Below are 72089 nucleotides of genomic sequence, written 5' to 3'. Positions count from 1 at the left end.
CTCCAACTTGTTTTCTTAGTGCCAGGCTCTTGCATTGAACCTGGAACTCATCCATTCAGCTAGACCAGTTAGCTAGGAGGTCCTAGAGATTCTCCTGTGTCTGCCTCCCCCGTGCTGGGGTTACAGGCAGGTGCTGCTCAGGCCTGTCTTTTTGCTTTGGCCCTAGAGAGCTGAACTCAGGCTCTTATGCTTGCTTGGCAACCATTTTACTCACTGAGTCCCCTTCATCCCCCCAAAACCTTGGCTTCCTTATGCTGGGATGAGAGTGAATTTATTACAGAAATTTTTTGAGCATAAACCTAAATATGACCATTTTTAATGATAATAAAAATAATGATAATAAGATAAATTGCAACCTTAATAGGATGTAAAAATTTTAACTTGTTAGGTTTTCCCCTAAATTATTTGAACATTATGGTAACATAATTTTCATAAGTTATTTAGACTGTATTAGTTCAAACATATGTAGTACCAATAATTCAACTTTATACCCAAGACATTCAAAATATCTGAGTTCATTTTTTCCATAATGCTTTGTGTCCTACATGCAGCTGAGTGTGTGTGTGTGTGTGTGTGTGTGTGTGTGTATATATACATATACATATATATGTGAAAAAGTGAGAGAGAGAGAGAGAGAGAGAGAGAAGAAGAATAGAGAATTGGTGTGCTAGGGCCTCAGCCACTGAGATCAAACTCTGGATGCTTGCACCACCTAGTGGGCATGTGTGACCTTGTGCTTGCCTCACCTTTATGCATCTGGTTAAGGTGGGATCTGGAGAGTAGAACATGGGTCCTTAGGCTTCACAGGCAAGTGCCTTAACTGTCAAGCCACCTCTCCAGCCCTGAGAATAATTTTCAACTAATTAGCTCATTACAATCACCTCTTATTATCTAAAACAAACAAACAAAAAAAACCTTGTAAAGACTGATAAAATACCAGGTATCTCTTTTTCAATAATCACTCTTTCCCTTTTCCCAATACCTTTTAACATCGAAGATATTTTTATAAGTTGAAATTTACATTAAATTCCAGTGAAAATCCCAGTAAGTATTATGAGAAACAATCTTTGTAAGATGAAAAATCTAAAGCTGGCTGCTAGACTGTCAAAATGCCTCATAAGAAAATCATGAAAAGGTATGATCATTATAAGATACAATGATTACTGTGGTCAGGAGGCCTGTGGAACTTCTGTAAACAAGAGAGGTTCCAAGCTGGGGATCGAACTGTTGCTGAATGCTTGCTTAGTCTGTGCAAGGCCTGCTGTAACAGATGCTTGACAAGAAACCACTTAATGAAAGAAGAAGAGTTTATTTTAACTCATGATTTGAAGGGATACAGTCCGCCATGGAAAGGAAGTCATGGTGGTTCGAGTGGGAAATGCTGGTCACATAGCATCCATGAACAGGAGGTAGAGAGAGATGTGAGAGGAAGCAAGGCTGGACTATGAAACCTCAAGGTCCATCACTAGTGATCCAGTTCCTCCAGGTAGATCTCCCATCTATTAACACAGCATTCCCAAATAAGAATCAGGTGTTCAAACATATGAGCCTGTGGGGGACATTTCTCAGTGAAATCATGAAACTAGTACTCCAGAAATTAATTAATTATACAAAGACACAGAACAGAATATGAAATACCTCTAGGCAATACAAGAATGATAGTCCAAAGCTGGGTGTGGTGGTGCATGCCTTTAATCCCAGCACTCTGGAGGCAGAGGTAGGAGGAATTGCCATGAGTTCGAGGCCACCCTGAGACTCCATAGTGAATTCCAGGTCAACCTGGGCTGGAGTGAGACCCTACCTCAAAAAAACAAAAACAAACAAACAAACAAAAAAAGGTAGTCCAAGGAGGAATTTTCTTATAGTATCTTATAGTATCACTCACTTATTCAACACTGAATTAATTCCTAAATTCAGCGAAGAAACAAAAGCAGACACTGATAAAGTACTATAAATAATGTCAGTGGTAGATTATGAGCAGGATATGATGTGAATGGTAACACATCTGAGACCAAAGGGGTTGGGGAAGTCTCCTGGGCAGGTGTGGTGAACTGATTTTTATAAGATGAGCCAGTCTAAGACATTGAACCTGACAGGGAAGAGTAACTCAAAGCTGTTGATGAAGGGTCAGAGGTTACAGCTTCATCTGTGAGAAGGGCTTTCTTCTCATCCCATTAACACAAACAGGAAAATCAGAAGTAAAAACTTGTTGAACATAGTTGGAGAGATGGCTTAGAGGTTAAGGTGTGTGCTTGCCTGCCTGTGAAGCCTACAGATCCACGTTCTACTCTCCAGATCCCACCTTCTCCAGATGCACAAAGGTGAGGCAAGCACAAGGCCACACATGCCCACTGGGTGGCACAAGCGTCTGGTGTACATTTGCAGTTGCTGAGGCCCTGGCATACCAATTCTCTCTCTCTTTACATACCAAAATAAATAAATAAATAAATAAAAGAAAAAATTTGATGAACAGATAATGAATTTGAGGTATGAAAACAATTTTCAATCAGAAAAGTCTAGCAAGTCTTCTAGAAGAATGACAACACAATCACAAATATATCTGTGGTGCAGGAGCAGTCAAATAAGTTTTTTCTCCCTTCTCCTGCCCCCCTTTCTCCCTCTCTCCCTCCTTCCCTCCCTGCCTGTCTGCCATGGGCTATGGTACCTCACAGCCCATCTCCAGTGAACTAGTTTCTCCAGGTAGACCCCTATCTACCAAAGATTCTACTATTTCCCAACATAGTGATATAGTCTTGCTTGTGCGTCCCAGGCTAGTCCAAAACTTAGTGTGTGGCCGAGGATGACTTTGAACGTCTGATCCTTCTTTTTCCACCTCCCGAGTGATACATTCCAGGTGAGCGTCATGTCTGCTTTACATGGTGCTGGAGATGGGACCTAGGGCTTTGTTGGTGCTAGACAAGCACTCTGCATCTGAGCCATATACCACGCCCTGGCTGCTCTTAATCCGCCTCTTGGCTTTCTTATCTAACTTGCTTATCTCAGCCTTCCTGTACAGTGCTGTGTCTTCTGAGTTGCCCTTTCATTCTTTTCTTCTTACTTGATACCAGGCATGGTCCTCCAGCCATGTCTGTTGTGCAAACCCATCACAGCTTTCTCTTCTAAGCTCCAAACTTGAGCCATCACTATTTGGATATCTCATGAGAACCTCAAATGACCACAGTAATTTTGTAGGGATATCAACCTCAGTGCCATGACAAAAAAAAAAAAAAATGTCTCCCTCTCCTTACCACCTCTCTAGAACAACTTTGCTCATCTTCATATGCCTCACACGGTGATCTGTGACCTTGTCACTTGGGCACCCAAGCAAGACTACAAATGTCATCCTCACCTTCCCTTTCTCCAGACTCTTCATATCCAGTTATTTTCCTACCCCTTTATCCTCTATGGCTTTGTTCAAAATGACTCATGCACCCTATGTACAGCAGTAGTTTTAGGGTTTGTGAGGGATTTCTGAGTTCTTATACTTCACCCATGTCTGTCTTTGTTTTTGTTTCTTTGTTGAAATAAATGGACGCTCTCATGTACCATGAGAACAGAAACCATAGGGCATGCATGGTAAACCCAGCCTCTAGGATCATGCCCATACTAGATGACCAGTGAATATGTGCTGGGTTAAACCCATATACCAGAGGGAATTCATTATAAATGAAAAAGAAGAGACATTTCCTCCTACCCAAAAGTAAAGGCTAACCCCACAATACATGACCCATATACCCCAAAAAGGAGGGTCCCTGTGGAGGGGGGAGGACAGGGAGGAGGAGGCTAACAATGGTGCCAACTTAACTGTATTCACTGACTACAAAAATAAAAAAAAATGAAAAAGAAGGGTTTTTTTTTAAATTTTTTTTTATTTTTCGAGGTAGGGTCTCACTCTGGTCCAGGCTGACCTGGAATTCACTATGGAGTCTCAGGGTGGCCTCGAACTCACAGCGATCCTCCTACCTCTGCCTCCCAAGTGCTGGGATTAAAGGCGTGCGCCATCACGCCCGGCCAAGAAGGTTTTTTTTTCAAGGTAGGGTCTTGCTGTAGCCCAGGTTGACCTGGAATTCAATGTGTAGTCTCATACTAGCTTTAAACTTAAAAACCTCTTCCTATATCTGCTTCCCTAGTGCTGGGATTAAAGGCATGAACCACACAGCCCGGGAAGGAAGAAGTTTGTGGGGGAAGGTATTTGGAATATCCCCCCCTGAATGGACTGATAGTAGATCTAGGCAGAAAAAGCTGGTCTGTGATGTGTGTTGGTCTGTGTGTGTGTAGATGCATGGACGTGTGTTTGTTTGAGTGTGTGTGTTTCCCTGGTAGCACTGCAGCCTGGGAAGCAAACAAGGAGAGCTGGTGTGAGTCAGGTTGTAGAGCAAAGTGGAAGGAGAGGTGAGAGGCGTGGGTGTTCAGGATACATTCAGGCCTTTTGACTGTGGCCAGGAGGGATAAGGACAAGTTGAGTCCAGGGGCCATTGGAGAACAGAGTTCACTAACTTGAATGTGGAAAAATGGGACAGGACTGTCATTCTCCTCAGTGCTGAAGAAGGAGCCATGCTCTATGTCCTGGAATTCAAGGTGTGAGTGCTAAACATGGAGAACCAGGGTTCTGCAGTTTCTGGATTCTCTGGTTGGTTGGACCTGCACCTTTGGAGGCGAAAGGGAAGCCCTGGGTGACTAGGGTACAGGGAAGCCTTTGGTACAGCATGGGGAGCTCCGTTGTTGCCTCTCTGAGCTAGAATTCACAGTGATGAAGCCCAACAGACTCTGAGCCCCCTGGGCCAGCATGGAGGAGCCAGCGTACCCTTAATTAACAGGCCCTGCGCTCTGAGGGTTAGAAACGATCAGGCCTGGACACAGCCACAGACTCCAACACTCCCGCCCCCAAAGCGACAGATCCCCGGCCCTGTGAGTCAGTGTCTTTATCAAGCACTTCCCACGTGCTCCTCTGTGTGAGTCAGTGCCCCAAGACCCAATGCTTTGGATACAGAGTCCTTGAGCCTAAATATGATGAGGAATTTAACATTATCCCTAAAGTAAAGTAGAATTAGGAAAAGATATAAAACTTGTAACATGTCTGACTTGGTGCTGTGCAGAAAGCAAAATGGTCTAATTCTTAGGTTAAAGCAGACAATTTTTTTTTTCAATGTGACTGAAATGTGTGATCATGCTGGATTTAGGCATGTACAAGACAGGCCTGGGAAACCCCAGGACGGCTTTGGTGCCCCACAAGCTGCCACTCCTTCCTACTGAGTCATGACAGAAACCCTCTAGCTGAAGGGTCCTTTCTCCTTTGAGTGTGCGCTGTAGGGCGGTGGCATGTCAATTCATTATCCGCACCCTCATCTGTCACCTCTCAACCACCTGTGTTCGGCCCCAGAGCTTTTGATCTTGCCGTTCCCTTGTCCTGGAAGGCTCTGCTCCACAAACGCACAAAGTTTACTCCGCTACTATTCATTTCTTCTTCTCTCAAGTGTTGCTTTCTCAATAAAGTTCTTTCCGGGACTCACGATTTTAATGTGGTCACCCCCATGCCCAGAGGTCCTCAGCACCCTTCCCTGCTTCATGTTTCCCCTTGGCAGTCACAATCCAGAAGACTGTGCATTCTTTTAGCTAACATCATAGTAGAGATTCCCTAGAATGCACACTCTGCAAGGCTGAGCTGCTTCTCTGTGAATGGCCTGACTCATTCAGGAAATATTAGGTAAATGTGGGCATGAATACAATAAGAGTACTTTTACCAGGTTATTTTGGAAGGTAGTGTGTGTGTGTGTGTGTGTGTGTGTGTGTGTGTGTGTGATAAGAAGTTAAAGGGGAAAAGAACAACAACATATAAGATTCCTGGAGTGTGTGGGTAAAGTTCTGGGTTGGGGTGTGATGTGAGACAAATTCCCTGATTTCCTGTTTTTTTTTTTTTTTTTTTGTTTGTTTTTGAGGTAGGGTCTCACTCTAGCCCAGGCTGACCTGGAATTCAGTATGTAGTCTCAGGGTGGCCTCGAACTGATGGTGATCCTCCTACCTCGGCCTCCCAAGTGCTGGGGTCGAAGACGTGCGCCACCACGCCGGGCCTGATCCCCTCATTTTGCCAAGGGTGGGAGTATCTGAGACCACCTGACAGGATGTCACCGAGGATGTGGAAGAACGGCAAAGGCCGTTTCGGCATTCACTTTCTCCTCTAAGACTCTCATTTCTTGCAGGGTGATATGGCTAGTCTTGATTGTCAACCTCACTCATCTTGAGTGTGTTTGTTTTTATGGGTGTTTCCAGAAAGGTGAAATTGAAGAGGGAAGGGCTCATCTTGAATGTGGGCAGATCCATTCCGTGAGCTGGTGATCTAGACTGAACAAAAATAAAACAGCAGGTGGAGCCCCAGCATTCATTTTTCTGTGCCGTTTTGACTGCAGGCACAATGGGAGCAGCCACTTCAAGCTCTGGCCACTCTGCCTTCTCCATTATGCTGGAGTACCTTAAATGGAGCCACCACAAACCCTTTCTTCCTCAACTCACTTTTGCTACAGCAACAGTAAAAGAAACCATGTACTAGGAGAACCAAATGAGAATACAAACAAGCCAGGAGTCTCCTTTCCCGTTGGGGCTTTGCAAAGCAGGCGTTCATTTCAGGAGTGAGATAAGAGAAGGGCGGATTTTAACCACTGAAGGTAAATCTGTGGCTTTGGTTTGGCCTTTGGGTTTGTTTATGGTAATTCTTTGGAAGATAGGAGCTTCGGTAGAGGTCAGACTTGAGAGGAGGGGAGCTTTTGTTTGATAACAGCAGCCCTGGACTGGAATCTACCAGCAGCATGACAGGCAATGGCAGTGTTTACAAGGAGTGGCTGACAGAACACATTGTCTGACCCAAGGTGACTTAGGGAGCCCTCAGAGAAGAAATCACAGAAAGGAATCTTCAGAAGATGAAGTAGAAATTCCAGCTTCTTGGCTATTTCATTCATTTGCACATGGACAAGTGACACGATTTATTATGTGTAGCAACCTCAGCAATGTGTTGGACAAGTGACACTTCTAGGAGTGTATGTTCAAGCATTAAGCAAGACGGTGAACTAGAAGTTTGATACAAAGAAGACATGGTGATTTATCAGAGGAACACTTACCAGCTTGTCTGAGGCTATTGTGGATAAAGATTTTTTTTTTTTTTATCATTATTAGCATGGCTGTATACTTTTCAAGCCGATCCGTCACCTAGCTAGGCAATCATTACTTATATTGTGTTAAACAAATTTCAACTTCACCCCCACTTGCAGCATTTTTTCTAACTTCAACCACAGCAACATCAAAGCGACTCCAGACCTTCAGAGTGAGTCACACACAGTCAGTTACCATGAAGTAAGTCAACAAAGATGTCTTATGACTTATTTTCTTTTGGGTGTGAAAGAGGAAGAAAGTCTGTCTCACATTCACCCAAAGTAACCAGTAAATTTGATGACAACTTAATGTCTTTTGTTTGTTGTTTGTTTGTTTTGAGGTAGGGTCTCACTCTAGCTCAGCCTGACCTGGAATTCACTCTGTAGTCTCAGGGTGGCCTCGAACTCACGGAGATCCTCCTACCTCCAGTGTTGGGACTAAAGGCACGCGCCAAGGCGTGTGCCACCATACCTGGCTCCAATTCAATATCTTTTTTTTAAAATTTATTTTATTATTTATTTATTTACTTTTTTAATTTATTTATTTGAGAGCGACAGACACAGGGAGAAAGACAGATAGAGGGAGAGAGAGAGAATGGGCGCGCCAGGGCTTCCAGCCACTGAAAACGAACTCCAGACGCGTGCGCCCCCTTGTGCATCTGGCTAACGTGGGACCCGGGGAACTGAGCCTTGAACCGGGGTCCTTAGGCTTCACAGGCAAGCGCTTAACCGCTAAGCCATCTCTCCAGCTCCAATTCAATATCTTATGCAGACTGTATGACAGGGAAGCCTGGGAACTGAATAGAGTAAAATCCATGTGAAAGTTCATGTGCAGAGTTGCTCTGTGGTACATAAAAGTGCCAAGGTGAGTTTTCATTGGTTGCCATTACGAGAGAATGAGACTCAATCTTGAGAATAATTTAAGGGTGTGGAATAGAGGGTAACTAATTCTGTGTACCTTGGATTGTCATCTTAGAATAAGCCTAAAATGATCTTGCAAATCAACAGAAGATAGTAGCTTCCAGGCTCTCAGGAGTAGCACAGTTATGGGACTTCTGACTGCATTTTGTTTGCGTTCTTGCCCAGAGACTGCAGGCGTTCGTTCATCTGGTCAGAATGTGGGATCTGAGTCACTGTTGTTTGTCCACATAGAGGTGCTTGTCCAGAGAAAGACGGGAACTATGTGGTTTGAGGCTCACTGGGAAGTAGCAGTTCCCTGGTGTTCTGACTCTTCACCTATTACTCAATGATGACGGAATTTCATTTTGTTTCCTGAATCCACAGATACTCTTTAAGGACTGAAGACATATGCTCTGTCCATGAGTAACAAAAGTGCCTTCTGTGATTCAGTCCTTGCTGTGCATTCACTTCTTAAACAGCTTAAAAACTTACCTATAGCTGGGCATGGTGGTGCACACCTTTAATCCCAGCACTTGGGAGGCAAAGGTAGGAGGATCGTCGTGAGTTCGAGGCCACCCTGAGACTCCATAGTGAATTCCAGGTCAGTCTGGGCTAGAGTGAGACCCTACCTCAAAAAACCAAAAAAAAAAAAAAAAAAAAAAAAACCAACAAAAAAACAAAAAACCCCCCCAAAAAAACCCCTGTGGTGGTTTGATTCAGGTGTCCCCCATACACTTAGGTGTTCCGAATGCTAGGTTTCCAGCTGATGGATATTTAGGAATTAATGCCTCCTGGAGGGAGTGTATTGTTGGGGGCGGGTTTATGGGTATTAAAGCCAGTTTCCCCATGCCAGTGTTTGGCACCCTCCTGTTGCTGTGTCCCACCTTATGTTGGCCAGTGGGTGATGTCCACCCTCTGCTCATGCCATCGTTTCCCCCTGCCATCGTGGAGGTTCCCCTCGAGCCTGTAAGCCAAAATAAATCTCTTTTTCCCAGAAGCTGCTCTTGGTTGGGTGATTTCTACCAGCAATGTGAACCGGACTGCAACACCCCCCCCAAAAAAAACCCCCAAAAAACCTCACCTATGAGCTGTGGCCAGACTTTGAGAGGACGCAGATGGTAATGAGTGTGACAACAGGAGACGCATCATGGGGATGACACATGCAAGGGAAAAGGCAAAGTTCAGTTCTGCCCATTTTATGTTGGCTCCAATAGCTTTTGCAAAAGAAACTGTTCAGCTGGGCAGCAGTGTGGCACCCTTGGAGCATGGGAAAAACGACCTGGAGTTCAGCTTCCTGCTTTCATACACTTACCTCACTATCCCATTCCTGTGGTCTAAGATGTGTCTTCCACTGGAATATGGGCCTATTTGCATCATTTTTTACATGATAATTTGCAAGTAACTAGCTGTTTTCCAAAGCTACCTGGCTGCTCTGTCTGGTTGGTGGGAATGGCATGATGAGAACTTTGAGGGTCAGAGGCTTACACGGCGTCGGCTGCAATGTTGTCAGCGGAGCAGTCACGGAAGACTTAAACTGCTACCCTGTCATCCTGGAATCTTCTGCAATGTCCAAAATAATTCAGGCCTTTCATGTTGAAGATCACCTATTGCGGTCATCTTCATATTGCTGGACCAAACATCTGGCCAGAAGCAGCTCATGTAAGGAGTTTCAGTTAATCGTCAAATTGTAGAGTTATTTTGGATTGATTAGTAGGTGAAATAACAATTTTGAAGTTTCTCTTAGTTCCTGTAGTAGTGGTGCCGATCGTCTGCAAGCTGCAGCAGGTTCTGTGTGTGCCAAGCCCATCGTTTCCTACCGTCAGCAGTGTCTCCTGGCTCGCTCCTTCAGTGAAGAGATCTTCTTTTTCTAGCCAGGATTGAAAGATGACCTCTGCAGGCGCTGGAACGTTGTGGAGGTCCGCGGAGGCCTTGACTGGCCGCGTAGAAGGTCTTCTGTCATCTTGGCGCTATGCCCCTTTATTGTTGTCTTGCTTCTTTGGAAGAATTTCACACTGAAGAGGCTGATGCCAGGATCCAAGAGAGACTACCTACAAGGAGCAGTGACTGAAAAAGCAACTGCGATATCAGTTCACGGTCACAGAACAGCTTCTGCGGAAAAAAAGTCCCGAACAGTTTACATCAGCTGAACGGAAGAGGGTGATGTAGAAAAGAATATATTTAGGAATTTGAGAGATTGAGATTGGTTACACTTGCTGGGGAGTGAGTGCCCTGTTTAAAAATAACATCTGGTCAAATATGAACCCTTGATCGCGCCTTATCTAAAAATGTCAGGTGGGAAAATCTACAGGAATAGAAACTATGTCACTATGCCATTTAAATAAATATAAAGTCATTTGGTTCTTTAGTGCTTGTAATTAACAGTTTTTATTTTGTTTTTGAGATCCTCTTTGACAGGACTTAAATGCATGGTTTTTTTATGTTACCATTTGAAACAACATGTTTGTTTTAGTGACTTTTCACATTGTGGTGACAAAAATACCTGAAGAAAGTAACGCAGGGAAGAAAATATTCACTTGCCTCACTTTCCGAGGCTCAGGGTGGTCGATCATGGCCGGAAGGCATGGTGGAAGGAACCTGAGGCAGTGGGTCACGTTGACTCAGCTGTCAGGAGTCAGGAAGCAGAGAACGGTGAACGCTGGCGTTCAGTACTGGGGTTTGACGTTAATGCCTCTCCCACATTCACCCAGTTCTCCACCACTGAGCTACACCCGCAGCCTCCTTTGTACTTTTTATTTATTTATTTTTGTTTTTCAAGGTAGGGTCTCAGGCTGACCTGGAATTCACTATGGAGTCTCAGGGTGGCCTTGAACTCTCGGTGATCCTCCTACCTCTGCCTCCCGAGTGCTGGGATTAAAGGCGTGCGCCACCACGCCCGGCTGTACTTTTTATTTTGAGACAAGGTCTGATGAAGTTGACAGGTTGGGCTTGAACTTGCAATCCTCCTTCCTCAGCCTCCTGGGTAGCTGGGATTATAGGCCTGTTTCATCAGACTTGACTGTTTTTATTTTTAGGATCTATATCAACATTTCCAGTCCTTCATATAATTTTCATTGTATCATATTTTTTGTGGTGCTGTTCAACTCTTGAAGTTGAAAATGAAGATATTATTCTGAGGAAGTAGTAATTGTCAGTATAGTTAAATGACTACAGGCACAATTTTAAACGCTCTCATATCTGTACTACTTTATCATGTAACCTGGAAGAGATTGCTTTGTTTTTGTAAATCTCTGCTTTAAAAAAATAAAAAAATATTATTTGTTTATTTGAGAGGGGGGGGGCGAAGGGAGGGAGAGAGAGAAAGACAGAGGGGGGACAGAGAGAAAATGGGCACATCAGGGCCTTCAGCCACTGCAAACGAACTCCAGACACATGTGTCACCTTGTGCATCTGGCTTACATGGGTACTGGGAAATTGAACCTGGGTCCTTAGGCTTTGCAGGCAGACTCCTTAACTGCTAAGCCATCTCTCCAGCCCAAGTCTCTGTTTTTTTTTTTTTTTTAAACAATTATCTCAGGTTCACTATGAGAATTTAGAGGGCTGGAGAGATGGATCCACCAGTAAAGTGTTTGCCATACTAGCACGAGGGCCTCAGCTTAGATCCCCCAGCACCCATACGAAAAACACTTATCATGCCAGAGCTTCAGGCTCAGTGAGAGACTCTGTCTTTAAAACAAGGCCATGAGTGGTTGAGGACACTTGAAGTTTGTTTACCTCTGGCTTCCACATACATGCACAAGCATGTGTGCAAACATAAACGTGTACAAGCATACAAAACCTACACAGACAAGAATTTAAAGTGTTGAGCTCTCCTAGCCACATAGTAACCCACATTCATATCTCCTTTCTTTCTGTCTAGTGACTACAACCATTGTGCTTTTTGTAGTTGTGAGTGTCTTGAGTTTTAACCATGGAAGCGTTGTGTCTAGGTTCATTTATTTATTTCAGTTTATATGTGTGAAAAGTAAATCTGTGATGGACCAGGGAAATGGCTCAGTGGTTAAAGTTCTTGCTGTGTAAGCATGAGAGCCTGAGCCGGCCGGAGAATGCTCCCTGGTGCCCATGTGGAAAGATGGCATGACCAGGCATGTCGGCAGTTCTGGTGCTGGGAGCGGGGATACGGCAGACTCAGTGGTCAGCAGCCAGTCTGTTGGAAAATATTAGTTCTGGGATCTGTGGGAGACTCAGCAGGAAACAATATTGGAAGAATGATAGAGGAGGCCACCTAACATTGTCCTCTGGCCTCCACATATGCATGAACAGGGCACATACATATGCACACACACACCCCACTACACATACCATACACATGCACCCCACCAAGAAAATCAACCTACGAATACATAAGAAAGTCAAGAGGGTGACTGATGTCTCGGCTGTAGAGGAACCTCAGCCTACAGTGGATTGCACAAGGACAGCAGAAGCCTCCGAGTTCACTGAGGAGGATGTGTGCGTCCTGGCCTCTGGAACTTAAATGATGCTGGTTTTTTTTAAAGTTTTTTTTTTTATGAGTTATCCTCAAACCACAAAACTATCTCACACTATGCTGCTGAACACGTGGTAAGCCATGTGGTCACTAATTCGGAATTCCTCTTAGCAGACCCAGCAAAACATGAAAAAAATCCAGAACTTCCCACAAGCAGGAGGAATTGAACCTTGACTCGATTATTTTCCAGTTGTTGGTTTTTGTGAAGCTAGTCAGTTGAATGGGCTCCTTTCCCACTGACTTGGTCTTTGACGGCTTCAAATTAAGATAAACTGATTTTTATCACTTTAATCCCTTGAATTGATATCTGGTAATATTTTTTTTGGATTTACTTATATGATGTGTACTTTCCTAGAGTCGATTCAGAACATCTAAGGTAAATCATTCACCATTCTTTTTTTTTTTTAAAGACTTTCTTAAACATATTTAATTTATTTATTTGAGACAGAAAGAGGGAGAGAGAGAGGCAGGGAAGGAGGGAGAGAGAGAGAGAGGGAGGGAGGAAGGGAGGGAGAGAAAGAGAGAGGGAGGGAGAGAATGGGCACACCAGGGCCTCCAACCACTGCAAGCGAACTCCAGATGCGTGTGCCCCCTTGTGCATCTGGCTTACATGGGTCCTGGAGAATTGAACCGGGGTCCTTTGGCTTTGCAGGCAAATGCCTTAACCACTAAGTCATCTCTCTAGCCCATCCTTCTTTATAAAATACTTACTTTCATCCAGTTTCTCTCTCCATGATCTGCACTGAGGCCTCATTGTCCAGATTTTGGAGGAAGCCCATGCAAAATAAAAATTCAATTTGGCTGCGTATCTTAGGAGGAGACAGAAGGGCACAACACTGACTTAGAGGCAAAGCCACCACGAGGGTGGGTGAGCCTCTCTAGCGTGTGGCACAGGTAGGGAGAAGCACCATATTGTCTTTACTCAAGCTTTCCTCTCCAAGCCATCTTAGAACCCACAACTTTGGCCTGGGAAACTATTCCAGTCAAGCCATTAAATGATAAGTGATTCACAGACTTTTTGCCCTGGATTCATTCAGTATCTCATTCATCCAAAACAATTCTGAGTCCCTGGATTCTTCCTCCCTGCAGGAGAGCATGTGGATAAGAAACTGGTTAGGAAGAAAAAAAGTAAAATATCACTAATATCAAAGTTCCTTTTAGGGCTGGAGAGATGGCTTAGCAGTTAAGCGTTTGCCTGTGAAGCCTAAGGACCCCGGTTTGAGGCTCAATTTCCCAGGACCCACATTGGCCAGATGCACAAGGGGGCGCATGTGTCTGGAGTTTGCCTGCAGTGGCTGGAAGCCCTGGCGCACCCATTCTCTCTCTCTGCCTCTTTCTCTTTGTCTGTTGCTCTCAAATAAATAAATAAAACATAAACACAAAAAATTTTGAAAAGTTCCTTGTGTACCACATTTCTTTCTTTTTTTTAAAAACTATATATATATGTATATATATAGTTTTTATATAAATATATATAATATATATATATTTATATAATATATATATTTAAATTTATTTGACAGAGAGAAACCTTGTGCATCTGGCCAACATGGGTCCTGGGGAATAGAACCTGGATCCTTTGGCTTTGCAGGCAAACATCTTAACCGCTAAGCCATCCCTCCAGCACCCACATTTCTTTTTTAAAATAACATTTTATTTGTTTATTTGCATATTGTATGTTTATGGGCCCACCAGGGTCTCAACTGCTACAGAGGAATGCTTGTCTGGCTTCACATGGGTGGCTGAGGAATTGAGCCTGGGCTGGAAGGCTTTGCAAGAAAGTACTTCTAACCACTGTTCAGTCTCCCCAACCCCTACACCATGTTTCTTAACAACCATTATGGAATGCAGCTTCTATGAAGCAGTTAATGAAGCACTCATGGATTTACTGCCAAACAGTTTTATTATAACCATGTTACACTATGGTTTAATATAAAGTCACAGGACCATTAAATTTTACTATTGCTTTAAAATTTTTATTTTTTTAACAAAAATGTAGACATATTTTTAAAAACAAATGAGGTTTCATGTCATTCTAACAGTTAATTGCTTTTGAATTTTAAAACACACTTATATCCTATATAAGCTTTATTAATGTGGCCTATTTTCCTCTCTATCTTAATAATACAGCCAAATTCCCATTTCTTGGTCTTTTGTTTTAAAATGAACTTTTTTATGTTTGAGTCAGGGTCTTAAGTAGGCCAAGTTGACCTTGAACTCACTGTGTCGCTGAAAACTTCTGATCCTTCTCCTCCCACCTCCCTAGTGCTGGGGTTACAGGATTATTCTACACTGCCTCCAATCTCTCAAATTCTCATTTCTTTGGCTGAGGTTTAAAAGGCAATGTTAAAATGCTTTGGGAATTCTGAATCTACCTTTGCACATTGAATAAAGGTCATGATGATGATTACCATAACCCACATGCACTTGGTGGCGCACGCCTTTAATCCCAGCACTGGGGAGGCAGAGGTAGGAGGATCACTGTGAGTTCAAGACCACCCTGAGACTCCACAGTGAATTCCAGGTCAGCCTGGGCTAGAGTGAGACCCTACCTCGAAAAACCAAAAAAAAAAAAAAAAAAAAAAAAAAAAAAAAGAAACAGAGACACAAGTTGAAGCGTGAGCTCTGTACCCAAGCCCAGTGCATTCTCAGCGCTCAGCTCCTCAGCGGCTGCCTCCTCCGGTCCCAGCACAGAGACAAGTCATGCGTCAGCCCCAGCCGTGTCTTGAAAGCTCAGGTTGTCTAAACTTCTGCAGCTGTCCTAGGGTACTCTTTCCTGAGGGTCCTGGTGCCAGTACAAGGGACAAGTCTGGAGACAGTGAATTAGGGGTAGGCATTCCCCTGCATAGCCTTTGTTCCCTTCTGGGTTAAAACAGAAATACTTGACTAATATTCAGTGCACTGGGAAAACCAGTTATGTTTTTATTAAAAAAAAACCCAGAAAGAAAAATTAAATGACCTATTTGTGTGTGTGTGTGTGTAGAAATGATGGAGCTAGACAATCAGGGACCTTGCCAAGACTCAGCTTAGATAAGTCAAGAAGCAGGTGGGGTAAAGGTGTTCTCTGTGAGCTAATGGGTGAATGTCTTGAATGGCTAGAAATGATTTTAAGAATTACCTTAATATAGGGTAACATGCATGAAATAAATTCTAAACCTTCCCTCCTCTAACATTGTTATTTTCAAGCATAACATTGCTAAGCTGTTTAACTTAGAAAGGAGGGTTACGCGCGCGCGCGCGCACACACACAGACACACACACACACACACACACACACGGTTTACACTCAATCCCATATCTGTATTCTTTTTTTTTGTTCATTTTTATTTATTTGAGTGTGACAGAGAGAGAAAGACACACACACACACACACACACACACACACACACACACACACACACAGAATGGGTGCGCCAGGGCTTCCAGCCACTGCTAATGAACTCCAGATGTATGCGCCCCCTTGTGCATCATGCTAACGTGGGTTCTGGGGAACTGAGCCTCGAACTGGGTCCTTAGGCTTCACAGGCAAGTGCTTAACTGCTAATCCATCTCTCCAGCTCTATATTTGTATTCTTTTGCACCTGAAAATGATTTCATCGAATATTTTCCTGAACTGATACATATTCACAAGTTTCACCATGTGCTATTTAATTCTTAGCCCCTGTTGCTTATAAGAAATGCTACTATTTTTTATTCCCACAAGGTGTCAACCAACCTCATGATATGTCTCGCATAAGTTCACTCTACTTCCCGGCCCCTAAAAAAATAAGGACCTGTTTTTAAAGACTAACCCAAGATTTGCTACCCAGAACTATGTAGGAGGGAGTTTTTATTTATTTATTTTTTGCTACATACCTTCAAGGTAATTAGAACACACAAGCATACTTATAGTTTTATATCTTACTAAACTTTCTTAAATGTTCTATCATAATTATATTCCAAAACTGCCTTCTTGTGAACAGAAGTAGAAAATAGATTGGGTAAGTTTTACACATAACCCTGTAGCCCTTAGCTTAAGGAGATGTTGTACTGATGTCTCCCCACACCAAGAAGGCAAAGAAAATTCAACGGTAAACTCTTTGTTCGAAGCAGCTCAAAAAGCTTCCCCACACCCTGGGATTCTTTTCATTATTAATGATATTCACATATTATTAACAACGATGCTGGAAAAAGATGACAGAGACAAGTACTCCAAGCAGCTAGTCCTCTGAGCCAAACTGCGAAGTGATAAATCCCTCCTCTGTCACCCGGAACATGGAAATTTAAAAAAATGCTTAGGAAATATCTCCCCCTAATATCACCTTACGGCTTTTTTTTTTTTTTTTGAAAAAAATGTATATACAGGTTTACTATGCTTTGGAAATTATTAGAGAATTAGAAATCACAACCTACCCAGAATCCTTCAGTTATTGCCATGATTGGTTTATGAGGGCATCTAATAAGTGCCAAAATTAGCCCAATGCCAGAAACTTTGCTAACTGGAAGACAAATTGGCCCAAATACCAGAGTTGGATGGTATGCTCTGTCACTTCAGCGTGGTCACAGATGGGAACAGGGCCCTGCCGGGTACAGCCCACCGCACGGCTCCCGCAGCTCTGCGGGCACAGCTAGGTTGGCAGCGAGGCTGGCGCGGGGGCACACCACCCTTTCGGTCACCACGACGTTTTGAGCGAGGTGCGGGTCGAGGGCTCCCGAGACGGGCTGCACGAACGAGCCGGAAGCAGAGTAAGTCTCGGTCACCACGTAGTTCCCGTGCTGCAGAGGGTCAGGGATGGCAACGGCAGGGTGGACCGACCCGGCGGCGGTGGACAGGGCGGCGGCTCCCTGGCCAGCAGACACCGTGCGTGCCAGCTGCTGGGCTTCGGGGGTGCGGCCGCGGGCGTCTTTAGGGGCCCGCTGGGCTTGCCTGGTTTCTTCATCGATACCGAGACTTATCTCGGCAAGCTTTTTAAATTTGGGGCCAAGCGAGTCCAAGAAACTGTCATCCAGGTCCTCGGCCATAAAGCTGCAAGAACTGAGAGAGCCCACTGGAGAGCCGGGGGCATCGTCCAGGCCTTCGTTGTCGTAGATCAGCAAGCAGTCGCTCACTTCCCGCTCGTCCTCCTCCTCTGCACAGGCAAACGCTTTCTAAAGACCGAGAGAAGGTGGCAGTGAATTCTAAACACCTGTTGGCCCACCACCTGCCACGGTCATGAACTCACTTTGGGTAGGAAGGCCCAAATTGGGCTCACCCACAAAAGCAAAGACATGGTGTGTGTTTGTTTGTTACTTTATTTATTTATTTATTTTTTGTTTTTCGATTTTTTTCAAGGTAGGGTCTCACTCTGCCTCAGGCTGACCTAGAATTCACTCTGTAGTCTCAGGGTGGCCTCGAACTCACAGAGATCCTCCTACCTCTGCCTCCCCAGTGCTGGGATTAAAAAGGCCTGTGCCACCACGCCCGGCTTGTTTATTTCTGAATCAAGCTAAAGTGACTTCAGTAATTCTTTGTGCGTTTGTGTGTGGGTGTGTTCTCATGTGACACAGGCATGTGCATGTGCATGTGCAGTAGCCAACAACAGCTGGAGGTCTGAGGACAGCCATGGACATTGGCTACCTTTTGTGAGACAGGGTCTGCCACTGGCTCGGGACTGGCCAGGTAGGCTAGACTGGTTGGCTAGCAAGCCCCAGGGATCTGTCTCTGACGCCCCAGCTCACACATCATCATACCTGCTTTGTTTTTGTTTTAACATGGGTCCCAAGAGTTTATGGACTGAACTATATCCCCCTAGCCCCTTAAATAGTATTTATTTTATTTTGTTTGTTTCTATCACATTTTAATTAGCATCAAAAAATGGGCTTTGTTATAACACTTTCATACATGTACACCTTATTTTACTGCTTATAGTTACCCTTTTTATTCTCTTTTCTCCCCTCTCCTTTCTCCTGATACCCCCCTCTCCTTTTCCCAAATAGTCCCGCTGCTTTCTGGATGTCTATGTATATTATGCATAAATAAATGCTCCACATATGAGAGCAAGCAAGTATTAGATCCTTTACTTTCTTCCTCCATGTGCCCTCTTGTTTCTCCTCCACTCTTCTGTCATCTCCTTCCTCCCCTCACCTAAGTGTTCCTCTTCTACTTGCATGTCATATCTACAATTAAATCCAGACTTCACACATTAGGAAAATGAGATAACCAAGTACCTGAGAAAAGTAGGAATCCAGGAAGTTCATGTTCACTGTCCCGACAGCATAGTCCTTCAAGGTCCCGCCAGTGGAATGCCTTGTTCTCATGGTTCCTGTCTGCCCCAAGGAACTGAAGCCAAGTCCAGAGGCGGCAGCTCCCGACCCAGCAGCGGCTTCCAGCTTGGTGGTCATTTCCATTCCCGATGTCCCTTCCGCCATTGTCCCTCCAGTATATGTGTGTGCACAAACTTCTAAAAATGGGAGACAAGTGTCTAATTTTCATGCTTTGATTTTTTTTAAAATATATATTTAATTTTTTTTTAATTTATTTGAGAGAGAGAGAGAGAGGATATAATGCGTGTGCCAGGGCCTCCAGCCACTGCAAAAGAACTCCAGATGCATGTGCCCCCTTGTGCATCTGGCTTACATGAGTCCTGGAGAATTGAACCAGATCCTTTGGCTTTGTAGGCAAATGCTTTAACTGCTAAGCCATCTCTCCAGCCCCTCATGCTTTGATTTTTTTGCAGTTCCTTGTGAACCAATATTTGATGTCTGTGAACAGTTCTCTTGGAAAGCAAACGTGGGACAGAAAATTCAGTTATATGACCAGAGTTGGAAACACTGCCGTGATGGTTATGTGAGAGGATGCAGCCATGCAGAAGCATTCAGGGAAAGCAGATTTTCAGTGACGCTGGAAACAAAAAGGGGAAAACTGAACTCTCTCATGGAAGGCTTCTAAAACAGGACTTGGTTGTTTTCACGTAAAATAAAACTGTGATTAAGGGCTGGAGAGATGGCTTAGCGGTTAAGCGCTTGCCTGTGAAGCCTAAGGACCCCGGTTCGAGGCTCGGTTCCCCAGGTCCCACGTTAGCCAGATGCACAAGGGGGCGCATGCGTCTGGAGTTCGTTTGCAGAGGCTGGAAGCCCTGGCGCGCCCATTCTCTCTCTCTCCCTTTATCTGTCTTTCTCTCTGTGTCTGTCTCTCTCAAATAAATAAATAAAAATTAAAAAAAAACACACAAAAAAAACTGTGATTAAGCAGTCATATTAGCCATATGGAAACCAAAGTGGAACCTCCATAATGGGACCATGCAAAATAATAGAAACTAATTTGGTGTTCAAAGAAAGTTTAAGCAATTCTGACTGATTTACCTGTTACCTTTATATTGTGCTTTCACAGCTTATTATTTTGAGAAAATTCTGGGCATAGTTTTTGCTATGCAATCATAATAGGAGAAGCAAGTGAGTACCAGTGAAACTGACGAAGGCAGTTACATATTTGGAGAAATATTGTGAATTTTTTTTTTCCTTGCTGGAAACTTAAAAGACAATCTATTGCTATGTATAGATTAAAAAAATAATATTAACAGCAGGTCTAATTGTTCTTCTAGTTTACAGTGTGCTTCTGGCAATGAGATAATATAATAAGTCACTTAGTAAACTGAAAAAAAAGGCAAATTCTCTTAAATGGAAGCTATAGCCTCATTGTGATGGAATTGAGGGATTAATAATTGAACTCAAATGGGGATACTATTAGTCCTGCTCCAGGAGGAAGGAGGGCAGACTGGGGATGTACACGCGAGGCATCAACTACAAATATCACCAGTGTTAACAGCAAATGAAGTTGGCTGCTGCATACACAGGTGCTTCTTTCATTTGTCTTTACATTTTTCTAAACATGTGAAATATTCCCTAGTTAAAAAATTAAATGAAGCCGGGCGTGGTGGTGCACGCCTTTGATCCCAGCACTTGGGAGGCAGAGGTAGGAGAACTGCCATGAGTTCGAGCCCACCCTGAGACTCCATAGTGAATTCCAGGTCAGCCTGGGCTAGAGTGAGACCCTACCTCGAAAAACAAAAAAAACAAGAAAACAAAAAAACAAACAAACAAAAAAAATTAAATGATTGCTTGAGAGCTATACTTTTTTTGAGAAAAACAATTCATTATTTTTTTTTAAAGGTGACATTAGTGATTAATTTGATTTATTGAGGCCAGACTAAGGTCAGTCGTAGTAGCTCAGGTCAGTCGTAGTAGCTCCTGTCATGTACACATATAGGCAAATTATTACCAATATAACTTTTAAAAACTTGTTTGAGAATAGTTCTCCTTAAGCCCACCTTTGTCTTTACATCATAAAATTAGAGACCAGGTGCAGGCTGCAGACCTGTAATTCCAGCTACTTCCTGAGGCTGGAGGATCACAAATTCAATACCTGTATGGGCTATAGAGTGAGTTCAAAGCTACACTGGGCAATTGAGTGAAAGATCTTGTCTCAAAAATAGAAAGTAGGCTGAGGGATGCCTCAGCATTTAAAGGCATTTGCTTGCAAAGCCTACTTGCCCAGGTGTTCATTTTCCCAGTCCCCACATAAATCCAGACACACAAAGTGGCACGCGTATCTGTAGTCTACTTGCAATAGCAAATTGGTCCTTGTATGCCCTTTCTCGTTCTCACTCTCTCTCTTTCAAATAAATGAATCAAAATTAAAAAAGAATTTGCTAAAATAGCATACATACAAAATTAAAACACCTTTAAAGAAGTACAAAAAGGGGTTGGGAATATAGCTCAATGCTAGAGCAGTTGCTTACTTAACATGTGTGAGACTCTGGTTCAATTTCCAGTGTAAATTAAATAAATAAATGGGATGCTTACCAGAACTTTCCATGAAATCTGCTCCATTGGCTGTTATAGGTGGTACACAAATATTTGTCATTTCCTACAAATCATGTTAAAAATAAACACATTCAAAAGTGAGTTAGATTTCAAAGTAAGATATGTGTAATGTACAATCTTGCCTTTGCAAATGATAACATGGCAAGAAGCTTAAGTTCTTCAGGAAGTGAACATTTTTAGGTTTTGTCATCTAAAAAGCTAAAATTCTAAAAGGTCCTGTCTATTATAGTATCAACCTTCTTCGTAGGGTCAAGAAGTCTCATTATACCCTCTACCTACCCCCCTTTTAAAAAATCTCAGTATAAATTAATTTTCTCTATGTAATTGTGTTAACTATTGTACTAATGGGATCATCACCTTGTCTTCAGGCTGGGCACCTTCAATTCCCCACGGATGAATTGTCCCCTCAGAACCATCAGGGACAGGGATAAATCCACCTGTCACTCCCCCAATGGGACCTGTCCCACAGTCACAAGTCAACAGTAGAAGGGGGGCCACTAGGGAAGAAAAAGACATACTATCAGGACATTTAATCACTTGGATACTATTTGACAGCCATCAGCAGCATTGCAAAGGAAAGATAGCAATTTAAATACTTAAGGAAAACAGCTAATGAAAAGCTAAATTAATTTCTAAGAATTAAATTTATTTTAGTAAATGAAGCAATAAATTATCATATAATTATCAACAAAGTCTCATGTAACCCAGGCTGACCTCAAACTCACTACACTGCCAAGGATGACTTTGAACTTTTGTCCTCTTACCTCTACCTCCAAAATGCATCACTATGCTCGTCACATTCATGTGGTACTGGGGACTGAGCCCAGAGTTTCTTGCACGGTAGGCAGGTACTTTATCAAGTAAGCTACATCCCCATCTCATTTAGTCATGTCTATTACAGGCTTATTGTGCTATAATTTTTCCCATGGCTAGACATGTTTAAGTCTGCAAACTGTATGAAAACCAGGATCAACTTCTCTTCTAAGCTTAGGAGTTATCATAATGACTTACTTTTTAAAAACTGACATTTTTTTTTGTTGTTAAAGTTGGCTAACTGTGAGACTGAAAAGTGATATTCAGAATGCCAGTTTCAGCTATGGAATGAAATGATACATGGTAATTAGTAAGCAGTATTAACAAACAGTAAAACAGGAAGGAAGAAGGAAAATATAGTCTATGTGTGTGAGATATAACACAGGAATTTACGTGTATTTTTTTCTTTTTCTTGTTTGAGAAGGAGAGACAGAGAGAGAGAAATTGGGATGTTAGGGCCTCAGCCACCGTAATGGAACTCCAGAAGCTTGTGCCACCTAGTGGGCATGTGCGACCTTGTGCTTGCCTCACCTTTGTGCATGTGGCTTATGTAGGATCTGGAGAGTTAAACATGGGTCCTTAGGCTTTGCAGGCAAGCACCTTAACTGCTAAGCCATCTCTCCAGCCCTACTTCTAATTCTTTAAATGAAGTAATCAAATATGGCAAGCATACATTAAGTGTGATAGCTGTGTGTATGATTATGATGCGATGTTCTGTCCTTTTGTGGCTTTAAAATACTTTACAAATTAAATGAAATTTAAAAGAAGCAGTTGAAGGATAATGCATCACCATGAAAATTTGTTTTAACCTTAAAAATTCTATGATTATATAGCAAGCTGGGAAATTGACAGTGAATTTATTAAGCATCTCTTGTTCATCCAAAACTCATTACAAAGTTTTCAAAACTAAAGGCTTCTTACATTCAAACTACTGTTTGATTCATGAGGTTTTGATTGAAATGCAATTTAACATTTGGATAAATAAAACTTACTTTTATAGAACAAGGACACATGTGTGTTATTTCCCTAAATGCCTTCAACAAACTTAGTTTTATTTAGTGTGAAAGTCTTTTTTAAAGGCGTGCATGTGCATGAGGTAAGGTCTGTATTAAACATAATGTCTCTGTTCTGTTAATGTGCATTGCAGAGCTCAAAGCCCATGGCTGCCCTATATGCCTTCCTCAGCTGTTTGTCCAGGGCTCTCGTTCTATTTCAGAATTTCAGAAGACTTGAATATGGCAAAGACATCTTAGAAAGTGCCGACTCAGGGATAAAGTCAGGCTCTTGACCATGAATTTTACTGACAGAAATGACAGAATCCTTATGATTTTCTTTTCTCCCTCTTGAGTCGCCCTTGCTATTTCTAAATGTCTGCATAGATGACTTGCATTGCTATATTTAGGTGGCTGGTCAGTGATATGCTAAGCACTTCAGATTGTCTGCACAGTGACATTTCCCCTAGCTTTGCCCAGGAAGTGGCTCTTCCAACACTGCACAAAAGCCTTTGCAAACGATATCACCCCCATGGTCCCAAAGTGTCACATTGGCCAACTCACAGAGCAGCAGCAAAAGCCCCAGCAGGATCAGGCCGATGGCAGCAGGTCCTAGCCTCCCCGACGACTCCCCACGTGTGATCAGAGGGTCTCTGCTTGGGTTGGACGTTCTGCAGACGCTCCTGTCGTCACACTGACACAGCGTCAGAGCCAAGCTCTCTGGCGTCTCGCACTGGCCCCCCAGATGGTCCTTGACGATGACAGAGATGTCGTACTCTCCGGGGGAGGTCTGCTGCTGGGCTCGCAGGAGGGCTGAAGTAGCTAGAAAGAGAGAATCCAGCAGAACAGCAACAGGATAGCCTTTAAAACATCTTATTCTTAGGGACCGGGGAGGTGGCTCAGTCGGTGAGTTTTTTGCTGAACAATCATGAGGACCTGAGTATGAGCTCTGGAAACCACTTTGCAAGCTAGGCACGGCTGTGCATGCCTGTCACCCCAGCGCTGAGAGGGGTAGAGATTGGAAGAGCATCAAGTCTCCCCGACAGCCGGCCTAACTAGAAATGGAACATCCCAGTTTCAGCGAGAGACACTGTCCTGGGAAACAAGACGAGAGAGCAGTAGAGGAGAACACCAGACATCTTTCTCTGGCCTCTGCATGCACTGTCATGGGGTACATGCATCTGCACACATATGTACATACGTCACACCCCCCCACACGCATGCACCCCCTTACCCCCAATTTCTTTTCTTTTCTTTTTTTGGTTTTTCGAGGTAGGGTTTCACTCTAGTCCAGGCTGACCTGGAATTTACTATGTAGTTTCAGGGTGGCCTTGAACTCACGGCGATCCTCCTACCTCAGCCTCCTAAGTGCTGGGATTAACGCCACCACGCCTGGCTTGTTTCTTATTCTTTTTTTTTTTTTTTTTTTTTGTTTTTCGAGGTAGGGTCTCACTCTGGTCCAGGCTGACCTGGAATAAACTCTGTAGTCTCAGGGTGGCCTTGAACTCACGGCGATCCTCCTACCTCTGCCTCCCGAATGCTGGGATTAAAGGCGTGCGCCACCACGCCCGGCTTGTTTCTTATTCTTGATAACAGAGCCCAACTTGTCTTAGAAATCGAGGCTACAAAAAGCAGGACTGATGTGGTTAAAGCGGTGCTGACGGGCCATAAGAGGTTCAGCAGCTGGGTTAGTGTGTCTCCACTCTCCTTGTCTTTCTTCCTAATCAAGAAGGCCACATTATTGTTCTCCATGAAGGTTCAGTCCTGTCCTGATTTTCCCAACTAGGAGGACTGGAGGTGAGTAACTTGTAAACATCAGGCCCCTGTCCAGGCTTACCCATTATTCTGTATGTCTGGACCAAGATTTATATGTATGTGGCCTCACGTCCCCGTGTCTGACTCATTAAGATTAACTTTCAGCTTTGCCTGATCCTCTGTCACCTGCAGCTCCTGGGTTCTCATCCCATGAGCTGAGGGCCTATTGCCTGTAGACTTAATGACTCTCAATGGCTCTCGATTCTCCATTGTTTTGCTTGTTTTTCTAAGTGAAAGCCCTGACAGTGTATTTTTGGAGTCATTATTGATCCCACCATGACCTCTGACACTGCTTTGTTTGAGTCATTATTGATCAGTTGCCCTGTTCAGCTTCACCCAAGCTAGTTGCATGCTCATCAGTCCCCTTCCCTTTCCTCCCCTTCCCTTCTCCCTCTCTCCCTCCTTCCCTCTCTTCCTTCCTTCCCTCCTTTCCTTTCCTTTCCTTTCCTTTCCTTTCCTTTCCTTTCCTTTCCTTTCCTTTCCTTTCCTTTCCTTTCCTTTCCTTTCCTTTCCTTTCCTTTCCTTTCCTTTCCTTTCCTTTCCTTTCCTTTCCTTTCCTTTCCTTTCCTTTCCTTTCCTTTCCTATCTTTCCTCATCTTCCCTCCCCTCCCCTTCCTTTCCCTCCCCTCCTCTCCCTTCCCTTCCCTGTGCTTCCCTCCCCTTTCCTTTCCTCTCCTCCCTCTGTTCCCTCCTCCTCTTTTCTTTTACCTCTTCCTCTTCTTTGAAGTACTGGGGATTGAAACTAAGACCCTGTGAATGCTAGGCATGAGCTGTACTACAAAGCTATTGGCTCTTTCTTTAGCAGCCTCCTCATTGGCCATGTATCTATCTGGTAAACTAATTGGAGCCCAATGCTGCATGTGCGGTTTGGAGCTAATTCCTCCTTCACCAAGATCAGAAAGGCCAAGGGTAGAGATCCTTGCGGAACTCTGTGTTGTCTCTGGTCATGACCGAAACTGATGGCTACAGGACCCCACAGAGCACATCCATGACAGGAAGGACGATTGATACAAAGAAAGGAAAGGAATGCCGGTTGCCATCAGATTTGAAATGGCCTGATGACCACTAAGCTAGAAAGGGGGATTTTGATCATATATGAGACTTCTTAAAGACACAGGAGAGGTAAAAATGCACATGACACAAGTTAGGAGAAAAGAATTCACTTCCATTGGCTAGTGGGTTTAGAGACTCCAGGCCACCTGACTGCTGGCAGGAATTGGCTTTTCCTGAGAACCTTCTAGTACCTCATTTCTCCCATGCTTAGGTCTGTCTCATTATGAAAAGCTTATGTATGTCAAAACTCTAGCAGCTCTGCTTAACTAGATGCTTGACTACTCTTTTTTTTTTTTTTTTCTGTTATGGGGGTAAAAAAAAGCCTATTAACATATAAGCAGTATTAGGGTGGTTGGTGATTTAGCTTAGCAGTAGAGTGTGTGCCTCCCATGCAAAAAGTCCTGGGCTTGATCCCCAGCTCTGCTAAACAACAACGACAACGATGCAAAAAGTAAAGAGCCAGCCAGGCAGGGTAACTTATATCTGTAATCCAGGCAGGTAGGTGGCTGAGGCAAGAAGACTGAAAAATTTACTACCAGCTTGGACTACATTACGAGACCCTGCCTCAAACAATAGAAAACAGAGAACATTAAGTGGGCTCATTTCCTCTTCAAAGAGAAGAGATTAGGATCACACCTGTATTATTCTTAGAATAGGCCTGCTCTCAAACGAGTCCTCTTTCCAGGTGTGGTGGTGCACACCTTTGATCCCCACCCCCCCAGGGAAACAGAAATAGGAGGATGGCTGTGAGTTTGAGGCAAGACCGAGACTACATAGTGAATTCCAGGTTAGCCTGGGCTAGAGCAAGACCATATTTAAAAAAAAGTGAGTCCATGAGTCCTTTTATTCTGGAAACAAGAAGAAGCAATAGTGCTTGTTATGGAAGCCAATGCAGGGGCTCACCTCTGAGAAGGGGCAGGGTCAGCAGAGTGACTGTCCACACGGTGGTGACTCACCATTGAGTGTTGTGATCGTCCACACGGCGGGCAGCTTGAGCGGCTGCTCCTCCAGCGACAGTGTGTAGGGGCCAGCGTATTTAGCTTTGTCCAGGGTCCTCACCGAGACCACCACAGAAGGTGATGAGCTGCAGATCTCATTTTTCTCCAAGACAACTGACGGACAGTTTTCATTAAAACTGGGGACTTCAACGTATACCGTGCCTGTAGAAGTCTTTCCCGTGTTTTCTGTAAGATTAACAGTTGAGAGTTGAAGAAATCTACAGAACAGAGTTTCACAAAAGTGATCTTCCCTTCCCCCCTGTCTTGTCCAGTCCTAACCCCTCCCCCTCCCTTTTATCCCTTTACTTTTTCTTGTCTTCCCTCCCTCCCTCCCTCTCTTCCCTTTTTTTCCCTTCTTTTTTTTTGAGACAGGGTCTCTCTATTTTTTCCAGGCTGCTCGTGAACTCCTGGGTCCAGTTGATTCTCCTGCTTTGGCCTCCTGAGTCACTGGAATTATAGGTGGGCCATCATACCCAACTTAACAAAGAAGTTTCAGAGTTTTAGCATGCCTTCTTGTGAGGAGGTATATTTGTTGTAATCAGAAGTACAAAAGAAACAATCCTCCTATAAAGTTGTAACAAGTAAATTTAAGGACTGGAGAGATGGCTTAGCAGTTAAGATGGTTGCCTGAAAAGCCAAAGGACCCAGGTTTGATTCCCCAGGACCCATGTAAGCCTGAGGCACAAGGGGGCATGTGCATCTGGAGCTTGTGTGCAGTAGATGGAGGCCCTGGAGCTCCCATTCTCTCTCTCATGCTCTATCTGCCTCTCTTTTTCTCTAATAAGTAACAGTTTACAAGAAGCAAATGATAAACAAAACATAAATTTAAATATACCAAGTAGCTAGTGTCTGTAAACAATAGTTCTGCAAATAGCTGAACATGTTTGAAGTTGAGATCTGTTGAGCAAGGAATTCACTGATTGCAACACAATCAATACTAAACCAGTAGCTTTTAAAGTTGTACTTGTTTCATTTGTAATCAGTGGGCAGATTTTTTGCTTCTAAAGCTTGAGTCAGTGTATTTGAAATAAACAATTCTTTGTCTCTCTTTAAAACTGGGTTTTACTTTAGCCCAGGTTGACCTGGAACTCACAGCAGTCTAGGCTGGCCTTGAACTCATAGTGATCCATCTACCTCAGTCTCTCAAGTGCTGGTATTATTGACATGAGCTACCATACCTGGCTTCCAGAGTAAAGAATTATTTATTACTCAAGACATAAAAGTGGTGAGATGATGAGTCATTTCTGTTGCTCTTAGTGCTTTTCTCATTTTCCTCAATTTTTTTTATTGCATAAATTAACCTTGTCCTTGGGGAAATACACATACCCAATAAATATTACTTCAAAACATTTCAGAAGGGGAAATTTTATTGTTTGATGGTGTAACTTCACAGGTCTAGTCACAAAGGAACTATACTTTTGAGGTGAGCTTTGCTGATGGGATTTCTACTAGAATCTTTACTGCTCCTTTCAAACTCAGGTATTTTTTGTGGGTCACAAACATTCTCCTTTCACTACAGTTAACCATAGGCATCAAACAGAGTTCACTGGTGGTACAAACTCCACAGAGAAGTGGAAATTCTCTGTCTCATCTCCTAGGTTCTGGTGCCTCAGACTTGAGATCCCAAACCTTGAAGATAGTGACCTTTAGTGACAAATGAAGTACATAAAATAGTCATAACCATCCATTCAAAAAATGCGAATTGGAATGAATCTTCTGTAGGTGTGTAGTGTGATGTGTTTGTGCATGTTCATGAGTATGAGGGCAGGCACACATGCCACGGGATGTGTGGAGGTTAGAGGACAACTTTTGGGTGTCTGTTCTCACTTTCCACCTTGTTTGTCTCTTAATGTTCACCACTCTGCTCGCCAGGCTAGATGGTGTGAATTCTCTTGTGGCAGCCTCACAACTCAGTGTAGATGAACTGGGACTGCAGACGCCTGCTGTTGCATCCACCTTTTACATGATTTCTGGGGATCCAAATTCAGGTATTCACATTTCAGCAGCAAGTCCTTTACCCATTGAGCCATTTCCCCAGCACAGAATAATCTTTCTCAAAAAAAAAAACCAAAAAAAAAAAAAACCAAAAAAAAAACAAACCTTAGAATATTTTCTTTTCTTACCATCTATGGCTAGAACCTCAGCTGTTATTGTCTTATTAACTATGAAAGTAGAATCTCTGTCGATGTTTTTGACAAATTTGATTTGAGCAGTTTTTGGATCAACAGTTAGAAAACCACCATCATTACGACCCATGACATATCTATTTTATAACAGAAAAAAGTAAAATATTACTTCTTTAATGAAAACACTACATACACACATATATATTTATATAAGTATAATATTCATACCAAACCTAAGATGTATATGCACTTACAAAGTCATCAGAAAGTCACATGGTGAGCTACATTTTATAATCATTATTTATATATTAGTCTGCTTACTCAACTTTCTACTCTGGCAAATAAAAGCAGGTACCTGTGTCTTTGCTCTTTAAAATATAAATTGTAGACATTATTATCTTTGTATATTCCTAGGATTCTGATTGGAACTTGTTCTGTGAATGCCTAAACTTTTGCAAGACTCAACTGAAAGAGTTTGTTAAACTTTTTCCTAATCTTTTTTTGACAGACTAAGACACTTTTTAAAGTTTCCATTGACCTGCGAATTTTTCCTTATAGCATAGTATATTCTAATGATTTATATACACATCTCTTCCTGAATTTTTTAGTTTCTCATTTCATCCCATTTGTACCTCTGGGTTTGGTAGTTAGTCGACTGCACATTATGCTGTAATTGCTTGTAGATTAAACCCCCCAAACCAATAAGATATAAAAATAGTCTTACCTGACAGATGAGGCAGCTTTCCTAGTGTCTTCATCAATGGCTTGATATGTTCCCAGAATATAACCAATCAATTTTTTAGTACTTAAGTCTTTTTTCACAGTAAATGTCTTGGAAGTAGGATGGAATGAAATGCCTTCTCTTACATTGGTTATCTGAATGGTGACTGGAGTTGACTGCACTCGATACTGGGAGATGACTGACTGGTGAAATTCAGCTTTGTTTCTGACAGCGATGCTAAACTGCATGGTTTGCACTTGTTCATAATCTAGGGGCTGGAGTGAAAGTAAAATCAGATGAAAAGCTACAATCTGACAAACCCAGCAGAGGATCAAGTATTTCATGAAAGATGCAACAGATGGGTCCTTTTATTTCTATAGAACACAACCGGTTTCAGAAATCATTGTAGCGCTGATATAAAGAATACTTCAGGATTCCGGGCTGGAGAGATGGCTTAGCGGTTAAGTGCTTGCCTGTGAAGCCTAAGGACCCTGGGTCGAGGCTCGGTTCCCCAGGTCCCACGTTAGCCAGATGCACAAGGGGGCGCACGCGTCTGGAGTTCGTTTGCAGAGGCTGGAAGCCCTGGCGCGCCCATTCTCTCTCTCTCCCTCTATCTGTCCTTCTCTCTGTGTCTGTCGCTCTCAAATAAATAAATTAATTAAAAAAATATTAAAAAAAAAGAATACTTCAGGATTCTTAACCTCATTTTGGTAAGTGATATTTACAAAGCCGAGATCCCAATTTTTAGATTAACAAAATATCACTGTAGCCTCTTTAGGCTGTGAGGTATAATAGAAGAACCCCAAGTAACCTGTTTCTTTCCAAAAACTTATTAACAGTTATCGGTTGCTAGGGGAGGTAGAGACATTTTTGCCAGTGATAAGCTGATGAGCTGCATGAGCTCTAGTAAACAACCCTCCCATGCTTATGCGGGCACCCTAAACTAAACTCAGTAGGTCACATACACAAGAAAAAAATTATATCAAAACAGGAAAGCAACTAGTTGGGAAGAAGAAGGGATTCAGTGGAAGAAGGATGGGGAAGGGGATTATGTTCAAAATATATTATGATATGTATATAAAAATTATCCATAAGAATAGCATTTAAAAAATTATAAGCAAGGCTGGGCATGGTGGCATAGGCCTTTAATCCCAGCACTTGGGAGGCAGAGGTAGTAGGATCACCTCGAATTCAAGGCCATTCTGAGACTATAGGTGAATTCCAGGTTAGCCTGGGCTAGAGTGAGACCCTACCTCAGAAAGAAATTATAAGCATAACCATAAATATTTATTACATAAAGTACATATCCTGCTGTTTCTTCTACTTGTCTCATAGAAAGAACCCCAAATCCACTGCAGTAGCATCGTGTGAATCTTGGTTCTGCTACATGACAGCCATATGTGGCTGAGCATGAAGTACAGTTTTTCAGATTCCCAACTTTTCACTTCTGTTTAAGCAGCACTGACTTTTATTTTATTTTACCATTTTAGTTTTTGCAGTGTTAGGGGTTAAACCTGGGTTATTATATGTAGTAGGAAAGTTCAAGGTGAAGCCATCTCTTAGCTCTTAAATTTTCATTTTCAAAACCAAGCTTTACCTTATCGTGTTCTTGTGAGAACTGAATGAATTAAGTCACATAATGCATCTCTATACATAGTAGACATGGTCATTCACAGAGTAGTCATTGGATTCATGTACAACAATGTCTTTTCTGATGTAAATAATAGTCCAAGAATCAAAGGCAAAACATTTCAATCTTAGCAAAAAGCCCACCTGCAAAACAGCAAGCAGGTGACCTGACTCCTCACTGAACCTTCTTAGATGTTCTTGAATAATAACTGTTTGACTCTCATAAGATGGCCCAAGTGGAGGCCTGGATCCCAGGATACCTTCTCCTTCCTCCTCCTCCTTTTCTTCTTCTTTTAAATTCACTTGTGTTTTTATCCCCCCAGGGTGGTAACATAAGAAAATGTTAAGTTGTGTTTTATCTATTTATCACTAAAAATGTACTTTGAGGTGACAGATCTAGAAGTTAGAGTTAGCTGCAGTGATTGGTTTCTATGACTCAGCCTTTCTCAGTGAAGGGGGGTGTGGCATAGGCAGGTCATTAGACTAGACCACGTAAGAGACATTGAAATCACAGAATTCTGTGCGAAGCAAAGGGTTCCTTTTGCTTAGGAGATGCATATTAGAACCACCTAAGTGTGGCATGTTAAAGAGATGCTTGACTCAGTTGTTTGCTTTTTATTTTGCAGATTTTGTTCAAAAAATAGGAATTCATATTCCCCTTTTCTAGAGAAGTTGTTATTTCTTTCTCTGATGACATTAGCTCATGGGTTCATTTGCAGTGGCTAGAGGCTTTGGCATACCCATGTTCTCTCTCTCTTTCTCTCTCTCCTTGAAAATAAATAAATAATATATATATATATATATATATATATATACATATATATATATATACATACATACATAAGTAATATACATATACACACACATATATATACATACATAAGTAATATACATATACACACACATATAAATGTATATATATACATACATAAGTAATATACATATACACACATATATATACATACATAAGTAATATACATACACACACACATATATATATGTGTGTATATATATATATATATATATACACATAGGTAATATACATACACACACACACACATATATATATACATAAGTAATATACATATACACACACACATATATATATACATACATACATAAGTAATATACATACACACACACATATATATACATAAGTAATATACACACACATATATATACATACATAAGTAATATACATACACACACATATATATGTGTATATATATACATGCATACATAAGGAATACACACACACACACATACATACACAGGTTGATAAACTTTCAAGCCACTACTCCATGTATTCTCATATCTGACTTCAATCCAGTTGTAGACAGTGAATCTGATTCACATAAAAATATATTCACTTTCTTGTGCCAGATAGCAGGCAGACCTCAAACCACATGTATGTTGTACATGTGTATCTCTCTCTCTCATATGTGTGTGTGTGTGCGCATGCATGCATGCATGTTGATGATGGAAAATATGGTAGTATGGAAGGAAATAAACAAACATATTAGGATAAATTGTAGGTAATAGAGCTAGGAGGCTATTAGGAAACTCTATTATCATTACTTATTTTGAGAGAGAGAGAGAGAGAGAAAGAATAGGCACGCCAGGGCCTTCAGCTGCTGCAAACAAACTTCAGATGTGTGTGCCCCTTTGTGTGCATGTGCGACATTGCACGCTTGTGCCACTATGGATCTGGCTTTGTGGGACCTGGAGATTTGAACATGCATTCTTGGGCTTCACAGGCAAACGTCCTCACCACTAAGACATTTCTCCAGCCCAGGAAACTCTCTTTTTATGTGTTTTCTAAGTACTTTTTAGTGAAGTAGTAGAAGCAATACCCTCGGCTAGTATAGAATATTTTTATGCATGAAGAAAACTCAGCCTTTACCTTAACCACTTTTAGGATGCCTTCATTGGTTCTGGGGTCTGTTTCAATTTCAAACCAATTTCCTTCATTTCCAGAGGTAAAGTAGTACACAGCCAACCAGTTGTCTGTGTGTTCTTCATCCCAGTCTGTCACTTGAAATCGGAGTACTTCAGAATTTAAAGTATTTTCCTCAATACGTGCTGAATACTGAAAAGGAGATAAGCACACTTTAAGACTTAAATGCAGGGCTCTACCTTAAAGGATTACATTTATTTTAACTGGTATTCATCTTTTCTTCTTGAGTCATGCATTGACTTCATGCTAATTCCCGAATACTTAAGCTTATTTTTAAAAAATATTTTTTATTTGTTTATTTGACAGAGAAAGAAGTGTGTGTGTGTGTGTGTGGGGCGGCGGGGAGAGAATGGGCACACCAGGGTCTCCAGCCATTGCAAACAACCTCCAGATGCACGCACTTCCTTGTGTATCCGGCTAACTTGGGTCCCGGGGAATCAAACGTGGGTCCTTTGGCTTTGCAGGCAAACACCTTAACCGCTAAGCCATCCTTCCAGCCCAAACTTTTTTTTTTTTTTAAAATAAATATGTAGAAAACTTAAAAGTCAACAAGCAGGCAATTAGCCCATTGGCATGGTCAAATATTAGGCATATATAAAATGACTCTTCAAAGACCAGTGGATGCATGGATGTACCTGAGAGTCGCTAAGCACCGGGAAGTTATCGTTGACATCTTTTACTTTAATGCTGCATTCACACTGAGTTGATAGTCCTTCTCCATCTTTGTCAGCACCACTCACAACCAGATGGTAGCTGCTAATTTGCTAAATTTGGAGAATAAAAAAAGAACCATGATCATTCTTACAAGCACGTGAGTGGCCAGTATATGTTTTCTGTGGGTAAAGTGGAGAAAACATTCATGTTCTCAGATCCTACAGTGCATGCATTGCTAAGTGTCCATGAAAGAGGGGATGGATGGGAGTCTGGGTGATGAGTAGAAATTAGAAGACCTAAAAAAAGTATTTTTTTTTGGTTTTCTGAAGTAGGGTCTCATGCTAGCTCAGGCTGACCTAGAATTCACTACGTAGTCTCAGGGTGGCCTTGAACTCTTGGCAATCCTCCTACCTCTGCCTCCCGAGTGCTGGGATTAAAAGCATGCACCGCCACGCCTGGCCCAAGGTTTTCGTTTTGTAAAGTTTTGAAGGCAGTATTGTAGGTTTAGATCAAAAACTGGCAATAAGGGTGGTCATATGAGAGCAAAGCTCATTTCAAGCTTCTCTGCTAGCCTATTGGGATAAAACCATTTGTGCAAAAGTAATATGCGTCTGAGAATCCTGTGCTTACGAAGACAGATGGTGGTGGAGGGAGGTGACGAGAAAAGACAGGGAATTGGTTCTTTGGGGTTTATCAGCAGAAGCAAAATTAAAAGTAGACTTCTAGAGAAAAACATCAAACATGCTTTAATCCCGGATAGAAATTTCACCCTTCGTCTAACTAATTTCCTTCATTCCCTAAGGAGTCGATCATACTGCAATCTGCATTTATGTGCATCAGTGTCTTTAATCCACTCATTTTCACTCCCACTTGTATGTGAATGGGGTTGACTGTGGAGGTTGCAAAGATGCATCCCACGGTAGCAGAACTGCTCAAGAAAAACCACAGTGTTGCTGGATAAGTCCGGGTGAGAACTGGCAACTTCTTTTTCCTTTATCTTCTTAGTCTCAAGTAAAATCCTTAGTCCTAAGTACAATTTTTTTTTAGGCTTGAACATCCCGAGAGCCTTATTTTACCTCTCGATCAAGAGAATTGGTCAAAGTTCGGACTTCCCCAGTGTTTCTGCCTATGAGGAACATGGGCATGCCTGCAGGTTCCTGAGAGACAATTTTGAAGGCAATTTTAGAGTTCAGATGGTTTGGCTCGTCTGCATCTGTGGCATTCAGTATCATTACCAGTGAGTCTGGGAATACAGGAAAATCAGTAATGAACATGTGATGACTGACTTTGCATTCACATTAAACATTCAGTACAGCTTCATGGTGGTCCCTGTTTTAAAAACTATATGTGTGCTAAAAAAAAAAATACTGGGTGTCAGACTTTTATTCTACGTCTCTCCATCAGGCAGAAGTTGTTGCCTTCCAGGAAAATTCACCTGTCCTCCCTCAGCCTTGGCTTTGTTGAGGTGGAAGATGTTTTCTGTCTTAATTTTTCCCCTAACAGGCATTCCTACTTGTTTCCTTTTCCTAAGATCCAAGTAAAGTGAGTGTGCTCTCTCCCTTTTAATCTAAAACTAGCCAGCACATGCCTGTGGCCTAAGGAGACCTCTGTAGCTTTGCATCTGCCTGACACCCACATTACTGGTGCACATTGTCTAAGATGCTATCAACTTGGCATCTAGAAATATAATCACTATAATCTAATTGATATCATATGGACAATCAGTTTAACTACAAAAGGAAAAGTCAGACTATCTCAATAATTTTTTTTGCAAAATTTACAAATATAAGATGATCCTTAAAAACTAAATGAATCAGAGGTGGTAGGCACTGTGAAGAGACTTACTTGAGGCACTGTTTTCTTCAATTTCACCCTGGAATATGCTTTGTGAAAATACTGGAGAATTATCATTGACATCTAAAATTTTGACTGTTAGCATAAGTGGTCTCTCTACATCTTGTCCCAAGGCATTTAGAGCTCGACATGTGATCTAGAAAAGGAGGGAAAATGTTCTTCTTTATTACTTTGCAAATTGATTTGCATATTACTAAAGCACATAGAAATTAGGTAAATCCTGACATATTCAGAAGTTATAAGTGCAAAGAAGAAAAGTACTTTTCCAGAAAGGGTAGACAACAAAGGAAAGAATGCCCTTCTCTTGTCATTGGCCAAGTTGCCACTTCCTCCTAACAGGATGAAGCTCTTGGTAAGCTTTATGCCAAGCGTCAGCCCGCCCTTGTGTACCCTCCTGATGTATCCATCCATTGAGTCTCTCCTGGTGGAAGGATTTATGTTATTGCTGGTCCCAATTTCACCAACGGAAGAGCTACCTTCTAAAGCCATGAGCTACAAAGGGAAGAGTAGCCTGTGTTGACACAAACTTACCAGGAAGCTTGGGGTTTCCTCACGATCCACTATAGCTGTTATGTTAATATCACCAGTGTTTGGGTCGACCACGAAGATTCCGAAAGGGGGCTGATCAATTCCTACCCCAGAGATGCGGTAGGTAATTCTCTGGGATGCTTGGAAATCTGAAGTGATCTATAACCAAAAACACCTAAAATGTCAAGGTGATCATCAAATCAGGCCTGCCCCGACCCTCCTCTGCCTGCGTCTGAAGTTGTCTGTTCATTTGATGCACTTTTTTTTTGTATTATTAGATTGTGGGAATAGGAAATAAAATGAAACCATTAGTTCTACTACCAGCATGGACAATATTTATTGGTCACTTTTTGCTTTAGAATACTTGTTCATATTGCAGCAGTATGGTAACTAATGTTGAAAGAAAGTCAAGAACACTTAATAAGGATAAGGTTTACTCCTTACTCAAAAATGTTTAAAAAGGGATGCTTTCCCAAGTTAAAAGAGGAGGCAGTGAAGGAGAAAATGGAGAAAAGTAGATGTTCAAAGTATGTATGAAATGAATTATATATTTATTTATTTAGTTGATAGAGACTGAGAGAGCAAGAGAGAGAGAATGGGTATACCAGGGCATCCAGCCCTTGCAAACAAAGTCTAGATGCATGCATCACCTTGTGCATCTAGCTTTTTTTTTGGGGGGGGGTACTGGGTAATTGAACTTGGGTCCTTAGCCTTTACAATCAAGCACCTTAACCACTGAGAAACCTCTCCACCCCTGAATTGTTTTTATTATAATTTTTTTTTTATTATTATTGTTTTTATTATAATTTTTATGACTGTTTAATGGAGGGGATTTCAAATATTAATATCAAGTTTGAATAGTATATTTGAACATTGTGCATCTCATCACCCAACCTGAATCATTATCCCTTCATGCCCAATTCAGTGTTTACTGTCAATTACTTCTCTACTTCTCTGTGTGTTTTATATTTGTTTATTAGAATCTAGATTCATATAAGCATACACATGTTTCTTAATCCCATTTTATAATAACGCTAAAGGCTGTCATTGATTCCTCATCTTTGACTTTCTTGTTTTTACATCACTAAGATGGAATTTTGTTGGAGACAGTATTTTGTTTGTTCTGTACACTTCCCAGTGTGAATTTTGCTAATAGAAAAGGCTAAGTTGTATTTAATTCACATGAAATACATTTATTCAAAAACACTCACAATGCCCCTGTCAGTATGCCTTACCTTGGCAATTGGGTTTCTTTTTGAGTTATCTTCTCTTTCTCTGCAGGGCTTGGCAAATTTCACCCACTCCCGTTTGTATCTTCTGATGTGTTGCACTGCTGCTGGATCCTCCTGGTGCTGTTCTTTCATCTTACATAAAAGGACCCCATTTTATTATGCTTGTTGTTGGCAATTCTTACTTCAAATATTAATTATAGATAGGTATATAGATTGAGAAACCTTCTGTATTTCAAGTTTGATAATTATTTGCTCTACCTAACACTTTGTTAAGAAGGAAACATTAGATGAGGCCATTATAAAAACGTTAAAAAAATTTGTAAAATTTATAAGATATTTAAAAAATATTATGAAATTATGAAAAAATTTACATACTTTACCTCTATTTGCAGTTCTCCATGAACGAATAGGGCCACCTGTTGATATTGAAATAGAATCAAATTACATGTGAGTTCTTCAAACAAGTGATTGCATGAAGTTACTAATTCTAACTAGTACATTTTGTGTTTCTATTTCAAATGAAGTAGGTTTGGAGAAGCAGAATTAAAAGTGTCAAATCCTACCAGGAGAAGAAATATTTCTCAATATATAAAAAGATCCTCTAGATTTTTGTCGTCATTGTTGTTGCTTTCAATTCAGGATCTCACTCTAGCCCAGGCTGCCCTGAAACTCACTCTGTAGTTCCAGGCTGGCTTCGAACTCACAGTGATCCTCCTACTTCTGCTTTCTGAATGCTGGGATTAAAGGCATGCACCAACATATCTGGCTAAGTTTTTCTAGTTTTTGTACAATTAAAAATATTATTTATTTATTTATTTTTATTTTTATTTATTTATTTATTTATTTTTTTTATTTTTTTTGGTCTTTCAAGGTAGGGTCTCACTCTGGCTCAGGCTGACCTGGAATTCACTATGTAGTCTCAGGATGGCCTTGAACTCTCGGTGATCCTCCTACCTCTGCCTCCCAAGTGCTGGGATTAAAGGCGTGCGCCACCACGCCCGGCTTATTTATTTATTTTTAAAAGGGAGAGAGGGAGAACGATAGAGAGAGAGATAGAAAGAGAGAGAAGAGTAAGAAAAAAAGAAGGAGGAGGAGAAGGAAGAGGTGGAAGAGGGAGAGAATGGACACACCAGGGCCTTACTACTGCAAACACTTTCCAGACTGTATTTTGCTGATTGGAATTAGCAAAGTGATGCATGTGCCACTTTGCACAGCTGGCTTTATGTGGGGATTGTAGAATCGAACCCCGGTTGTCAGGCTTGGAAAGCAAGCATATTAACCACTGAGAAATCTCTTCAGCCTTCCTCTAGTTTTTAATGGGACTTCAGATTTTTTGTAAATTAAAGAACTTTTCACTTGGAGGTTGATGCAGAATTGCCACAAGTTTGAGACTGGCCTAGGTTAGAAAGTCTAGTGTATAGAGTGAGACCTTGTCTCAAACATACAGAAAAAAAAGAAAAAAGAAGAAAAAGATGGAGGAAGAGGAGGGGGAAAGAAAAGGGAAGAAGATAAGAGGGGGAAGAGAGGAGGAGGGAGGAGGAGGAGGAGGACAAGAATGAGGAGAAAGAGAAAAAGGAAGAAGAAGAGGAGGAAGAAGAGGAGGAGGAAGAAGCAGCAGCAGGAGCAGCTGTTTGACTGTCAAATTGTGCTTAGCAGCCAGTTATGGAAACTAGATGTTTCTTATCTGGTTAAGACCTAAACAGCTCTAAGGGGCCATGGAAATCATTGCTTTGGGAAACTAAAGCCACTGCAATACATGTCAGAAAGTAGTGTCGTGGCAATGAGAAAGTAATCACATAGAAAATTGGTACCAGGAATTGAGTTGTTGCTACAACAAACCTGACCATGTGGTTCCTAAGCTTTTGGAACTGGTTTGCAGGAGGAATATGTAAGAATTTGAAATTTTGGGTTAGAGAAGCATTTGAATGCTTAAGCAGAGATTGATTGATGGTCCATTCTGGTGGGACTTTGAAAGACCAGGTGACAGAGAGAAATGTAAACTGTAGAGGTTTAGCTCATGAGGCTTCAGAGAAGACTTGGGTGTGGTCACCTTTTCATTGCTGAGATAAAGCACCCAACCCAAAGCAGCAGCTGATAAGAGGAGAGTTTTTATTTTGGTTTAGTCTCTAGGGGGAAGCTTCCTGATAGGAGTGTTTGCATATCCTGAGCAGAGGCTGGACATCACCTTTGCTGCAGCATGTGTAAAACAGTAGCAGAAGAGTGATCCAAGTTCTGGAAAAAGGGAGCTGGCTCTAACACCCCTAGCCCACCCCCAACAACACACCTCCTTCAGCAAGGCCCCATGTCCCAAATCCCCATCAGTTGGGGACCAACCAAACATTCAGAACATATGAGTTTATGGGAGATATCTGACTAAAAGCAACACAGACTCTATTAGAATCTAGGCTAGAAAAAATGAATGTGATATTTTGGCAAAGAATCTGACTGTATTTTACCTATATTCAGAGAAATTGAGCAAAGTTAATTTTTTTTTTTTTTTTTGAGGTAGGATTTCAATGTAGCTCAGGCTGACCTGGAATTCACTATGTAGTCTCAGGGTGGCCTCAAACTCATGGCAATCCTTCTACCTCTGCCTCCCAAGTGCTGGGATTAAAGGTGTGTTCCACCACACCCGGCCGCAAAGTTAAAAGTAATGGGTTAATGTGTTTGGTGGAGAACATTTCAAGGAAGAAAGGCATTGAGTCTCTGCATAACTTATTTTTTTTTTAATTTATTTATGAGAGAAAGAGATAGAGAATGGGAATGCTAGGGCCTCTAGTCACTGCAAACAAACTCCATATTCATGTGCCACCACAGGCATCTGGCTTATGTGGGCACTGGGGAGTTGAACCTGGGTCCTTAGGCTTTGCAGTCAAATACCTTAACCACTAGGCTATCTCTCTAGCCCTATGCACAATTTTTGCTAACTGTTCTGATTCAAATCTGCAGTGAAAGAATAAAATGCAAAGCAGAGGGATATAAACAATGTGAAGTTTTACAAAGAAAGCAGGTAAGCAAGTTTAAAGTTCCATACACTGTAGCCAACAGAAGGGTTACAGTTGTTTAGGAGATTACCACCATTAAAGAGGAGCCTACTGCTCTGTACTGGGGTGTTATGAAAGATGTTCTAAGGGTAAGACCCAACTAGCTGAGGCCTCAATCCAGGAATAATGCAAATTGTTTGAAAGGCCTGAAGGGAGGGGCCAGATGCCATTCTGAGCTGGTAGAAAAGCTTGGCAGCAGTATCCACATGATAGTGGTTTTACAGGAATGAAAGATACAAGACAATACCAGACAGCCTGTGAGACCAGGCAATATATGGTGGGGTTGGAATCCCTGCAAGGGGACCCTTTGGGAACTACCTTGTAAATTTCAATGGAAACCTGTGGTGGTTTGAACTAGGGGTCGCCCATAAGCCCATGTGTTCTGAACGCTAGGTCCCCACCTAGTGGCAAGTTGGCAATTGGATCCTCCTGGAGGTGTGTATTTTTGGGGGGTGGGCTTTTGGGTGTTATAGCCAGCTCCCCTTGCCAGTGTTTGGCACACTTGCCTGCTGCTGTTGTCCACCTGGTGTTGGCCAGGAGGCGATGTCCAGCCTCTGCTCATGCCATCGTTTGCCATGCCATCCTGGAGGTTCCCAAAGCCCAAAATAAACCCTTTTCTTCCACAGGCTGTGTTGGTCTGGTGCTTTCTGCCACCAACAGAAGGTAGACACAACAAGACCCCAGGATGATGGAGATGTCAGGATGATTGGATGTTGGCTAAGAAAAGCCAAAGATGGAGACGGAGACGGAGAGGGAGAAAGGGAGGGAGGGAGGGAGGGAGGGAGGGAGAGAGAGAGAGAGAGAGAGAGAGAGAGAGAGAGAGAGAGAGAGACAGACAGACAGACAGACACAGACTATGAAGGCTTCAAGTAACAGAGCTTCATCGGCAGAACTTCCCAAGCCTTCTAGAAGATTTCATCATGGATTTCAGAGTCCAGACACAGAGCTACAGGGTTTTCTGTTTACCCACTGCATTTCCGTGTTTCTGTAGGTCCCTCTCTCCTTGCTGTGGCTCCGCTCTTTCCTTTTGGAGTGGGAACTTTTACTCTGTATGGTCACATGCCGGAACATTTTGACTTGTGTTTTGATTTTACATGGCTATAGTTAAGAAAGGGCCTTGAGTCTCAGATGTGACTTTGGACTTTTGAATTCTATCAGGACTGTTAGGGACTGTGGGTACTCTTGAAGTTAGACTGAATGCGTTTTGATCCTAAGATGGCCATAGAGCCTATGGAGCCAGGGGCAGAATGCTGTGATTTGGATGAAAAATAAGCTAGTTGGATCTGTTTGCCAGGGTTGTGAAACCTTAGTAGGCTTCAACCTCGCTGGTGGACAAGTCTTACAGGGCGGGGTGGGGGGGAGAGTTGGAAGGCAGGGGACTTGAGATTTTGTCATCCAGCCCCACTTCCTGTTGTCCTATGCTTCCTGGTTGTTGAAGCAACATGACTTTATCATCCCCCCCAAAATTGTAGCCAAATTAAACTCTTTTTCTTCCATAAGTTGTTTCTGGTAGGGTGTCTGCTCACAGCTCTGAGATAGTAACCTGACAGTAGGGATTGTTAAAAACTTGTGCTGGGATGTTGATGCATGTCTGTGATTCCAGACATAGGAGGCTGAGGCAGAAGGATTGTTAAGACTTGGAGGCCAGGGCTGGAGGGATGGCTTAGCAGTTAATGTACTTGCCTTCAAAGCCAAGGGGCCCAGGTTTTATTACTCAGGGCCCATGTAAGCCAGATGCACAAGGTAGGTGGCACATGCATCTGGAGTTTGTTTGCAGTGGCTGTAGGTCCTGGTGTGCCATTCTGTCTATCTGTTTCTATGTTTCTGTTATGTCTGAGATAAGTAAAAATATTTAAAAAAATAGTTGGGGTACATAACAAGGGATGCATAGCAAGACTATGTCTCAAGAAACACAAAATGAGGGCTGGAAAGATGGCATAGTGGTTAAAGTGTTTGCCTGACAAGCCTAATGACCCAGGTTTGATTCACCTGGACCCATGTCAGCCAGACGCACAAGGTGGTGCATACATCCTGAGACTACATAGTGAATTCTAGGTCAGCCTGAGCCAGAGTGGGACCCTACCTCAAAAAACCAAAAAAAAAAAAAAAAAAAAAAAAAAAAAAAAAAGAGAGAGAGAGAGAGAGAGAGAAAGTGGGGGGAAAGAAAGATGGAGAAAATAGGCACGACAGGGCCTCTAGCCACTGCACATGAACTCCAGGTGCATTCATTGGGCATCTATATTTATGTGGGTACTGGAGAATCAACCCTGGGTCCTTTGGCTTTGCCAACAAATGCCTTAACCACTAAGCTATCTCTTCACCCCTGAACATTTCTTTAAATGAGTACCGGTAATTAGTATTTGCTTTGAGAATTCTCTGTTCAGTTCTCTGCCCCATTTTTTTGAGTGGATTTTATACATACATACATACATACACACACACACACACACACACACACACACACACACACACACATATATATTGCCAAAAGGATAATGGAGATGTGGTACATTTTATACAATGGAATGCTACTCAGCTTTAAGGGAGAATGAAATAATAAAATTCACAGGAAAATGGATAGTCTCGGAAAATATCATCTGAAGTGAGGTCGCACAGGCTAAGAAAGACAAAGGTGGCATGTTTTCTCTCATGTGTGGCTCCTAAACTGGACCAGTGGGAAAGGAGTACGGCAGGGAATAAGCACTAAGACTCCGGGTGCGCAAGTAAAGTGAGGGCAGGAAAAGCGGCGAGGAGGGCAGAAAGCAGGGGCTACCAGGCAAACTGGTAGAGGAAAGAATACTGGGGTGGAGGGTGAGGCTGGAGCAGTCAGCAAGATAGGAACCTTCCTCTTAGAAACCAGCATATAACATAAAACCCTCAATTAAGGGAGGGTGATGGACCAGAATAAAATGCCTACTAAAAGCTGGAGAAAACTTAGTCCTTAAGCCATGGGCTCTGACTGTGGATCTCAGGGCCAGATCTGGATTAAGCAGTTGGGCAGGGTGATCCATGTGATTTCCCCCCACCCCACAAAAACTGCAGGCCAGACAGAGCTAAAAGGTAAGACCCCATCGCTGAAGACCTCACAGGATGCCTTCTCAGAACACGGAGCGACAATGAGGGAACTGAAAGGCACGCCATTCCTTGCTTGGAAAACCCTCGGGGTGCTAAAAGTTGCTATGGGAACTACTGCCTGACAGTGGTCGTCAACAGTGCAAATAAGCAGGAGACCCTGCAAGCCCTTCCGTCTGCCAGCTAGACAAGTTCACCCTTGGGCACTAGTGGCACACAGCCTTTGTGGGTAACTTCTGGTTAGACACGGGGCCTGCTCGGTGGGAGAGAACTCATAACTTGTGCTGGGAACTACGTCAGCACCCCATGGTGAGGGACAATCACATCACCCAGAGAGAAGATCCCAGTGTTCTCTGTACAAGTTGAGTGGCCAGCTTCATCAAAATGTCTCTCAGAGGCTGGGTGTGGGCTTTAATCCCAGCACTCGGGAGGCAGAGGTGGGAGGATAGCTGTGAGTTCGAGGCCACCCTGAGACTCCATAGTGAATTCCAGGTCAGCCTGGGCTACAGTGAGACCCTACCTCGAATAACCAAAAAAAAAAAAAAAAAAAAAAAAAAATCTCTCATAATCTTAGTCACATTCCATTTAATCGAAGCTGTTCTCACCCTCGGTCAGAGAATCTGTTTTCTATGACAGATGACAGAGAATACTGGGACGATCCAGGAGCCATCAGCACAGTAAAGAAGACAGCGGAACACTTGCAGTGAGGTATGCCACATTGACTTAGGTCCAAGGGAAATTTCGAAAGAAGCAGCGCCATGAACATTGCTCCCAACATTAGCCGGACATCCGCGTCCAGGAAAATAGCAACGAGCACGGTGGCGAACCGAAGCACATCTTAATAAATACAGAGACTACGGAGAAGTCAACACCAACTGATAACACGCCTGCCAAGGCTCGGGGACTGTTGTGGAAGAGGGGCGCGGGGAGAGTGTGGGAGCCACAAGGTGGGGGAACCAACCTGAGGTGTGAGTTTTCCCCCCAGCCCCCCCAGACAGAGGCCCCAACTACGCCACAGTGAACACCACTGACTCTACTGAGGAGGGTCCTCAGGGAATTGGAGGCAGTGGGGAGGGGGGATGACATACTATAAACTATGTTTAAGATTAATCAATTAATTTAAGAAAACTCAAGAAGAAAAGTTAAAGGAGGGTAGGAGGAAGTCAGGCAAGCTAGGCCTGGAACGACAGGACTTGCATCACTTTCCACCTGGAGTGCATCCCTCTCACCTTTCTGCCCAAATATGACTCATCCGTTCAAGGGCCAGCAAGCCCCATGAAGCTGCCTTTACCAATGCGTCATCTTCTGAGTTTGTACAACTCTCGTTCTCTCCCGTGCAGTCTAGCTCACGACACTGTTCTATTTCTTATCATTTAATGTACATGAAACTTTCCAAATCATTGCTCTTTCATTGTTATTTCTTCCACTCAGGAGGCATTTGACAACTGTTTATCGATCTACGGATTATGTGATCTGAAGAAAACCAAGTATGAAGTGACCATGGAAAATAATTTATAAGGAAAAATTGAAGAGTCAAAATAGTAGCTTATGGTCCGTCTGTGATTTCCATTTCACTTTTATTCATGGAGCTTTATACTTGGTATGTCACTTATTATTGATAGCTGCCATCTAAAGGGTAATTTATATTTATAGCCCCTGTTTTATAGTTGTACAGCTAGAGATACAAGACGATGAATGCTCTCTCCTGGCTGAGAGCCCTGCTGGGAGGGCTCAGAGCTTGGCAGCTCTGTCTGCAGGACGCCTTATCACCACCACACCACATCCCAACTCAGGCAGACATAAATAAGTACAGGAAGGTTATATGACAGTTTAGATGTTTATCTGGTCAAAGGCTGTGGTTGCTCCTGAAACAGTGTTAGGGTATGTATTTTCAAAGGTTATCATGAATGGGCAATTCCAAGTCTGAACCTATGAAGTAGTTGTGTCAGAAATAAGAGGCTGGCCTCTTCCATTCTAAACATTTTAGCTGAAACTCCCAATTTCAAAGAGAATGTGTTCAAATTGACATGAAAAGAACTAGTTTAACATGAGTCAAAATGACGGTCCAGCATCACTGCTCTTTATTAGGCAATATCATGAGTTACTGAGATGAGAACAATCTAGTTGCTGAACAACTCCTTTGTCAGATCACAGGAAGGACAGCTCAGCTGCATGTGAGTGAAGGGATGGGCCCCGCATGATCCTCTTTACAGGAAAACTGGAGTCATCCAGAAAGTATGAATCATGTTGGGACTAGCTCCACAGAGAAAGCTTCTTCTAACAGACATTAAGGTCCAACTTCTCTCTGCCTGGGAAACAAAGAAAAATCAGACCCTAGTCTAAGGAGAATTAACCTTGAAGTCTTTCTCTTTCTTTCTTTCTTTCCTTTCTTTCTTTCTTTCTTTCTTTCTTTCTTTCTTTCTTTCTTTCTTTCTTTCTTTCTTTCTCTCTTTCTTTCTCTCTCTCCCTCTCTCTCTTTCTTTTTTCTCTCTTCTCTTTCTATCTTTCTTCCCTCTTTCCCTCCCTTTCCTTTCCTTTCCTTTCCTTTCCTTTCCTTTCCTTTCCTTTCCTTTCCTTTCCTTTCCTTTCCTTTCCTTTCCTTTCCTTTCCTTTCCTTTTCTTTTTTTTAAAATTTATTATTATTATTTATTTATTTGAGAGTGACAGACACAGAGAGAAAGACAGATAGAGGGAGAGAGAGAGAATGGGCGAGCCAGGGCTTCCAGCCTCTGCAAACGAACTCCAGATGCGTGCGCCCCCTTGTGCATCTGGCTAATGTGGGACCTGGGGAACCGAGCCTCGAACCGGGGTCCTTAGGCTTCACAGGCAAGCACTTAACCGCTAAGCCATCTCTCCAGCCCTCCTTTTCTTTTTTCTTTGTTGTTGTTTTTCATGGTAGGGTCTCACTATAGCCCAGGCTGACCTGGAATTCACTATGTATTCTCAGGTTGATCTTGTGCACACATCAGTCCTCCCACCTCGGCCTCCTGAGTGCTGGGATTAAAGGCGTGCACTATCTGTAATCCCAGTGTGCTTATGGTGACATCAGAGGTAGAGGCAGGAGAATTTCCCAGAAGTCTGCAGAGTGACCAGCCTGGTGAATGAAGCGGTGAACAGGAGACCCTGCTTGAGGCAAAGTGGAGGGTGAGGATTAATATTTGAGGTTGTCCTTAGATCCCACACATGTGCTTGGCATGTGCAACCCATGTAAACACATTCACAAAATGTTTTAGTGAACTTTGTTTCTGAAGGCAAATACCTTAACTAAATAAGATGATATGCTTATTAGAAATACTTATTTAATTTCAGACTTTTCAGAAACTAATGTCTAAACTAGTTAATTTAGAAAGCTAGCCTTTGTATCATACTAGAGACGCTAATAAGAATAAATACCACTGGATATTTGCAGATTGTTCCTTCTGAAAGCTGTGTTGGATGCATTCCATTAAGGCAAACAAAAATGGACTTTGGGTCATGATTTCAATCCCAGCCCCAGCCATGTACCTCTGTGTAATTTGCTCAGTCCTCTTTCCTCAGCTGTCAAACATACTCTAGTTAATTAATACCTGTCTGTTTTGAGAATTGAACAAATTCAGATGTAGGGCACATGGATGAGACCCAGTGCCTAGGAAGTTCTTCATAAATGCTAATCCTTTTTACCACCGAATAGCAACATAAAGAAAAGGGTATCCAAGAGCCACTTTGACTAATTTGAACCGACTCGTTATCAGTCACTGCTGTGGACACAGAGCGCTTTCTTTCTTGAACAAAGACACAGTGATCTCTAGGGCTGTGTAGGCTACTCTTTCACAACCTACAGGGGCACTTCTTGCCCTGCAGTTGGTGTGAGTGCGCATGCTGAGGCTGCGCTACGCGTGGTCTGGCCAGCTGTATAGCAATCTGGTAAGAAAGAAAATGTGTGCGTTAGATTCCATTATTCATCATGTAATTATACCTAACCTATGATCTATATAATTTCCTTGTGAGGAGCTTCCCAAAGCAAGCCCTCACCTTAGGCTATTGAAATGACTCTTTACCAGAAAGGAAGGACCGAAGGCCATGAGCTTTATGAGAAATGCCAGGGAGACTGAGTGTTCTGGTCAGAGATGAAAACGGGTTTCAGGTATTAAGCAAGTGGGAGTCCTGATTGTTAGGAGTAATTGCATCTCTCCTGCTTTTGCCAAAGTCAGGTAAGGTTGGGGAATATGCCTTGGCCAGGCTCTATTCTGAGTTTTGATTTGACATTTGGAAATGTCTACTTGGAAACAACTGCTTCACATATGTGTTAGTACTGGAAACAACTGCTTCATGACCAAGGGGAGAGAAAATGCTTCAGGGATTTTCCTTTGCTAAAATGTGCCATTTAAAGGTAACTTCAAGCTCTTTCCCCTCAAAACTATGCTGATGTTTTATAATATAGGTGACTGAAGATAATGCTGCTATATTTAGAACACATTCTTCTCTCAAAATTACATACATAAATCACTTCTGTTTCTTCTTTTACCACCAATATATAATTGAGATTTTTTGAGTTTCAAGTATATATATTAATTTCATAAGTAAAGTTTTACATAACAGTAACATGAAATTAAATAGCTCATAAATAGGTTTCTTTAATCATGAATATTTCTCTAAAAATGTTTACCTTGTGTTGTATGATATGGGTGAGAAAAGCCTAAGTGACTGGATAAATTTGACAGTGTTTTTAAGACTGGGCAAGTGCTTTCCATATTTTGCCCTTCCACATAATTAAACTAGAAGACTGAGAAGCTGAGATTTTGAGAAAAACTCCAGGTTTGAAAATATGTCATTCTGCCACACCCACCATTTATAGTCACTTAAAACAGAGCATTTTTTTTTTCTTGTCAATTTTCAAAATCTTAGTTTCATAGCTGTTCTTGATCTAGTATAACTCAAGAAACATGTAGGTCCTGCCTTGACTTTCTAATTCTGATGTTGGTGGTTACTCAAAACAATAAAGCACAATATTCAGAAGTTACCAAAAATCACCCCAACTCCTATGTATAAAAGTGAGCAACATCAGAGGTTTACAGAAGCACTCTCAAGACACTTCATGAACACAGGGCTGCTTTATTCTCACTGTGGGTGTCCTAAGGAGCAATGGACTGGGGTGACATTATTCTTGACAGTTGAAGCAGCAGGGTCTGCTGTGTGACAAGTGGAACAACTACAGATTCACGCCATGACTTTGGTGCTCCACCTCTTCTTTCTAGATCATCCAGTTTTATGGTCATCGGGTAGAGAAATTGTTTCCAAATTTCCCGACATGTCTTTCAACTCTCTGACCCCACCCTTCAACAACAAAAGAGGCACATTCCCACTCAACAATACTTCTGCGAATGTTGCTTTCTCTCCCATAACCACACTATGTCAAAACTTTGGGTGGCTCCCCATTTCTCAAAGAATTCCATTTGCCTTCACAGAACACACTTCCAATCTCATGCTCCTCTGCCTTTCCAATACACAGTCAGATTCTCCAACACAAGCTTTCCTTCCCATCAAACCAGTGGGCCCATGGCCCCCAGGAAAACGCCATAATTACGCCTGTCTTTGCTTGTGATGGTGTGACAACTCAGGTTCTCTCTCTTCAACCTATTGCTGCCTATCAAAGCCCAACTCTCACCGGATCTACCGAGCATTGCTTGTCTACCCACTTTAGACAGGCATTGTCTTCCTTGAATAGCATTAAGAGCAGAGCACAATTTAATAAGAAGGACAAATGCCATTCCTATACATAGAATTTCAAAATTAAAATTCAAAATTTAAAAGATAAATTTTAAAATTAAGAGTTTTAAAATTTAGGTTAATTTTAAATATTTTATTTATTTATTTATTTATTTTTATTTATTTATTTGAGAGTGACAGACAGAGAGAGAAAGAGGGAGAGAGAGAGAGAGAGAGAGAGAGAGAGAGAGAGAGAGAGAGAGAGAGAGAGAGAAGGAGGGAATGGGTGCGCCAGGGCCTCCAGCCACTGCAAACGAACTCCAGATGCGTGCACCTCCTTGTGCATCTGGTTAACGTGGGTGTTGGGGAATCGAGCCTTGAACCGGGGTCCTTAGGCTTCACAGGCAAGTGCTTAACTGCTAAGCCATCTCTCCAGCCCCTTAATTTTAACAATATGTTTAATTTAACATATCTGACAACTTGTCATTTCAAAATGTAGTTAGGATAAAAATTAAAATTGGTACTATATTTATACTTCATGGTAATTACTAAATCTTCAAATTATGATTATTTTACATGTAATAGCACATCTCACCTCAGATCAACTGTATCTGATAAGGTGAATAGTCACATAAAGCTGGTGGCTATGATACTGGATAAGTCATGTCTATACTCCTTATTTTACTATGATTTTATAGTTTTTAAATAGCATGTGTGTGTATTTGCAATATTTTCCTATGTGGAGGAAAATATCTTGCATGTCAAAGTTTCCCCCGTGACTACTATTAATGGGGAACTGAGGGATGCATTATAGTTTAGGTGAGGATTGTTGAATCATGTGTCCACTATACGAAAGATATTATAGATGAAAGCAACCCAGTATAAGGGTCTCATAGTGATGCTGGGTGAGAGGGGTAAAGCAGAGTTCAGTATAAGGAGAAGCTCCCCTATGTCACCATGGCCCAGCTTCATGTCCTTATAACATTATTCTGACATCCTAGGCTGCATATTTGCTAACTTGTTTATGGACATATGAGTTACCAGGCGATCTGCAGTTAAGTCCCAAACTCTGAGAATCTAATTCAACTCTCACTGTGTTCCTCATAAAATCCTGGGTTACAAAGATTCATAAGATATCTAATGCATTGTACTGTCATAGGAGGAAGAGGGTCTTGGGAAGAAATGATGCTTAGTTTGACCACTGTCTTAAGAGGTGAGGCTGGGAAAGCCTACCATACAAGGCATCCTACTGTGACATTAAACTTAAGTTTTAGAAAGTTCTTGACAGCTGTCTTCCTCTAATTTACAGAAACATCTTCCCAGTTATTTGAGATGAGACAATGACGTGAACTGATGCCTACGCCAACTAAGTTTATCACTCACAATTGGGAAGAAGCATTAGTAAGTTTTGTTATACTCATATATGCTATTTAAGTCTTTGAATATCTTCATGTAAGGGATAAGATTGTGGCCTTTCCCCCCATTATTATAATAAAATTATGGTGTAAACTAGCTTGTAATACCTTGGCTAATATTTTATTCTTTAGACTGTACTTGTCTTTTAGAAAACATTGCATAATGCTTTCCCAATCAACAGAACTATTGTGTTCCTAAAAATCATTCTCCTGAAAAATTTTTGTGTCACCCCCACCCAAATGTTGAATATGCTTTGCATAAAAAAACCGGTTTCCTAAATAATCCTCCCAACTTCTCTAGAGACAAAATTGCTTTGATTTTAATGCCATGGCCTATGACTATTTAACAAACATGTCAGGTATCAAGACCTGGCATGTACAGTTAGACATATGCCTAAACAAGTGATGTGCAGTTGTGGAAAAGTTAAGTGGGTGTCTCTGTCCTGGGTGTTTTAGTCCATGTTAGAACAATGTATTGCTTTGAAGAAAATGAACATATTGTGGAAAAACATAATCCAGGATTAGGATGACTAAGTTTGTTAGCTAAAGAAATACAAAATAGTTAATTTAAAAATCTATGTTTTAATGATTTGCATTTCCTTTGTAAAATACACGAAGAAAAAGTAAGGTAAGGAGGAAATTTAAAGTTTTAAAGTTTTATGTTTAGCTCTTCTAAACTCCTTTTAGGGTTTATAATAGTGATCCAGTGATGAAATATAGTCTGTAGCAAGGAAGGAAGCAGGGAAAGTTTGCTAGCATTAGATAAAGACAGGACTTACAGTTAAGACGGCCAGAGCCCCTGCGCTTCTGGTGAAGAGCCAGGTCATTGTCTCTGGTTTTCCAAATCCAAGTGGTCTGCGGCAGCTCTCCTCCGAGGCGTGGGCATCCGATGTGATGTCCAACGCACTCCTCCTCTCTGCCCCAGCGACTCTGCTGTCTGCCCCGACTCTGACTCTCTTGGTGGCCTGTTAGGCGGTTTCTCCCCACCCTAAGTCGAGGATTGGTCTCACCAGAAAGGCTTGCATCACTGTCTCCCAGGTAAAATCTTAGACACACCTCAGTGCCTACAAGTTCCTACAGCAATGAGATCCTTTGTTGGAATCTGAATGAACAGTTCGCAGGCTAAGACAAAGTCTAATAGGAAGGGAGCCGAAGAAAACAAGTTAATCGTGATGTAGACATATGAAGGCTCGCTCTCAACACAGTGAGAAAGAAGCTAGCTGGTTTCTTATGGTTGCCACTGAAAATTGGAAAACAAACAAAATATAGAAAATTCCTCTAAATCTTTTTTTTTTTTTGTGGAAAAGCATTTATTTTCAGTTTGAATATGTGTGGGTAGGTTTAAAGTTAAATGAAATGTCTTAAGTGATTTTTGTTGAAAATTATTTGTAAATAGCAACAAAAAAGAAAACATGGCAGCAAATAATTATAAATAAGGATTTTGAAGAAAAACAATTAGAAATATAAATGAAAAAGGTAAAAGCAGTGCTGTGGGTGCCCTGGGTACTTAAAATAAGTATATGATGCATTGCAAAATCAGCTTTGTTAATTCTCAAGTGGCATATTATTGCATCTTTTCATTTATAAGTTTAAAAAAGTAAAGTAAGTTGACCAGTAAGGTAGTTCATTTTGTGTTCTTTTATTTATTTATTTATTTTGGTTTTTCGAGGTAGGGTCTCACTCTAGCCCAGGCTGACCTGGAATTCACTATGGAGTCTCAGGGTGGCCTCGAACTCATGGCAATCCTCCTACCTCTGCCTCCCGAGTGCTGGGATTAAAGGCGTGAGCCACCACGCCCAGCTACTTATTTTTTATTTTTTTCTCTTTTTTTATTTTTATTTATTTATTTATTTTTTAAAAAAATTTAATTTATTAGTTTTCTTTTCAGCAAATACAGGCAGTTTGGTACCATTGTTTAGGCTTATTCATGATCTACCCTCTCCCAATGGACCCTCCTTGTTGATGTAAATGGGTCGTGCATTGTGGAGCTAGCCTACAGTTATTGGTACAATAAATGTCTCTGCATATCATGACCCAACATGTGACTCTGACATTCTTTCCACCCCCTCTTCTGCAAAATTTCCCTGAGCCATGTTGGGTTCATTTTTGGTTTGCTTCAGTGCTGAGGTGTTGGGGGCCTCTGAGGCTCTGGCTCTCTGATTTGGTAGGAGTTGATTTTTCTCTGTGTTGGTCTCCTTCCCCTTTGTGCTGGTATCCAGTTCATCAGGAAAACATCACCCTTGCTTGTTTCACCAATTATCCTTAGTTTCAGTCAGGCCCCTTTTGAGGTATGTTGGAGCAGCTCTCTCCTTAGGATCTACATCTATCTGAAAAAGAGAAGCAGATTCTCCAATGGAGAATAAGTTAGCACCCGGAAAATTGAGATAACACTTACTTTTTTGATAGAGAGTTTGATAGGTGTAGGCCCTTTTGTACCCCATGATTGATGGTAGCTTGGTATTGGAGAGTGGGCTTATGTTTGGGTATGGTTCTGACTTGTTTCCCAGCTCCAACTATGGGTCTGGTACCACTGAGGGGATCAATTAGCCAAATCAAGAGCAGTTGGTTCTCCACCATGGCTGTGTGCCAATATTGCACTCGTGTGGGCATCACATCAGGTTATTTGTTGCTAATTAGGTTAGACCATGAGTTGCTTGGACAGATATTGGTCATTTCCCCCAGTCACCCATGTAGCACCTTCTGGCACTAGACACTCTGACTGTCTGGGGACTGACTCTCTCCTGGCTTCCAGCCATGCCATTCCATTTTACGTGTCAGCTGTGTATGGAGTCTTCAGCAATAGGGTCTTACCACTGGCCTTTGGTGGGTCATCAAGTACTCTGACAGAAGTCTGTCATTCAGCATGGTACTGGCATAAAAACAGGAGTATAGACCAATGGAATAGACTTGAGGACCCGGATTTTGGGTCAAGCAACTATAGCTACTTGATATTCAACAAAGGCCCAAACAATATAGGCTTGAAAAAAGATAGCATCTTCAACAAATGGTGCTGGACAAACTGGATAACCACATGCAGGAAACTAAAACTTGATCCACGCATTTCACCATGCACTACCCTCAAATCCAAATGAATCAAAGACCTCAACATAAGACCAGAAACTTGAATACTACTGGAAGAAAATTTAGGAAGTACTTTTCATGATATAGGAATGGAAAAAGACTTCATGAACAAAACTCCAGTGGCTCAAGTTCTTAAACAGTCACTCAACCAATGGGATCATATGAAGCTGAAGAGTTTCTTTACAGACAAGCATATAATAAGCAAAGCCAATAGAATACCCACAGAATGGGAGAAAATATTTGTGGGTTATCCAACTGATAGAGGCCTAATCTCTAGAATCTACAAAGAACTCAAAAGTCTAAACAATAAGAAGACAAATACCCCACTTACAAAATGGGGCACAGAGTTGAACAGGCAGTTCACAGAGGAAGATATACAAATGGCAAACACACACTTAAGAAAATGTTCATCATCCCTAATCATCAGAGAAATGCAAATTAAAACAACTATGAGATTCCACCTTACCCCAATAAGGATAGCAAGCATCAAAAAATCAAATGAAAATAAATGCTGGTGAGGATGTGGAGAAGCAGGAACACTCATTCACTGTTGGTGGGAATGTAGGATGGTACAACCACTTTGGAAAGCAATATGGAGACTCCCAAAAAAGCTGACTATAGAAATACCAACAGACCCAGTTATACCCTTACTGGGCATCTACCCTAAAACCTTCAAACCACAGGCCAGAGAGATTTGCTCAACCATGTTTGTAGTGGCTCACTTCATAATAGCTAAAAGCTGGAATCAACCCAGATGTCCATCATTAGAAGAATGGATAACTAAGATGGGGTATATCTACACAATGGAATTCTATACAGTAGTAAGAAAAAACGACACAAAGAAATTTGAGGAAAAATGGTTGAACCTGGAACAGATCATTCTCAGTGAACTTACCCAATCACAGAAAAAAAATCGACACGTAGTCTCACTCATCTAAAGCACCTAACCTGAATCTACCCAAGATACCTTACATACCCAGCAAGCATGTCATGGACTAGACAATAGGGTGGATGGGGAGGGAGGGGAGGGCATTTAAGGGGTGGGAAACAGTAATCTGGACTCAAATGGCAATGGTACCATAAAATTCTACTTCCTAAAAGGCAGACCAAATGGCTGAACCTTCACTAGACCCTTACAGGAAACACCTGAACCACAAGACACTGGAGAGGGTAGGATCAAGACTAACCTAAATCTTCTACATCTTCCCTCCCTCCCTCTCCCCCTCTCCCCTCTCTCTCTCCTCTCTAACTCTTGTACATTAGTTGTTTTTCCTCAATTTCTTAGTGGGCACAGACCTGTAACCCCCACTACTAGCTTGGGGCCACCATCCATATTTTGTGTTCTTTTAACTACTCAGGGCATTTCCCCCAGGCAGCCAACCTACCTGCCCACTGCTGGAAACTTATAAGCTCCTAAAGACCTGATGACAACCTAAGTTGGGGAAGGCAAAAACCTAGCAACAGCACTTTCGTTTCATACTATCCAAAACAAGGGGTTTGTTAGAAGAGCAACTTTATCTTAGTAAGCATTTATACATCAATTAAAAAAATTTTTTGAGGCAATCCCAACAGACTGGCCTTTATTATTTTATTGTAATTTATTTTGGGTTTTGGAGACAGGGTTTCACTCTAGCTCAGGCTTACCTGAAATTCACTATGTAGTCTCAGGGTGGCCTGGAACTCAATGGCAATCCTCCTACCTCTGCCTCCTGATTGCTGGGATTAAAGGTGTGCACCACCACTCCCAGTTTATGCATTAATTTTTTTCTTTTCACAATTTTTATTAACATTTTCCATGATTATAAAAAATAAAAATTATTTCACATGTGGGGGAGACCTGTAGATCTGGGTAAAGTTCCATGAATCACAACAAAATGATACCCAATTTCATTTTATTCTTTTTGTATTGTGAAACTGGAAAGTTTATGATATTGTAAATTCTCAGCTGGATTTTTCTGAATATAAAGTGTGGAAACACAGAACAGTATTTTGATCTATTTGATAATTTTGTGGGTTTTTTGAAGAATTAATGAGCATGTACATAGAAATAGTGACTGCTTGAATACTGTATTTACTTGCACTCTTTCAGTACATCAAGATTCCTGTATATTTTAGAATATAATAAAACACAGATGTGAGTTGTATTTAATGAATAAAAAAAAATATCCCATGGTAATACCCTCCCTCCTCCCCACGTGTACTTTCCCCTTTGAAATTCCATTCTCCATCATGTTACCTCCCCATCTCAATCATTGTACTTACATATATACAATACCAACCTATTAAGTACCCTCCTCCCTTCCTTTCTCTTCCCTTTATATCTCCTTCTTAACTTATTGGCCTCTGCTACTAAGTATTTTCCTTCTCATGCAGAAGCCCAGTGTGGTGGTTTGATTCAGGTGTCCCCCATAAACTTAGGTGTTCTGAATGCTAGGTTCCCAGCTGATGGATATTTGGGAATTAATGCCTCCTGGAGGGAGTGTATTGTTGGGGGTGGGCTTATGGGCTTTATAGCCAGTTTCCCCATCCCAGTGTTTGGCACACCCTCCTGTTGCTGTGGTCCACCTTATGTTGGCCAGGGGGTGATGTCCACCCTCTGCTCATGCCATCGTTTTTCCCTGCCATCGTGGAGCTTCCCCTTGAGCCTCTAAGCCAAAATAAATCTCTTTTTCCCAGAAGCTGCTCTTGGTTGGGTGATTTCTAACAGCAATGCAAACCGGTCTGCAACACCCAGTCATCTGTAGCTAGGAACCACATATGAAGGAGAACATGTGGCACTTGGCTTTTTGGGCCTGGGTTACCACACTTAGTATAATCCTTTCCAGATCCATCCATTTTTCTGCAACATTAAGTTTTTATTATTCCATTTCTTTTTTCTTTTCTGTCTATATGATTGTTTAGAAATGTATGAGGGCCTCTGTTCATGCACATGTGTGTGTGTGTGTGTGTGTGTTTTCCTTCTTAAACTGTTGTAAGATCTGTAAAATGGAAATGTTACCATGTTTGCCATTTTAAAGCATGAAGTTCTGTGGTACATTCACAGAGTTGGGTAGCTGTGATCAGCACCATCCATCTTGAGAAACCTAGGTTTTTTTTTTTCTTTCTTTTTTTGTGGTAAGGTCTCCCTGTAGCTCAGGCTGTCCTGAAACTCACGGCAATCCTCCTATCTCTGCCTCTTGAGTGCTGGGATTAAAGGGGTGTGCCACCATGCGTGGTGACTCTTTTTGTTTCCTGATGTAATGTTTTTGTGAACCTTTGTGTTATTGTGGATGTGATTAGGGTTTAATAAGTGCAGAGACTGTCTGGCTGCAAAGCCCAAACTATCAACTCTCTTTTGCTGATCCCTGGTGACACCATTTACTTTAGATGGTATTCTTGACAAATCCATTGTTGACTGAGTTTGACAGAGAAACAATTAGTGAATGTCTAAAAATCTGCTTCCACTTGGAAAGAAAACTCCAAGAGGTTAAATTTGACATTTTAAAAATATTTTATTTATTTATGAGAGAGAGAGAGAGAGACTCAAACACACACGGAGAGAAATAAGCAGATATAGGAAGACAACAGGAGCGTTGGGGTCTTCAGCCACTGCGAACGAATTCCAGAAGCAAATGCCACCTTGTGCATTTGGCTTCCTTGGGTCCTGGGGAATTGAACCTGGGTCCTTAGGCTTTGCAGGCAAGCACCTTAACTGCTAAGCCATCTCTCCAGCCCCAGAGTTGGCTTTCTTTGTAGAATTCCATCTATAATGATTGGAGAAGTCAAATGTCATATGCACTTTTTTATTTGACTCAGAAAGTGAATACTACTAAAGATCGTTTCTAACGTGGAAAGACTGAGGCACAGGGCGGTGTGCGTAGCATGTGGCATGTGTGGCGTATGTACTGGGATGTACAGATGGGTGCCCCACACAAGCCTAGGCAGAAGCCTGAGAACATTGGGCATCCCCCTCTATTGCTCGGGGTGTCTCCCTGAGACATGGTCTCTCTCTGAACCCAGGGCTGTTTCTGCTCCCGCCCCAATTCTGCTACTCCTAGCGGCTCTCCGGGTTTTTCCCAAAGGACTGAGGTTACAGGCATGTGTGGCCACACCTGGTTGATAGTTGGCACTGGGGTATGGCACACAGGCCCTCTCAGGCTGGGTGAGTGGAGTGCTCCTCTGAGTGGGCAGAGCCCTGCCACTCCGCTTGTCAGTACCTCAGTGTGGACTTTAGTAACCAAAATGTTACTTTCTGTCACTTTGTGCATCTAGCTTTACGTGTGGACTTGGGAACTGAACCTGGGTCAGTAGGCTTTGAAGGCAAGTGCCCTAACCTCTGAGCCATCTCTCCAGCTGTTGCAGTCAACTTTGCATTGCTGTCAAAAAACACCCAACAAAGAATAGCTCTTGGGAGGAAAGGACTTATTTTGACTTACAGACTTGAGGGGAAGCCCCATGATAGCAGGGGGAAATGACGGCATGAGCAGAGGGTGGACATCACCTCCTGGCCTGCATCAGATGGACAGCAACAGCAGGAGAGTGTGCTAAATGCTGGCAAGGGAAAACTGGCTAAGACACCCATAAGCCCACCCCCAACAACACACTGCCTGCAGGAGGCTCTAATTTCCAAATTGTCATGAGCTGGGGACCTAGCATTCAGAACACATACATTTATGGAGGTCACCTGAATCAAACCACCACACCAAACCTACTTTCTGAGTTTACTGTTTGACTTGTTTAGAACAGTGGGGTGAATTTTGAGTTCTTGTGCATGCGTATTAGTGTTTTTTCCTTATGAGAAGTAATACAGAAGAAATAGCAAACAATTAAAAAAAATCACCATGAGCCTGGAGTGGTTGTGCATGCCTTTAATCCCAGCACTCTGGAGGCAGAGGTAGGAGGATTGCCGTGAGTTCGAGGCCACCCTGAGACTCCATAGTTAATTCCAGGTGAGCCTGAGCCAGAGTGAGACCCTACCTCAAAAAACAAAAACAAAAACAAAAAAATAAAATAAATAAAATACAATAAAAAATTACCATAAGTAGAGCTTAATTTTTGAATCAGGGATCACAAATATATTTTATTTATTTCAGTTGCATGTTGATGTATTTTCTGAGTTTGTTTCTGTATTGATTTTGTTATGAGAATATATCAGCGTTTTCTTTCTTTTTGGTTTTTCGAGGTAGGCTCTCACCCTAGCCCAGGCTCATCTGGAATTCACTATGGAGTCTCAGGGTGGCCTCAAACTCAAGGAAATCCTCCTACCTCTGCCTCCTGAGTGCTGGGATGAAAGGCGTGTGCCACCACGCCTGGCTTCTTCTTCTTCTTTTTTTTTGTCTTCAGACAGGGTCTCGCTTGTAGCCCGCCCTGGTTTAGAACTGCCTGTGTTGCCCAAGCTGCTCTCAAACTCAAGATCCTCCTGGCTCAGCTTCTTGGGAGCTGGGATTTCAGATGTGCACGCCATAGCCAGAGTGACAATATATTTAGCTTTACAATTAAAAAGGAATTTCCTTTAAAAATAATGTAAAGAAAGAAAATCTTGATGAATAATATTCTAAGCTGTGGGGCAGGGAAAAAGATAGTAACTAATTACACTGCCAACCTCTCCCATAATTTAATATTTTGCAATCCTTTGGAAGGTTATTGCTCTATTGTCAATGGGCCCTAGGCAGACAAGACTCACTGATGCTTTATCTCTGTGTCCTTAATAAGTTCTATTTTATTTAACGTTGTGTCATTTTATTTGATTATATTGGGCTATACAAGGACTTTTTATTTTTTATTTTTATGTAGTTTGAATATATTCCCTCTCCATACTCATCTACCTTCCTCTTTTCTTTTTCTTTCTTTTTTTTTTTTTTCGAGGTAGGGTCTTGCTCCATCCCAGGCTGACCTGGAATTCACTGTGTAGTCTCAGGGTGGCCTCGAACTAAGGGCAAGCCTCCTACCTCTGCCTCGTATGTGCTGGGATTAAAGGCGTGCGCCACGGGGCCCGGCTTCCTCTTTCTTTTTTATTTAAGTTACTTTGTTTTGTGTGCGTGCATGCACATACTTGCGATTGTGTGTTAGTGTGTGTCCCCACGTGCATGCGTGTGTGAGACTGCATATGTGTGCCTGCTGTAGCACACGTGTGGAGGTCAGAGGACAACTTTCAGGTCTGTCCTTGCCTGTACATCTCTCTTTTCTTGCACTGCTGCCGTTGCCGCAAGATTCAGGGACACTCTCCTGTCTCTGCACCCCTTCCCCCATTCGTGTCAGCAGGCTGGGGTTACCGAAGTCCACCACAGCTGCTAGCTTTTTATGTGGAAGCCGGGCATCAAGTTGAGAATGACAGCTTGCACAGTGCGCCATCTCGCCAGGCCCCATCCTTCCCTTTTCAGCCCCTTTCCCTTGTCCCCTCAGAGAGTTTCCTTTCTACTTTCATGCTTGACACAATTTATGCATCTATATAAAATCTAAGAACTATAGGTGAGAGTCAATATGTTCTATTTGTTGTTCGAAGACTGATTGAATTCACTTGTTATGATTATCATCAGCTGCATCCAGTTTCCTCCAAATAACCTAATTTTATGCTTCTGTATGAGTAAAAATGCATTGTACAGATAAACCACATTTTCTTTTTTTTAAAATTTTTTTTTTTGTTGTTTATTTATTTGAGCGTGACAGAGAGAGAGTGAGAGAGAGAGAGAGAGAGAGAGAGAGAGAGAACAGGAGTGCCAGGGCTTCCAGCCACTGCAAACGAACTCCAGATGCGTGCACCCCCTTGTGCATCTGGCTAACGTGGGTCCTGGGGAATTGAGCCTTGAACCGGGGTCCTTAGGCTTCACAGGCAAGTGCTTAACCACTAAGCCATCTCCCCAGCCCAAACCACATTTTCTTTACTCATTCTGCTGATCATGAAAAACTAGTTGGTTCCATAACTTAACTATTTTTAAGAGTGCTTCAGTAAATATTGATATGCAAGTATCTTTGTGACACTGTTGACTTGGAGTCTTTTAGACAGAGAATAGTATAGCTGGGTGTTTTTTTTTTTTTTTTTTTTATTTGAGGTAGGGCTCACTCATGTCCAGGCTGGCCTGGAATTCACTATGGAGTCTCAGGGTGGCCTCGAACTCACGGCGATCCTCCTACCTCTGCCTCCCGAGTGCTGAGATTAAAGGTGTGTGCCACCACGCCTGGCCTAGTTTTTTTTTTATTTTTATTTTTTATTTTTAGGAACTTCCATACTGATTTCCATAGTGGCTAGACTAGTTTAAGTTACCACCATAACAAGAAAGTAGTTCTTTAAGCCAACAGTTCCTTCACTTGGGAATGTAGTGACCTGAGAAGGTAATGAAGCACCGTGCTGTAGGCCCCTTTGCATGTGGTAGGAAGGTATTAGGAAGGCTAGTTCTACTGGGGGCATTGACTAGAAGAGCTTCCTTTTGTTATTTCATTTTTGTTTAGAAAATAAAGAAAGAAGGGGATGGGGAGGGCTGGAGAGATGGCTTAGTGGTTAAGCGCTCGCCTGTGAAGCCTAAGGACCCCGGTTCGAGGCTCAGTTCCCCAGGTCCCACGTTTAGCCAGATGCACAAGGGGGCACACGCGTCTGGAGTTCGTTTGCAGAGGCTGGAAGCCCTGGCGCGCCCATTCTGTCTCTCTCCCTCTGTCTGTCTTTCTCTCTGTGTCTGTCGCTCTCAAATAAATAAAAAATTTAAAAAAAAAAAAAAAGAAGGGGATGGGGAGATAACTTAGTGAATAAGGTGCTTGCCTCACAAATGTGAGGATCTACCTTCAGGTCCCCAACACCCATGTACAAGCTGGGTGAGGTGGCAAGTGTCTGCAACCCAGGTTCTAGGAGAGGCAGACAGGAGGCTCCCTGGGGCTTAATTGCTAGCTACTTTTGCCCAGTTGGAAAGCTCTAGATTCAGTGAGAGACGCTGTCCCACAAAATAAGGCAGAGAGTGACTAAAGAAGACATTTGACATTGACGTCTGGCCTCCACATACATTTGCACACACATGCACCTGCACCTGCAAAATATTCACACTCACAAACATATGAACATGCTTAATGCACACATTCATGCATACCATACACTTGCAAAAAAAAAAAAAAAAAAAGAGGAAGAATGCGAGTATGCTTTCCAGTGGGTTGTGGTTGAGTGGGCATGTTATTACTTTCTGCATAATGGCTTGGAAGCCTAAGTCAACTTGAAACTGGCTCTTGTTCAAGAGACTGAAATAAAAATGGGAATCGTAACGACAGTAATTGACTGGAGCTTCTCTGCTTGGGCACACTGTGCTTCAGTTAATGCATATTGGAGACAGGGGAGGCTGAAAGTGGGCACAGCTCATACAGGTTTCAAAAGTTGAAGTAGGAGCTGAGGAGAAGGCTCAGTGAGTAGAAGTGCTTGCTATGCAAGTGCAGCAGCCTGTGTTGGGAGGTCCAGAACCCACATAAAGCAGACCCAGGCGCGCACATCTGCAATCCCAGTACGCCTGAGGTGCGATACGAGGAGGGGGCCTGGAATCTCCAGAAGCCCAGTGAGAGATCTTGACTCGAGCAGGGTGAAAGGTGAGGATCAGCAAGCCTGGTCTTCTGACCTCCACGTGTGCATTTTGACACACATGTACCTTGTTGTGCATGAGCGTGCATGCATACACACACATGATATTATTATATATGTTAAAAAAAACTCACAGGACAAAAGCTGAACAAAGTTCTCTTTGCTGGAATTTGAACCATGTCTTCCCGTGGCCCAAGGAGCCTGTGTGTTTGCAGTGGGCGGAGTCCTCACGGTCTCCCTGCTGTTTGGTGGCTGTCACCTCCAGCAGATCTGCCCATCAAACAGACAATGTGAATTAAACTCGGGCCTTCCTGGCCAGCCTTCAGTGGCTTTCACTTGTTTTCACTGGACCCATGTATGTGACATATGTGATATCACACACTGCCAGTTTTTGTCATTCCATTGTGCTTGAAATGGTCACAAATTCATGAACCGAGAGATGAGTTGCAGCAATCAAAAGTAAGCACCTCGTTTGAAATCGCCCGTGGCAGGGGTGCTGCAGGCCTCCTGCTGGGCCAGGCCAGGGGGTCACCTGTCTCATGAAGGCACCTGGGCATGTCAGGAACTGTCTGGACTTGAATAATTCATGGAGATGGAGTATTGACTCATGTTCCTTTTACATGACATGCAACATGGTTCAGCATGCTTCTGTGATGCCTGCAATTTTATTTTTAAAGACTTGTATGATCTTTTCTTTTTGTTGCTGCTGTTGTTCTGGAGAGAGAACCTAGGGCCTTGCACATACCAGCCAAGCACTCTAGTATTGAGTTATATCCGCAGCCCCTCATTAAAAAAATGATATACTGATTCCAGCCCAGACTTTGGAAGGGTAAATACAACTTTTAAAAACCTTACTTATGCTGTGAATCAGGGTTAAACTCTTCTTTCTCTGACTTAGTCTGATTCAGTAATTGCTTATTTAATTTAATTGATAATTTTTTTTTAGTTGATAAAAATTTTTAATGAGGGGCTGGAGAGATGGCTTAGTGACTAAGATGCTTTGCCTGCAAAGCCAAAGGACCCAGGTTTGATTTCCAAGGACACATGTAAGCACAATATGGCAAATACATCTGGAGTTCATTTACAGTGGCTGGTATACCCACTATCTCTATATCTGCTTCTCTTTCTCTCACATATAAATAAATAAAAATTTAAAAAAAAATTTAAAAATTGTGAATGAGTAATTTTCCAAACCTTACACTCAGTTCAACAAAGTGCTTCTTTCAAAAAAAGTTATTCTTTGGTTCTTGTGTTTTGTTGGAGATAAAACTGACAAACTTGGATCTTTTCACAAAATATATATTGATGTGATAAGTTCCATCTCTGAGCTACAGAAAAAACTAAAAGCATGTCTCCATACTGGAGGCAAGGGACCTTTAGCTCCTAATACCTTTCCATAGTGGAGGTGAGAGATCTCTAACTCCCAATGTCCCTCCATAGTGAAGGTGAGAGATCTCCAACTCCCAATGTCCCTCCATAGTGGAGGTGAGATATCTCTAACTCCCAATGTCCCTCCATAGTGGATGTGACAGATATGTAATTCCTAATGTCCCTTCACTTTCTGATAGAACAGCCCACTATTCCATGAAGAGAAGAAATAACAAGTGGAATATAGTACTGGCTTCTGAAACCTGTGCCAGGAGATATAGCCACCACTGGAAAGGGAAACTGCCTGTTTGGAAGCAGCATCTCAATTCCTCGCTCACCACAGATGCTGGTCTCTTGGAAGAGGGAGTCTGGAAGCAACATGGAGCACTGAGAAGAAGCTGTCTCCAAGGACATTGGCCATCAGTGTAGCTGAGAACCACCAGCTCTGGCACGCTGAGGAAGGGGATGCTTCTCATCATGAGCAGTGTGTCATATTGAACTCTTCATACTCTATGCAATTTTTCTACTAAAGACTCACGTGTTGCTGTCTTTTTAGCTGGTGAGGCATTGTGTATCTATGCTTTTAGGATTAGTAACTTCCTAGTAAGTTTGTCAAACCTGTAAAACTTGCCCAGCTTACTGTACTCTATGTTTTACTATTGCTAGTATCTTAATCAGAAGCTGCAAAATATCCTGAAAGCATTAATTAGAGAGAATAGAAATTTCAAGTGTATTTTGTTGCTGCCATCTTTTAAGAGACGTTGGGAGTTAGAGAACTATCATCTCCACTATGGAGAGAGGTTGGGAGTTACAGATCTCTCACCTCCACTATGGAGGGACATTGGGAGTTAGAGATCTCTCACCTCCTATATGGAGGGAGACTGGGAGTTACAGATCTCTGACTTCCATCTCACAAGGACCTGTACTGTATTCATCTTGTGATTAGATTAGGAGAACAATGAGCTGCAGTTTTGGACATGTCTAATTGGTTTTCCTCCAAATCATCATTATTCTATCCATGGCCATTAAGAAGAGGATTAGGTTCCAGTACACACATAATCTTTCTTAATGTGAAATGTTGTTTATCTGTCGAGAATTTTTATTTCACATTAACTTTTTTGAATATCATTTCCACTTACTTCCTTTATTTAAACTTCTCAAGAGTCCCATAAGTTCACTGACTCTGAACATGAGCTGCATCTCTCAGACACAGTCTGTGCAGCGTGTATTTATGGTCTGTGATCCAAGACTAGTTACAACATATCTGGCCTTTTCTTTTTTTTCCTCCCAAGTACACCTAAAGCGAGCAGAAACGCAGAGGAAGCTCCATCTCTGTTCTTCATGAAGAGGGTTGTATTTGTGCCTGGCTGGGCTTCATTTCTGACACTTTGACAAAAGCTGTTTCATTGAATTTTGTGCATGCTGTGTCTTGTGAAATATAGTGGCTTAGCATTAATCTCTCAGCCTCTTGACAGGTTCTTAAGACACTCCTTTATTGTTTTAGTCTTTGAAGTGATGTGATGCATATTAGGTTGGGCTGATTAGCCTTTACTTGAAAGCAGTACTCTGAGTTTAGGATATTGAACCTCTGTTCGACTTTGTGTTATTTTGAAGCTCAACATTCAATTAGCATACCAATGTTTTCCCCCTTTTTGGAAAGGATTACACTTTTTTTTTAAATTTTTTTTTTAATTTATTTATTTGAGAGTGACAGACACAGAGAGAAAGACAGATAGAGGAAGAGAGAGAGAATGGGCGCGCCAGGGCTTCCAGCCTCTGCAAACGAACTCCAGACACGTGCGCCTCCTTGTGCATCTGGCTAACGTGGGACCTGGGGAACCAAGCCTCGAACCGGGGTCCTTAGGCTTCACAGGCAAGCACTTAACCGCTAAGCCATCTCTCCAGCCCAGGATTACACTTTTATAATTTACATTTTCCTGTAGAGTTAGACACATTTGTCAATGTTTCCAAATCTACTACTGCATATGTGTATTTGGAACTTAGAAAGTTATAAGGTTGATTTTCTAGAATGGATATAGTATTTTTACTTATTTAATAACTTTATTATATTCCTGTATGAAAAGAAAAGAATTACTATCATAAAATACCTTTTTTTTTTTTTTTTTTTTTTTTCGAGGTAGGGTCTCACTCTAGCCCAGGCTGACCTGGAATTCACTATAACTCTCACTCAGGGTGACCTTGAACTCATGGCGATCCTCTTACCTCTGCCTCCCAAGTGCTGGGATTAAAGGTGTGCCCCACCATGCCCAGCCATAAAATATCAGTTCTTTTAACAGAAGGAGCTGTATTGCTTTTCAAACTTGCCTGGTTAGTAGAAAATATCGTGGAAGTGTATATAAAAGGGAAAATGTCCTCACAAGCTCAAAGGAAGATAACCGAGGCTGAGGGTATACATGGGAAGTCATGTATGCTTAGCATATGTGAAGCTCTTGGCATGATCACCAGTATCCCTTTCCTAATAAAAGCACATAAAAACCAAAACCCAAAAGATTAGTAATTGAAAAGAACATTGTTTTGCCTTTCCAGGTATTGAAATTTACCCCAATGTTTCCATCATCCAAAAGGCAACTGTTAGGTGCAACCTTTGTTTCTGGTCTCCGGTTGTTTGTGAAATGCTTTGGAGTCAAATGGCTGCCTCCATTCTTTGTTCCTTTCTGTTCATGGACAGAGGAAGAAGCCGTCTAGTAACGAGCTTGGGTAAAGGAATTATATCTGCTTCGATAAGTCCACTATCCTCTTCTATCCCTTGCTCCCATCTAGGGTTTTGTCTCAGAGCCAGCCTAACGACCAGGTGCATCTTCTGCTGACGCTCAGTGGGCTTGCTCCACGCTTCAGCAGTGGAGAAGCAGGTTGCCAGGGACTGGGTAAATTTTAAGCCTGAGATGAATATTATGATGCTTGCTGCGGTGGCCCATCTCACATCTATCATCCACCTCTGTTATGTTACAGAGAACAAGGTTTACTACTCTTGTTTTTCCCCCTTTATCTTATTTCTTTACTGCTTCCAGAATAACAAGGTGCAAAAAGTTGGTGCATTAACACCTAATGGAGATGGTATGACTACATACATAATTAGAATGCAAAAATGTAGAACTTTCTGCAGACAATAGAGAGAATTAATTAGAGGGCTGGAGGGATGGCTTAGCAGTTAAGGCATTTGCCTGTAAGGGCAAAGGACACAGGTTCAGTTTCCCAGGACCCACGTTAGTCAGATGCACAAGGGGGTGCATGCGTCTGGAGTTCGTCTGCAGTAGCTGGAGACCCTGGTGTGCCCATTCTCTCTCTTTCTTTCTCTCTCTGTCCCTCTTTCCCTGTCAAATTAATAAATAAATAAATAATTTTTTTTTCAAGAATTAATTCAAGATACTCAAGTTACTTACTGGTATATGTTTGAGGCCCTGTTGTATAAAACAGAGCAACAGGTATAATAGTGGATACAGCATTTTTATAAGTATTTATATATGGATACATAGGTATATGTTTTGTGCATGATTGTTTAAACATAGAGGAACATGGAGTATAGGCACTAGACTGTTAGAATGGATTTAAATGTAAAAGAATGTGTTCATAAATGGGAGATGTCATAAAGATAAAAAGGAAATAGGAAGATTTCATTGGAACTCCTTGACACTATGTATCATAACATATTTATTCACCTGTCAAATTGAATATATGTACACTAAAAATAAAAATGCTTTGGTTACTTAAATGTTTATTATTTTTCTTTAAAGCATTAGATATTAAAATAATTATTTTACTATTTGATGCTTAATACCACTTAGAAATAACTGAACTTATCTCCAAACATGAAAAGTTATATGTATAATTACTATATTGGGACATTGTCTATTGTAAAAATAGCATACAAAACCTGGACCATTAATTTGCTTTGAACTGTGTATTTTGCTATGAATAAAAACAATGTGGTCTTAAGACCCACGAATCAGCTATGAATGTTGTGCTGAAGGTGTTGGCAGAGTGACCAATGTTGTGCATGGACTTCTTGTCCCACTGGTAAAGTTATGGATTTCAACTGAGAAAGACAGGTGTAAAATTCAGGATGAATGTTATTTTTTTACTAGTGATTTAAAATGGAAAACCTCCAAAATGCCTTCAATTATTAATGGAAATAACATTGTTATTGTGGAAAAGGAAAGGAAAGGAGAATTATAGTTCTGGAGTAGGCATTCATAAAAATGAAGTGACATGAAGTGAAGTGAGATTGTGCAGGAATTTCTAGAAATACAAAGCTTGCGGAAAGTGATCCCAGGGCTGGGAATGTAGTTCTGTGGCAGAATACTTGCTTAGCATGGTCAATTCCTGACACCATCAAATCAAAATGAAAAGAAGGAGGAGGAGAAGGTGGTCCCAGGAAAATGGGGCGACCCCAACAAGTAAGTGTGACTGCCAGCTATCTTCATCAAATTCAAGGCAATGTTTACTGAGCTGGGAGCCAGCATCTCCATCCATGGGGACGAGTCTAAGAGGCTAATGAGGACGAGCAGTGAAGCCTCTACGTAGTGGCTTCAGATATTCATTTGTGTCTGTACCTCAAGTCAAGGCAATTCTGAAAGCCTAGTCATTGAAATTTTCTGTGGATTTGGGGCTGCAGAGAGAGTACAATGAGTAAAATGCTTGCTGTTCAATCATGAGGATCTGAGCTGGGGTCCCCAGCGTTCATATAGAAGTTGGGCATGGAGGCAAGTATCTGGAGTCTCAGTGTTGAGGATGCAGAGATGGGGAATCCCTGGGGCTTGCTGGCTAGCTACTCTAGCTGAATGGGTTAATTCTTGGTTTAGAGAAAGACCCTGCCTCAAAGAATAGAGTGGAGAGTGATTGAGGAAGATCTTGGACATCAAGTTCTGGTCTCTACACACATGCACGTAGAAATGCATACACACATACATGTACAATTCACACACACAATCAAGTTTTATGTGATACTCATAATGGGATGTGAATTTTATCTCTCTCCCCAATTTTCTCCTTACAAACTACCTTTATGCCTTGGAGCTTACATTAAAGAAATTCTCTGCCTAGCATGATGATGCACACCTTAATCCCAGCACTCAGGAGGCACAGGTAGGAAGATCACCATGAGTTCAAGGCCAGCCTGAGACTACATAGTGAATTCCAGGGCCTGGGCTAGAGCAAACCCTACCTTGAAAAAACACTTCCCTGACCTACCCCTGTTCAACAGCAGGTCATAAGATACCCTTCTTATTCAAGAGGAGTCCTGCCCATGCCTCACAGGGAAGAATGTTGTACAGAGAAGCCAAGGAAAATGAAAGAGACACACCTTGCTTTGCTAGGTTCCCCCACCCAGTCTAGTCTATTCACTATTATTCCTACACAGTGAAGTATCCATAAAACCACCAAAGGACTGGGCTTAGAGGATTTCAGAATATCAAAACACATGCGTTGCTGGAGGGTGCTGGATCCAGGGAGGGTCTGAGAGCTCCATACTAACCAGACTTCGCTGTCCTTTATAACAAGCTGGTATGAACTGCTTGAAATGAAAGTGATGGAGCCCCGAGAGAGACTTGAAGGGATGTTTACAGAAGGTGGGTCTGAAGCAAGGTAAGACAATCTGGGGCCGCAGCTGCCGTCTAAAGCACGTGCGGGCAATCTGAGAATGAATCCCTCAACTTCTGAGCTTGACCCTGTCTCCAGGTGGGTGGTGGCAGGACTGAACTGGGTTAGAGGACACCCCAAGTTTCTGCTACAGGTTTACAGGATTGTTTGCTGGCTGGGAGGCAGAAACCCCTCTTGACTTGTGCCATCGTAGAAGTCTGTGCTGATTGTTATGATGTGAGTAGAGAGGAGAAAAATCACAGGAGTTTGTTTATCCAACAATCAAAATTGTACTGATGGTTGATTGTATTTATTTTTTAAAATATTTATTTATTTATTTGCAAGCAAATAAATGTGTGTGTGTGTGTGTGTGAGAGAGAGAGAGAGAAAGAGAGAGAGAGAGAGAGAGAGAGAGAGAGAGAGAGAGAGATTGAGAAAGAGGAACAGAAAAGAGACAGAGAGAATAGGTGTGCCAGGGTCTTCAGTTGCTGCAAATGAACTCTGGATGCATGCACCTCTTTGTGCATCTGGCTTTACATGGGTACTGGGGAATCAAACCTGAGCTCCTTAGGCTTTGCAGGTAAGTGCCTTAATGACCGAGCAATCTTTCTAGCCCTACTTATTGTTTTTAACAGGGTCTTTCTATGTAGCCTAGTCTGGACTAGAACTCACTATATAGTCCCTGCTACCTCAAACTTGCAATCCCCCTGCGTCAGCCTCCCAAGTGCTAGGACAGGCGTATCTCCCATGCCCAGCTCTTCCCCAATTTCAAAGACCTTATTATTAATTTTTTTAATTGAGGTGTCTGTCTTTTATTTTTGTTGGTTTTGTTGTCTTTTGTGACTGGTTCTTACTGTGCAGCCTAGACAAGGCTTGAACTCATGATCACTGGTCTTGAAAATTTCTTTATTTCATTTACTAGTTCATACAGGTATATACGGTATTTCAAACATATATACTCCATATTTCCCTCTCTTATCCTTTCTTCACTCCCATCGATCCTCTTTTTCCCATCATTTACTGGTGGAGACATCACTGAAGAGAATGACTTTCCCTCACTGAGCAGCCATTAAGTGCCACATCTCCTCAGAGAGGGATCCGGCCCCACAAGCCTCACCCGCACCCACAGGGACTGTTGACGGGCTGCATCTTGTGCAAGTCTTTCACAGAACCACAGCTGCTGTGATTTCATGAGATAATGGCCATGTCATGTCCAGAAGACAGAGCTCCTCCGCACTCCTCCCCACCCACTAGTACATGCAACCTTTTTTTTTTTTAATTAATTAATTAATTTATTTATTTGAGAGCGACAGACACAGAGAGAAAGACAGATAGAGAGAGAGAGAGAGAGAATGGGCGCGCCAGGGCTTCCAGCCTCTGCAAACGAACTCCAGACGCGTGCGCCCCCTTGTGCATCTGGCTAACGTGGGTCCTGGGGAATCGAGCCTCGAACCGGGGTCCTTAGGCTTCACAGGCAAGCGCTTAACCGCTAAGCCATCTCTCCAGCCCCACGTGCAACCTTTTAACCTCTCCGTCTTTTGCAATGTTCCCTCATCCTTGGGGGGAGTGACACAGAAGTACCAATATGGGCTGAGCCTTCAATAGTCACTTATTTCCAAAGGCCTTATGTCTCTGTACATAACATAACCTCTTCACATTGATTTCTCTCATTTAAAAATGTGTACATGCGGCTACTCTCTATCTTTTTACAGCTCGATATTTCATTTCTTTTCAGTACTAAGTAACTTTCCATCGTCTAGATGAACTACCGTTTATCATTCATGCACTTAATAAGCCGCACAGGCATTTGTGTGAAGGGTTTGTGTACGGACCAAAGCTTTCAACTCCTTTGACTGAGAAGACTGGATTATAAGGTAAGGTATGTTGAATGTTGCAAGAAGCTGACAACTGACTTCCAAAGTGGGTGGACCATTTCACATTCCTGCCAGAAATGAAAATTCCACTTTTCTTGCACCTTTACCAGCCTTTTTAAAAATCCTTAATATGTAATGAGCATGCAGTGTCATCTCATTGCTACCTGAGTTTGCATTTCCATCATGATATAACATGTAGAGCATCTTGTCACATAGTTACTTGTCATCATGGGAGTGCTTAGAGTTTCTTACCATTAAGAATGATTCTAGCTAGTTTTCTGTAGATTTTCTCTATGAAGTGAGCTGTATCCCCATTTACTGATAGTTTTTTTTTTTTTTTGAGGCAGGGTCTCACTCTAGCCCAGGCTAATCTGGAACTGACTATGTAGTCTCAGAGTGTTCTCGAACTCACAGTGATTCTCCCACCTCTACCTCCTGAGTGCTGGGACTAAAGGTGTGCACCACCATGCCCGGCTGTACTGATAGTTTTTTTTTTTTTAAATTTAATTTATTAGTTTTCTTTTCATCAAATACAGGCAGTTTGGTACCATTGTTTAGGCTCATCCATGATCTACCCCCTCCCATTGGACCCTCCTTGTTGATGTATATGGGTCGTGCATTGTGGAGTTAGCCCCCAGTTACTGGTACGATAAATGTCTCTGCATATCATGAC

The 72089-nt window shown here is 42.1% G+C and overlaps 1 protein-coding gene across 1 annotated transcript; it reads right to left on the bottom strand.

The window, feature by feature from the left end:
* Positions 1–17081: 17081 nt before the first annotated feature.
* On the bottom strand, positions 17082–60382 carry Dsg3 (desmoglein 3). Its single transcript, XM_045134713.1, has 18 exons — positions 60205–60382; positions 44477–44708; positions 41766–41823; positions 38136–38171; positions 37759–37887; positions 36527–36682; positions 35987–36131; positions 35218–35384; positions 34123–34251; positions 33434–33619; positions 29905–30176; positions 29178–29317; positions 27013–27240; positions 23753–24010; positions 21741–21880; positions 21363–21426; positions 18729–18961; positions 17082–17669 (listed from the first exon to the last, which is right to left on the bottom strand). The coding sequence occupies exons 1-18, from the start codon at positions 60380–60382 to the stop codon at positions 17082–17084; spliced, it is 3339 nt and encodes a 1112-aa protein (XP_044990648.1).
* Positions 60383–72089: the final 11707 nt, after the last annotated feature.

Source organism: Jaculus jaculus, chromosome 15 (assembly GCF_020740685.1).
Source record: "Jaculus jaculus isolate mJacJac1 chromosome 15, mJacJac1.mat.Y.cur, whole genome shotgun sequence".
Taxonomy (NCBI): Eukaryota; Metazoa; Chordata; class Mammalia; order Rodentia; family Dipodidae; genus Jaculus; species Jaculus jaculus.
The sequence above is the reverse complement of the archived record's forward strand: the minus strand, read 5'-3'. Positions and strand labels throughout refer to the sequence as shown.

Coding starts and splice junctions, on each gene's coding strand:
- Dsg3 (XM_045134713.1), bottom strand. CDS start 60,382: ATGGCGCACTGTGCAAGCTGTCATTCTCAACTTGATGCCCGGCTTCCA. Junction 38,172..41,765: donor GAAACACGGAAATGCAGTGG/GTAAACAGAAAA, acceptor CAATATCAACAG/GTGGCCCTATTCGTTCATGG. Junction 33,620..34,122: donor CGGTGCTTAGCGACTCTCAG/GTACATCCATGC, acceptor TCTCCTTTTCAG/TATTCAGCACGTATTGAGGA.